General features: G+C 37.3%; 2 protein-coding genes and 1 long non-coding RNA gene across 3 annotated transcripts in view; all 3 read left to right on the forward strand.

The window, feature by feature from the left end:
* Nucleotides 1-4,898: 4,898 nt before the first annotated feature.
* Nucleotides 4,899-5,865, forward strand: LOC127842448 (uncharacterized). Its single transcript, XM_052371955.1, has one exon. The coding sequence runs from the start codon at nt 5,017-5,019 to the stop codon at nt 5,797-5,799; it is 783 nt and encodes a 260-aa protein (XP_052227915.1). The 5' UTR covers nt 4,899-5,016; the 3' UTR covers nt 5,800-5,865.
* Nucleotides 5,866-28,659: 22,794 nt separating this feature from the next.
* LOC127842007 (carnosine synthase 1-like) lies at nt 28,660-49,765 on the forward strand. Its single transcript, XM_052371306.1, has 13 exons — nt 28,660-28,958; nt 31,140-31,342; nt 31,514-31,700; nt 32,016-32,254; nt 32,875-33,135; nt 33,449-33,724; nt 34,394-34,625; nt 35,167-35,567; nt 37,672-37,891; nt 45,894-46,056; nt 46,205-46,488; nt 47,261-47,347; nt 48,225-49,765. Exons 2-13 carry the CDS (start codon nt 31,199-31,201, stop codon nt 48,707-48,709), a joined length of 2,979 nt encoding a protein of 992 aa, XP_052227266.1. The 5' UTR covers nt 28,660-28,958; nt 31,140-31,198; the 3' UTR covers nt 48,710-49,765.
* Nucleotides 49,766-68,882: 19,117 nt separating this feature from the next.
* The window catches only part of LOC127841428 (uncharacterized), a 36,697-nt gene continuing 33,490 nt past the window's right edge, over nt 68,883-72,089 (forward strand). The window contains exons 1-2 of the long non-coding RNA XR_008030975.1: nt 68,883-69,322; nt 69,829-69,992. This is a non-coding gene — a long non-coding RNA (uncharacterized LOC127841428). The remainder of the gene's footprint in view (nt 69,323-69,828; nt 69,993-72,089) is intronic.

Here is a 72,089-nt window from a genome sequence, read left to right on the forward strand (position 1 = left end):
TATAATGCAACTTGTGCTAGATATGTCACTTAATTGAAGTTAATGTATCGATATTGTACCTTAATCTAGTCTTTTTAAGGTATTTATTGATATAATAACCTATTTTAGAAAATCGTTCATTTTTTGTAGGAATGCCGTTAAACGTAAACAAATTGAATCTAAGTTGGAAGTTTCAATATCATTTTACAATAAGTATGATTTCAATTATTCGATGAAAACAACATAACAGAACAAACATTAAGCAACATATAATTTCAAAATCATTGAAATATCAGCCTAATTTCATTTCATTCACCTACAATTTTAACGTTATTTTGCATAACAATATTTATTAAATAATTTATGAATGTAAATCCACATTTATTTTAATTGAAAAATTTTAGATTGGTAGTAACGTCGCATTTGCAAAAAAGTGTTATACATTTTGTATTGTGTTGAAGCAATAGAAGATGCTTGAAAACATTTAAAAGCATACATGTATTTCTAGCTATACGTGTACAGCAAAGCTTTTTTTTAATAATGTGTTACATCTCTAACATAACAAATATTGAGCGTATTTTGATATAATTTTTAATATTGAATGGTTTGTATATATCCTATAATTATAACTTTGATATTTCAGAACGAATTGTATAAGATAATTTGAATGTCTTCGTTGAAGTACATTATATTAAGAGGATATCATTTATTACATAAGTCAAGTGGATGGGATAGTTTATTTGTCAAACAGATATGTATTTTAGAGAACAAACGTCACGCCTTTCCGATGCTGTGACTCCAATAGTATTCATTTGCACATGCAGTGTAACTTATATTTATATTGATGTTTTGGAGATCTATTTGCACAAAGGTTCCACATGAGTGATGTGATGATGTTGTCCTAGGTCTTCAATATAGCGTGAACTGTCTGTTCAAAGAAAAGTATTATTGTGTTTCTGTTCAATTGTGTTTTATTATTCGAAAAGTAGGAAGTGTTCGTTTTTAAGAACGATTAATTAGTTTGGGGGTGTTAAGCGTGTGGTTAAGAATTGCATACACGTACCTCAATGCGTGTATACTCATTGTTTCTTGATAATACATGGCAGGACAAGATTTTGGTGGATATGATTTAATTTTTAAATTATATATTATATCGTTAATGCACATTTTCAACCGTTTTTGTCATGCAGTATTGTCACTTTATAGTGGAATACGTTGTTTATGACAAGTACATAACCTCTAAAACTAACAATTTGATTTACGGCATAGAATATGCTACTTCTATAAAATATGTACATATTTATATATTCTGAATGGCATTTAGAAAAACACCAATAAATATAATTCTAACACGGCACGTGCCAAATTTTATATAAACACAGAAGAAAATCGTCCATGGGTTATTCTGCAACAAATTATGGGCGGAGCTTATACACTGAAAGCACGCGCTGTAGCTAAACAAAACATGCCGATACATTTTCCACCAGCGTAATAAATTAATAATCCGGTATTTTATGAATGAATGACAAAATACTACGCTATAAACAGAAATGCGTAAAATTGACCCACTTCCCACGGTGTTCGTCTGCTGCTTCGATACTAAAATGGCTGAAGTTCGAATCGGGGCAGTGTGCTCTTATCGCGGATCGAATGATAACTGGAGAGTTATCGATACAAGACATGATGGACTTGTCAAAAAGTTCTTGATTCGATCCGTGACAAGTGGATAAGTTAAATGCGTTTTTAGTTTTGAAATCTTTGAGAAATACACAAGTAGCCTCTAAACCTATAAGTTCGTGCACCTTAAACTTCAATGGCATATCTTTCATGAAAGATCATTAGACAATAAATAAACGTGATATATACTTTATGATGTATCTTTTGTTTAACAAATAACGAGTGAAGTATGTTGGTTGACAGATAATAATAATGGAATTACGTACCTTTAAACATTCGTGTTTATGGTAGTCTGCGTCACACAGAATTACCCTATAAGATCGTGCATCGATTTTGATGACGTCACAGCGAGGCCCTGGGATGTGTTTATAATAGCCGATATATGTTTTTGTGAATATGTGTTTATTTGTATTAAATATTTGTTGTTTTAGATGAATTTCGTGAATAAACTGTAATGAAAATAATGGTTTAAACAAAACTGGTCTTCATAAAAACGAAAGATGAACGGTGATAACTGTTTTCAGAGGTCTAGATAAACTGTATTTACTAATGGAAAAAAGCTAAATAAAATTCTATTCACAATGGGGGCATAAAAGGCTGTCACCCCTTCTAATGACAGTTGTTTTGTGACAAAATCCCAAATTGACGCAGTGAGAACCTTTATCGCAATAGGCCGGACACGATCTTAACGTATGGTATTGTGTCAACATTTGGGGGAAAAATTTTCCGCATATACAGCATACTTTAATCGTATTGTAATGCCAAGTACAGAGTCCAAAATACAAATTCTAGACGGGCCTCCAAGGGAAACTACTCTAACAACATTTTACGATCAAAACATTGACAAACATAGCCGTCTGGTGAAGGAAATGTGCAAATTTGAACATTGTTTAGGCTATTTCTTTGGAACGATGTCAGAAAAACAGACAATTTATATCTTTTTTTTTCTCATGATTGTTGTCTTATCGGCTGTGGAAATTCTCGCGTTACAAAAGTGAACAGTTTTCGGGTACGTGCGTTCGAATGTTGCTTAGAAGTTTATGTCATAAAAAAGTACACGATCTTATAGGGCTGCACGAAGTTATAGGAATAGAGGATACATACAAGGAACTGGACGATTTTTTTCGTGAAACAACAGGATTTGGACTTGACGATGACACAAGTTTTTTGGACGAGGAATTTGATGATATTGGCGAAGTGCCACAGCCAAAACGTTTCAAGGAAGTTTCAAGCATTGACATAACAAAAATTAAGCAACAAAACACGGAGAAAACAACTAATAAACAGACCAAATGGGCAGTGAACATGCTGAAAGGTAATGAAATAAATACACAACATGTAGTCTGTGTTCTTATTTTTATGATTATGGTCAAAAAAACATTGTTAAGTAAATTATAACATCTTAACAACATTATTAAACAAGAGCATAGCATAGCGGGTGCCAACGCTCGGCTGTGGGTGCAGTTTTGTTTTTTTGACCTTTGACCTTGAAAGATGACCTTGACCTTTCATCACTCAAAACGTGCAGCTCCATGGGATTCACATGCATGCCAAATATCAAGTTGCTCTCTTCAATATTGCAAAAGTAATGGCAAATGTTTCAGTTTTCGGACGGCGCATGACGAGCTAGGCAGTGGCTATGACAATACCTCGAGTTTTCTTCGAAAACAGCCGAGCTAATAATAACATTACAATACTTTGTAAACATTACATAAAACAGTTAAACTTCCAAGGCTAACATAGCAACAATTAATGAGCCTTGTCAAGCAATAATGATGTTCATTAGGAGAAAAATTATTTTTCTCTTAACATAAATGCTAGAACCAGTATTCTTTTCATCAAACAATCAATCACACCATAATAATCCAATTTGTAAAAATAAAAATAAAAGTACATGTATTTTATGTTGCATTCATACAGTAAACAAAATGGCATAATTTTTCTGCACTTGTTAGACGTTTTATGATAGTGGATTGAAGCTAAATTTATTTAACAAATTTGCAACAATAATGTTGTGAAAACAAGGCCATTCAGGCAATTGCATGCATATTTTGTCCCAATAAAATCTAAAATTGGTTATAAAACAATTGAAAATATGTACTAGATGATTGATATATGAACTGTGAAATGGCTGTGAACTATTTTATACCTGTAATAACCATTCAAAATGTGTTTTTCTTGTTAAAAAATGATTATTTATTTGGCTTAAACAAACATTATTTTCATCATTTATTCATCGAACAATTTTCATCTTATCCCATTCTAAGCGGATTGAGGTTTAAAGTGAGTATGCATGATTTTTATATGTGTTAAATTGTAATATATTCATAAAAATATGTTACAATAAGACAAAATAGGCAAGAAAAATTATACATTAAAGACGAATTTCATAAAATGCAGCAAAGACAAATTATCGCCCCGAGCCGATTGTGATGAAGCTATTTTGTACATGTTTTCCTACAATAACCAAAGCATTCGTCTTTTTATTAGGATCAGAGTTAGTGTAAGTGTGTCGTATGAATAGGTATCGTTCCAGGAAATTAAAATGATCCGTAAAACTAAATTTAGATTCACATCGTACACGCATAATATACATGCTGGCGAATTCGACTGTTTAGACATTTTCGATTTCAGAATTAAATAACTGGCTTATTTTGCATTTTTCGACACATGTTTTTCTGATTTTTTATTTTAATTTATTTTGAAATATATGTATTTTTACATATTTTATATATATTAATTCATTAATATTTGACAATATTCGTGCATACTCACTTTGAATGAACAACTTAATGTTTATGGATTACAATTAGATCTAACTAAAATAAGTCTTTATTCAAACAGGTGATCAAATCAAATATTAGTATTTTGTTTCATGGTTTAAAATCCATCCTGGCATAAAATGGTTCAGATGCTTTTTACATATAACCTAACAAACAGAGAACAATGAATGAATTTCAATACATTATTCTTTTTTTAGAATGGATGCTAGAGAACCAAAGAAAAACAGTTGAATTTGAGACTTTGACTGACAGTGAGCTAAATAAAATTCTTGAACAGTTCTATGCATCTCTTCAAAGTAAGAGGGGCGCTGAAAACTCGAAGTCTGCTTTGGTATCCATACGGGCAGGAATAAACAGGTACCTGACCAGTGAGCCCTTTTCTCGTCCAATCTCATTGATGAAAGACAGGGTTTTTATGTAATCTAACCAGGTCTTGACTGGCATCATAAAGGGTCTGAAACGAGAAGGAAAGGATGTTAGTAAACACAAAGATCCCATTAATGTTGCAGATCACAACAAATTATACCAGTGTGGAGTATTTTCCTTAAACACACCACAATCTCTACAAGATAAAGTCATGTACGAGATTATTTCGCAGTTTGGACGTCGTGGATATGAAGGGCTGCACACTCTGACCAAATCGGCTTTTACAATTAAAACCGACATAAATGGGAAAAGGTATTTTGCCATGACATACAATGAAGCGGACAAAACACACCATGGTCTTGACAACAAAGAAAAAATGAAAGACGCAAGAATGTACGAAACATCAAATGAATTTTGTCCTCTAAAATCATTTGAGAAATATCTTTCAAAATTAAACCCAGAGTGTGACAGGCTCTTTCAGCGGCCAGCTAGAGTGTTCTTAGGAGACACACAGGAGTTTTGGTTTGAAAAAGCGCCACTCGGTATAAACACAATAAACAGTTTCATGCCAAATCTCTCTGTTAAAGCCAACCTGAGCAAAAGGTACACTAACCATTGCATCCGAGCGTTTGTCTCGACACATCTTCATGGCCAGGGTTTCTCAAATGCAGCCATCATGTCAGTGACAGGACACAGAAATGTCCAAAGCCTCACATCATATGTCAAACCCCAGGATGAGGAGAAACGAACCATCAGCAACGCCCTCGCTTATAAGGGAGCATCGTGTGAGCCAGCTCTATCTTCACCACTGGAAATTTCCACTTGCAGTGCATCTTCTGACAGTTACAACCATGCCTGGACTGAATCTGACCAATTAACATCATCAACTGCATCTAATCTCAACCTGCTGAACACTTTTTCTCAATCCAAGCAGTGGTCCATCTTCTCAGGTGCCATTAATTCCAGCACAATAAATATAAACATCCATAAATAAATCCAAAGATGAAAAACACTTCCTGCTTACAAACACTGAAACAGCAAAACACGAATAACGGATGAAGATGAGACGTTGAATTAACACTATTTGTAATTTGTTCTGTACAGTATCGTCAGTTTATTCCAATTTATTGTCACATATACAGTGTTGTTTTTTTGTAGATGTAACACTCTTGCGTTAATTTAAAGTGTACACTGAAAACATGTTAGTTTACGCAAGTTGTTGTTGTTCTTATTTAACCAAACGTGAGAAATGAAATGGGTTTTTTCCATCCAGTTTGGCTGTTATTGCGGGCGGAGATCTGATCGACAGAACAGCCGAAAGCTATTTTTTATGGGCGGAGCTTTACATAAAATAGTATGCAAGAAAAATAAGAAACATTCTATAAATCTTTAGTAAAAATCGTGTTAGAATCGAAATAATTCGTGTACGTTATAGTTTGTTGTCGAATAACCCACGGCCGGAAGTTTAGATGCGTGGTATCAAATTACTCGTGCTTCGCACTCGTGATTTAATCCCTACGCATCTAAACTTCCGGCCGTGGGTTATTCGACAGCGTGGTATCAAATCACTCGTGCTTCGCACTCGTGATTTAATCCCTACGCATCTAAACTTCCGGCCGTGGGTTATTCGACAACAAACTATAACGTACACGAATTATTTCTTAAACAAAGTGCAGGTTCATACTCAATAAACCAATTTTATTTTCAGCAAACCGGTCACACTGATTTCGAAATTCAATTTAGTAAAAAAGAAAGTATCAGTATGTACATATATTAAAATGAATATCGAATGCATATAATCTACAGATTCAATTGTGTATTTACAAACTTTGATCATATGCAACGGACATATATGAATGTATGTAACAACGTGCATATTTGTTTTGGTTAGATAAACTAGTTGTATGCCCCCGGTAAGATGGCATATAGCAGTTGAATTGTCCGTCAGTCCGTCCGTTTGCATGTCAGTCAGTCTGTCCGTCTGTCCGTCTGTCCGAAAACTTTAGCATTGCCCATAACTTGTGCAAAATTGAAGATAGCAACTTCATATTTGGCATGCATGTGTATATCACGAAGCAGCATATTTCTAGTGTTGAAAGGTCACGGTCAAGGTCAGCCTTCAAGTTAAAAGGTAAAATATATGGCTTCAAGCGGCGCATTAAGGGGCATTATGTTTCTGACGAACAAATCTCTTGTATGTACTAATTCTGATAAAAGGTGTCATTGTATTATATTTTGATTTTAAATACATCAAACGATATGAGTATATGATATGATCATACGAGCCTCGTACTTGAAGAAAAGGCTTAATGCGTGCGTGTAAAGTGTCATACTAGATTAGCCTGTGCATTATGCACAAGCTAACCAGGGACGACCCTTTAGTTTATATGGTGGTTAAGGTTAAGTTTCGTCTTTATTTGGCCTAGCCGGACGACATAGGTTCATATGGGATGACAATTTACACACATTACGTCATGTATAAAGCAAGTTGTGCCATAATGAGGCTGATGAGATCATTACAAACATAAGGGGTGTGTAAGTTTTTGTTTATTAATACCAATAAGTTCTCGAATACGTTCGTGAACGTTTTATAAAACTATTTGAAAGAAGTTATGGAATCCATTACGGCGTGTATATATTGGCTTGTTTGATGTAGATTATTAATGATCGACCTATATATTCTCAAACACGGTCGGACTTATCGTGACGTAGTATTTACAGACTTTATTAATTCAAATACCTTTACCTCGTTCCTAAAACCCTTAACAAACTGGTTTAAGATTTAAACTTTAATGAGAAACATATAATAATTATTCTACCACATGGCTGAATTATTACTGCATTATAAAGCAGTATAACGTTGATCGATACTCAGACTTCCTCTAGTTTGTATTTGTTGTCATGAGAAAATACGAATTTGAAGTTGTGCAGTGACATCTGTACCTACTGTACATTGTTTCGTTCTTAAAATAAACTGCGTTTGATAGGAATAACGATAAGTAAATACGATTGTCACGAAGATAAGACGCAATGGTTTTTATTTAATGTTCAATAACAAGTCGTAAATTACACTCATATATCAAGGATATGGAATAAAGAGCGATTTTTAGCTAACTAAAATCAATGCGTCCATCTTAAGGATTTCGTTCGACTATAATGCGTTTGTATTACGTGGATGTTTATATTAGTATCAGTGACACGCTGACCGTTACTGTGAAACATGACAGATGTAATCGCAACATTCAGTGAATCATACAATTGGATGCATTTGTCGAATCATCCATTTGTGTTTTTTATAATTTAGTACACCTAAATTGCCTACGCAATACTAGACAATACATGCATCGGTACTCTTAAACATTTAAATGATTTAATCTATGGCCAAAGTTTTCGAACGGTAGATGCATCATTGGTGGTTGTATACGGGTTCAAGGGCTGGCCGCACTTCACACTTATCAGAGCAAGAATCACATATAGAGAAATAAAATATAATTAACAGCATAGACATTACATAACATTAACGATAACTCGAAAACAAACACTTCACAAAAAAGCGATTAATTGTCAACAAGAGGCATGAACAAGCAGAATTGTATACGGGAAGCTCTAACCAATGTTAAGGCCGCCAAACCCTCAAATGATGCTCAGAATTAAGCAAAAACATATATCATTTTCCCTTGCAGACAAAATAATGAAAATACGTTTAAACGGGCAATAATTATCAAATACTAAACGTACTATTTTAGTTTGCGTATATCATAGGTTACCAAAACTCGTTTGATCTAAAACAATTAACATGTCTTGCTAAGCTTAAAGTAAAAGTACGGCAAACATATTGAAAATTCATTTTCTACCTGATAGTATAAATAGAATACTATCCATGAAATATTTTATAACCAGCTACTGAAGACTATTCCAACACTAAAGTGAAGAAATGAACAATTATAAGTACTGCATAGTCTTCACATCACATAAACTGCTACAGCGATAACTATATGACACATGAACAACTGTCGTCTGCTTAAATCAAAACCTTCGCGGGACAATCTCCTTCCAATAGACCCTTTTCACAATAGGCCAAAATTGATAAGAGCGTAAAGTCACGTGACTCTCAGACCTCGAGAACGAGGCTGAACGTGTATAAATTTCCAATACTCCCGCGCAACGCCGCATGTGATTTCACCCTGTCACTCTTTTGAACATTCTGCGAGGTAACGACTTAGAAAACACAATATGACACTGTCAGAATAAGTTATAAATATGTAATTCACATTATAAGTGTCAATAAAATAAACAAAAATTAATAGATTAATTTTATAAAGTACTTGTTTTTCTCCATTTTTCCACACATTTGACACGCTTTGGTATAGCTTTTTTATCGCGCTGTTTAAAAACGGATCTATCTTGTTTATTGATACATCTGTGGCCCCTGTGTTCCTGGTAAACCAATTATCTCGTTATGATCTGATACTGTGCCGACAAATACTAAATAACAGCATGGTGTCATAAACCACACGTGGTAGATGCTTGGTCATTGAACACCATGTATGGTACCCCAATGTCTAAGACTAATGTAACGCCAAATATTCAAACTAAATACTTTATAGATATTAGCCAGTTTTAATCATAATAATACAGTGAATGCTGCATATTCGTCCTAGCCTATTTTTTCACACAGGCAGATGTTCGTCCCTATGTTTTTGACAACCTGAACATTCGTGCCTTCGTTATTTTGACAATGCACAATGCACATAATGGTTCCTACATAATTTAGACTGCCTTGACATTCGTTCCTTCGTTATTTGGACAGCCCGGAGATTCGTTCCTGAATAATTGCTATCCCGGTCATTATTATTACATTTTATCAAAATAATATGGCACTTTTATCCGGTATTTTAATATGTCGTTATTGAAATATTTAAAAATAATGTTCTCATATGTTGTGTATATTTTATAATGTGTATATTTTATATTGTTGTAAGATTTTATCGTGATCATGATAACGTTAAAATTAATCGAATATATCGACTTACACTGAGATCTGTAATTTGCCAAAATGCAGAATTCTGGGCTTTAAAACTTTTTAGGAGTATATACATCCGGTCTGTCAAATTTATGTTGGAACGATTGTCCGGGATGTCTAGATAGCGTGGGAATGAATGTCCGGGAGTTAAAAAAACGTATGAACTAATGTCCGCCTTGTCAAAATTAGCGTAGGAACAATTTTCCCTGTGAAAGAATATTCGGATACATAATTAAGTGCTTAATACCTATATATACATTAGAAATATTTATAAGCTTTTATGCTTAACACGAAACCTATTTAGCGGGTACCGCTAAAATAAAACTCCGTCCTTACATAGTCTTATAAAGAGTGTTAATTAGTGTATGGAAGAACACAATTGAAACAAGAATTTTCAATGACCACAACGGGGATAATGAATGTTTCCGAAAAATCAAGACACACACACACACACACAAGAGAGATTTAAGACATGATGTGGCATATATTTATCACTCATAATCACGTTTAAAGAGAAATCAAGGTGCATGCATAGACAGATCAGTTCGCTCCACGTTTGTTATTTTACCTGCATAAAAGAATTCTTCAATATTGTATTTCACTGTAAAAGAACATTAATTCAAGTTAAAAGAAAAATGACACAACATTTATCATGTGTTTTGCATTTTCTATTGCCTTTTCTTATGATTGAGTCAACACACATTTTACACGTTCGATCGTTCGTGAAAACCTTTGAGAATTTAAGTTTTATAATAACCTTTTGTATAATACGACATTTGTATACATTGTTTCTTTATTTTGTGCAATTATCAATGTTTATTCTTCAGATCACATTTGCTCTGATGACAATGGGTATCTTGAATTTTAATCAAGATTAAATAAAATGTATTTACACGTATACACTAGTGGTACTATATACTATGGCTTTGAAATATGGTTTGGGTGTGAGCATGTTTATTTGATAAAACCCCTCATCAATTTATTGACTAAACAACACATCCATGTATGCATATGTTTGCCGTAATTGTAACCAGTGTCAGTGCTCATGAAAATCCCGAATGAAATTAATAAAATTCAACTGGTTTATAATCATCGATATGCTCCGCCTAAGATCTATACACGTTCAGCCTCGTTCTGAAATTCGACGCGTCACGTGATATCTAAAAATAGCAACAGCGGAAGTATTGTGAAACTGGTCTATATTACGACACGTGGGTATGTAACTGATGCGAGTCGCTTTTGATTTTCGTCCAGGCATTGAATTGTTACCGAGGTAAGTGCATGCATGTCTAGAAGTACTTGTAAATCCTTGAAAAAAAAATGCAATTCTCGATGCCATTAACCTTAAGTTTATTAATGTTCGTTTAGCTCATTTTCGTTCAATCATATTTTGCAATCTGCCATTATTAAATCGATAGTTTTAATACAAAATCTGATTTTGCCTGGGAAAGAACCCGATCCCTGTGGTGACTTATGCTGATCTAGAGCTCGTGCGCGCCAGCTGTGCCACGCTAGTTAAAGTATTTAACATCGAGCTATAAACGCTATGTTGGTTATACAGGTATATTCAAAATTATCGAGGAAAAGTGATCGAGCAATATCGAATGACGATCGTCAATTATACATGATAGTTATGATATTTCTACGTTTCTTCTTTCTTAGTCAGGAGGGTTATTTTGATTATGTAGCCATAATGTATACATTCGCTTTTGACTCTATGAAAATGGTCATTTTTTCCAAAGTATAAACAAGTTATTGTAAGCAATTATAATCGATGTAGCGTACCTATAAGTAAATAGAAAGCGAATTAAAGTTTGTGTTTGCGTGTATTAAACCACAAGAATCATGCCATAGTGAATCTATTCGTATTCACCATATTTCAGTCATTACGAGCCAACAACTATTACGAATATGTGGCGCACTACACTTTAAGACGTTAACTTCGTTGACAGTCTAAGGCCACAACACATTGATTACGTGTTCGATGGATTTCCCGCACCGAAAAATCTTAAAACGAAATAAAAATTATTTTTATTTTTATTTTGCGCCCGCGGCAACAATTTGTGCTCCGCACATATTCATTCAATGATTTAGTTTAATTTAGCCTACGTATTTTACGATATAGACTGTTATAACGCTTTCCGATATTGATTGGTTTATGGTAAAATAATGGCGGCGTCCGTCTGCTTCGTTGTGTCAGCGTAAGATGTTAATGGAAATGTAATTTTTCCACCAGATGCAATCAATCATCGCATTACTGATGATTTCCGTGCTTTGTTCCTCGCAGCAGCATCTGCATCGGGATGCGAAATATCACCAGAATGCGTAAATGCGGTAAAAATTTGTGGTAAACTAGGTGGTAGTGATCAAATAAAAATGTCGAACAACAACATGCAACTTAGTGTCGCAATGGAATTAGACAAAAAAGTTGTCGAGTTAACTATAAACTCTGAGCGCCTTCCTAATCCTAGTATGAACAGTGAGCCCGATGCTTTCAAATATATGGTATATTGTATTTTGCCTTTCTGTCTGTCTGTCATTGTATATGTGTGTTTGTCCCAAAACTTTAACCTTGGTCATAACTTTTGCAATATTGAAGATAGCAACTTGATATTTGGCATGTATCTCATGGAGCTGCACATTTTGAGTGGTGAAAGGTCAACGTCAAGGTCATCCTTCAAGGTCAGAAGTCAAATATACGGCTTCAAAGCTGCACAGTAGGCGACATTGTGTTTCACAAACACATCTCTTGTTCATCCTTGAAATATATGGCATGGCATTTCTCTCTGTACTTTCATCTTCCTGATAGTAAGTTTCTAATGGCACTTGATTAAAGCTTCTCAAAGCTTTGTGTGGACAAAAATAGTGGAAATAAAAGTAGAGCATGTTTCTGTTTAATGAATTTGACAAGCACATCAGGTCGGTAAAAATGGGAATTTGTGTAAGCTTTATAAAAGACACTAGATGTTTGCTGTTGACATAGTGAGAATTTTGATGCCAGATTTCTCTTTCTTGCAGGAGGAATAATTGCAGAACACCAAGACATGCCAGTCGTATAGTCGTATATCTGTAGAGATCAGTTAGAAGATGCACCTGGCCTGTATGTTCGGACATGCATGACCTGCAACTCAGAGGTGGAAACAGCTTATTACTCAGCCAAGTGTCGGCATTACCTACCGCCAGTGTGCATCCACTGTGGAACTCCTGACAGTTTGTTATATGACAACGATGCATATGTTGCAAATTTCTATTCAAAATACTCCATAGTCAGACCAATTTTGTGTGTCTTGTCGACATTCTGGAAAAGAGGCAAAAAGCTGGGTCGCCAAAAAGTTTGTGAAAAAGCAAAAAGTCAAGTGAACTCATTCAGGTCTTCAACCATTCCTACTTTGTTTTGATTTGAAAATGACACCAAAGTAAAATTATGTTCATATGTTGTATTAGTGTTGACATGTGATTGAATATGAAAAATCATGGATTGGATTAAACAGCAAATGATTAAACTTTAAAAATATAAGTGTTTAGTCTTTACCAGATTACTTCTATTTCTACAGATTGTATTTGTTTTGCGTTAATATTTAAGTTGATTCTAGTCATTCCTGATTGCATGTTTGTTGGAAAAGTATGTTGTTTTTATCCCCTGCCATAGGCGGAGGGATATTGTTTTGTCGTTGTCCGTCCGTCCGTCTTTCCGTCCTTCCGTCCCGCACTTTTGTGTCCGGAGCCATATCTTGGAAGTGCTTTCGCGGATTTCATTGAAACTTGGTATGAGTATATATATATAAATAAGAGGATGATGCACGCTAAATGGCATTGTACACCATTGGATAATGCCGGAGTTATGGCCCTTGGTATCTTGAAAAAAATGCTCTTTTTGTGTGTCCGGAGCCATTTCTTGGAAGTGCTTTGACAGATTTCGTTGAAACTTGGTATGCGTATATATATAGATAAGAGAATGATGTACGTTGGCGTTGTCCATCCGTCCAGAAAATTTTTGTGTCCAGAAGTATATTGGCGGGGAATATCAATTCAACAAATGTGCATGTTTAAATTGATTTGATTAAAATATTGTTCCCTCTTATTGTTGTACTACAATTGTAAAATAGAAATAGTCATTATACTAAAATGTATACTTGACTTTTTTGCACTCAAATTAGACCAATATATGTGCTATGTTAAAATATAGTATCAATTTATATAAACAACATTTGTTTTTTGTTTTGTTTTTTGTTTTCGATTTTCGCTCGCCTGCGATTTAAAAAAAAAAAGGAATAAAAATAAATGTATTTTTATTTCGCTCGCTTGCTCAATTTGTTTTGGCTAAAATCCGTAGAACACATCATCAATTTGTTGTGGCCTAATGTATCATTTTAATTTGTGATCCCTGGCTGAAAGCTGCTTCCTCTTGTTTGGCTACAATGGTATTTACTATGGTTACTGAAGTGGGAGCACTTAAATCTGGATCTTAACACATCTTAAAACATACGCCAGATAGGTTGATAAACTGTCGATTTGGAAGACATATGCAAATAAAGCACATCATGAAATTAACAACAAATGCATACGCTAGGTTGATGGTTTTGAATATGCATATCAAAAGTAACTAGGCGGACAACGCTCTTGTTTACAGACACTTACTTCTACGGTAGCCCTTTTTTCAGGAAATGCATAGTACATGTGAATTCAAGCTAACTTTAAATACACTTTTGGGTTGTTCGTTATAATTAGATAAGAACAGTGCCTGATGCACGTACATCGCATGTCAAATTGTAATATTCCAGTCCCTATGGGACGTCAATTACTCAACACTTTTAAAAGGGCCTTTTCACGTTTTGGTTACTAGTAATTGACAAAATTAAAATACTATGTTTCAGATTCGAAAACTTTCGTTCAAGTTATGATATTTGTGGGGAAACAGTAATACTGAACATTTACCATGCTCTAAAATATCCATAATATGCATCTTTTGACGATTTGAAAACCTGAAAATCATAAAGCGTTGCAACGCGAAACGATTGAATAATTTGAAAAGTTCTGCTGTTGTCGTTATATTTTGTAATAATAACGACCATTGCTTATATAAAATAAAAACATACATCCAATTATAGCATTAGCACGGATTGCCGAGTGGTCTTAGCGGAAATTTTTTACTCCATAGCTCATAGGGTCAGTGGTTCGAGCCCAGTTGAGGGTTATTTTTTTGTAAATTGTATTCTTGTTTATTTCACTGCAGATTTTTAAGTCCAATGTTTAAATTTGTCAATAGAAAGCATTTAATGACAAACTTCAATACATGCCAAAATCTGTCAAAAGGCCCTTTCAATAGAATGTAACTCTTCAGCATATACTTAATACAATTGGCAACCTGTTAAAAAGACCTTTTCCAGAATAAATACATAATCAAATATGTATTAATTGTAATAAGCAAATAGTATTTGCATTTGCGGATGGGAAAAAGGCATAGATGAACAAAATAGGTACATGTAATTGTGATTTCGACACATAGGTCAAACATACCATTTCTTTTAAGAATACCACTTGGTTCTTTGAGTTTAAGCATAGTACTTGTACACAGTTGTTAAAACAGACATTAAATGTAAATACTAATTTTGTAAACAATTCCCATTCACTGTCAAAGGATTCTGAATTATTCTTCCAAATTGATATTTTTCTTAAATGATCATATTCATAATTAATGTAATTTTGGCTCCTGTAATCTTTGGAATTAATTTACTCATTTAACACATGAATGTAAATAGTTAAATAAACACAAAAGCATTATTTATGGCTCTTGTTGACATTTTTATTAAATACACAAGGAGAATTGTTTTCTTATTTATGAAATGATACAATTGTTCCGGTAATATTTCATTAATTAATGCTTTAGATGTCTGACATTCCCAGAATTTATGGTTTAAATTTTCCTCACTTTGTTTGCAAAAAGAACATAATGGATTATCAGTAATTTTCATTTTGTTCAAATTTAGGATCGGTTCCTTGTAATAAAATAACGAAGTGCAAGCATAAAAGATAATCGAGACAGCAAGGCAGTCCAATTCACGTAGGCAAACACAGACGGTAAAAAAGAAGTAGAATACATAAACATGTCAATATTGCGAAGCTGAAAGTACATGTCAATTACACACAAAAACAACAGCATAAGGCGAATAAACGATTAATTAATTCTAAAGCAAATAAAGAAACAATAATATAATTGTAATGTAACAAAATTCAAAAGCACAGTGTAATATGTCAACATGGAGCTTCCAATAAGCAACATAAAAGTGTGGTTACGCAATGGTCATTAAGCAACATGCATGTGCTTGCAGATAAACCCGAATACAAAATATTGACCAGAATTTGTTTTAAAACGAATAAAATCTTTTATTTTTAACGTTATTTACAAAGTGACATGCCAGATCGTGTTCTGGAAATGTTCATAAGATCTCACGATTTCGTCCAGAAATAAATGGATGTTTTGATTTTTACTGAGAATAAAAATGTAATGTTATTGAACTGTGTACATTTTTGAAGAGATAGCTTATGGCGGGAGTTAAAAATTGTTTTTTAAGTTAATAGTATTTAATAGTATTTGTTTGTACAAATGGATGCTGTATAAATGGTAAAACATTACGAATTCTGTTCAAAACAGTTTAGTTTGTTCGGGTCTTCGTATGAGCAATCAAGTAGTACATTACAGGTCCTCTTATTTTAAAGTTTCCTTTTTAATCGGGTACTTGGTAGTTAACAAAAGTTTTGCTTAAGATGATAATCCTTTTTGTAATGGGATTGTTTATTTCTTGTATTGGGAGGCAACCCATATTAATTATCATTACGAAGGTTAGAATTTATACAGCTGTATCTAAATGTTTATGCGTTTAATCTTGTTTGAGACCAATTTTCGTATATTGACTGTACATGTATTGCAGGGCAGTTTCTGGAAGACGACTTTAAGTCGCAGGTTGACGGCATGCTGCCCCATGGCCCTACGTACCAGGGATACCGCATGTTCGACGTTTCACGGATTTCACAGTCTTGTCAAATAGTAAAAAACAGTTAGCACTCTGTGTGATTGTAATAACAATACATGTATATGTGCTTGTTTAATGGTGATTGATGTAAGTGAAGTTATTGAGTATAAACTTTGTGTTATTTTTTGTTGTGACATTATTTGCTGGTATTATTGCCATAGTACTTAAGCCATACAGCCTTTTCATCCTCTACCTCTGACTACGTGTGGTAGTTGTAAGGTACTGACATAAGTTTGTGACCGTCGTTATATCAAACCTGCAGACCAATCAAAATTGTGCTTAGGTTAACGTCACAGTCTTTAAATACTTCTGAATCTGGCAAACTTTAAAAAAACACCCTTCTTGCGTCCTTTCTTCAAATCGGACATTGGAAAACAGTTAACAATGTTCCCTGTGGTAGTTTACATGTACCCTAAAGCAATTTTATTGTTTTGCGTAATTCGAATTATTAATAAATCGTGATGCTTTTTCATATGACAACGTTGGTTTTCTACTTTTCATGATATTGCAATATTCTTTAAGTGGAGTCCAGAAGCAGTAAAGAGGCTTGTTAAACAACAACAACCAGTAGAGAAGCAGTAAGGAGCCGTGTACTGACTGACATTATGCATTCGATCGCATGCCCTCACCCACTGGATCGATGGGCAAACACGGCAATCCCATGGGCCCCACATAGCCGTATGGGGTAACTGTCTGCTGTAAGACTTGCCTAGTACCCTAGTGCTAACATATATCGGCTCGTGTGCCAACATTATTCACAATTATCTCAATTATACATATCTACAGTAAGAGGAAATATAAATTACACAGTTTATAATTCCCGTTGGTGACGGTTTCTGGCTATAAAACCGGTGGCAGAAACATAGTTGTCAGAGGTCAGCAAACACTGCAGAGTGAAGAATACTACCCATGGGTGACGGTTTCTGACTATAAAACCGGTGGCAGAAACATAGTTGTCAGAGGTCAGAAACATAGTTGTCAGAGGTCAGAAACATAGTTGTCAGAGGTCAGAAACATAGTTGTCAGAGGTCAGCATACATTGAAGAATACCTTGATGTATTTGAAAAATAAGTCTTACTCATGTTTACATATGAATAAAATGTAGATCGGTATCCATGTTCTGCATTTAATATTTAACAGGTGTATTTCCTTGTTGTTGTTTTTAAATTATTTTTAATATACACACACATATATATATATATATATATATATATATATATATATATATATATATATATATATATATATATATATATATATATATATATAAATATATATATATATATATTCACAAAATCGTATTTCTTTTATGGCCTAGAAAAAAAGCAGTTATGAAAAACGTTATTTATATCTTACAATCTAGAACAGTAAAAACTATAGTACTTAAATGAAAGTTTAAAACCATCAAATTACTTCTGTCTGTAAGTCGACTTATATAATTATTTATCTCTGGACCTGTTGCAATTTAGAAGCGATTAAAAAAGTTAGTTTTTGATTAAGTTTAAAAAACGGAGCCATTTAACCAAATTGTGTACATGATTTAATTTTATATAATTGCGCTTGCGAACTGAAAACTGTATTGTTACCTTTCAAGTGATTATACACAATTTCCTCGTGCAAACGATGTATTCTTTACTGATAACGCGGTGGCCGACTCGCGTTAACGACTAATTTAGCTGGTTAAATGACATTACCGACAGTGGTAACGACTAACATAATCATTTTGAATTGTAACTAGATGTAGAATATATATAATACTGCATGAGAAAACGATAACTAACGCTAATCAACGACATAGTAAATCAAAATAACATAATGTTATTTACACATTCGTGGAAACGACACAAATTCAAAACTATTATTAAAGTTTAATTCAGTTTAAGCCTGTTTCAATCAGTTGTATGTTGTAAAAATATTCTCCCGAGCTCGAATCACAGAGGTTTCCTCCCGTTTTCAGAAAAAGCAAACTTATACATGTCAATCAAATGTATTGCATTAGTTACCTCCCATATCAGTACTAGCAGACTAACAATGCACGGTAAACGTGCACTAGTTACCTCCCCTCTTTGTACTCTTTGCAGACATATTATGCATAACAAACATTATCTATTTATCAATGGTTCGTACATGTATAGAATATTATAGGTTATAATACGCATAAAACATAAGTAAATAGCGTTAATGTCATAATGCCAAAATGGAAATTAATTTTGTTTCAATATGTTGATGATTGAAGATATTTCACCTGGTTCACGTATATTCAAATAACTATTCAAATAAATACAACAATCATGTTCTATTTTTAAACCTTCTCACGTCAGTCCTCGTCTGCGTTGTAATCGGTAATTAAGCTAATGGTGTACTTTTAGGCCATTCCTTGAAAACAAGTAGGATGTACCGTGCTCGTTGTACCTTAAACCCTTTTCATATTTTGGTAAATTGACGAAATAGCAAAACATTTCACATTCGCAATTTTTCGTTTTTATTATTATATTTGTAATGATACAGTAATACTGAACATTTACCATGCTCTAAAATATCCATCATGTGCATCTTTTGCTGATTTATAAACATGAAAATATAAAGCGTTGCAACGCGAAACGATTCAATAATTTGGAGAGTTCTGTTGTTCTTGTTATATTTTTAATACTACGAGGATTGCTTATATAAAGTATAAAAAACATCACTCATTGTATGAGCACGGATGGCCGAGTGTTCTAAGTGATAAACTTTTACTTCAGGGGTAAGTGGTTCGAGTCCATTTGAGACTTATTTTTCTTTCTTTCTTTAATGTTATTCTTAATTTTTTACTGGAGCTTTTTGATTCAATGTTTACATTTATTAATATAAAGCATTTAATGACAAACTTCAATACATGCCAAAACCTGTGAAACAGCCCCATTAAGACGTATTTACATTCACACAAAGCAATACTTTAAATTTTATCTGTCATATATTTAAACATCTAAACGCTACACTTAATACTTTATCGTAATGATATAACTGTTTGGTTCACGTACATTAGCGACAGGTTTTTAACTCTTTCAGTGCGGGAACCGAATTTTGAAAGCCTTTGCAAACAGTTTGGATCCAGATGAGACGCCACAAAACGTGGCGTCTCATCTGGATCCAAACTGTTTGCTATTCTAATAGTATTCTTTGAAAAAAAATCGAAGAAAATGCTAATTTTAGAAATTCAACAGACGACATTTTAGCAGACGACAAATTTCCCAGCATGCAAAGGGTTAACAAGGACCAACATATGCTACAACGTAGCAATAAAACACAAACTTATTGCTTTACATAACTTCACAAGATTAATGATTCAGGCTATTTTAAGATTTATGCGAGACAAGTTAATATCTTTAAACGCTGAATTTGTTTCAGTCATATCGATTTACTGAGTTTGTACTTTAAAAACAAATGAACTTTCAAAGTGTATGTATGTTCTTTGTATTACTGATAAACCGGTGTGTCTGCTTTACTGCCTGCCTTGTGGATGCGTTTAAAAATAGCGAATGCTTAAAAAAACAAAAAACATAGAGTTTTATTTATTAAAAGCTAGCATTAACGTGCTAGGTATAACCGTATTACCATAACATATTTCAAACGTTAATGATTGAAAATCAAGAATGACATTTTTCAGAAGAAATATGATCTGAACATCGAAGAAATAATAGTTTATTCTATTGCATATTATTTGTTTACAGCCTAAAAGTCATACATTTTAAATTTGCATACACGATGTTACGCAATTCTCCACTTTTTTGTGCAAATTTGTACGACAAATTGCCACGATTTTCGGTTCGGAAAAAAATACGATAAACGTTTCGTTATTTTATGTCACGATGGTGTCTTGAAACATGGAGCGACCAAGTTTCTATATTTGCTATATGAAATAATTAAATTACCCGTAAAAAGACTCTTTGAAACGAAAACATTTGGATTGTTAATTGAATTGTATTTATGTTCAAATCACGGACAAGGATGAATAAAAGCAACTTTTTTGTTAACATATCGTCGCTGTCGTTCTCAAACCTCGTAGCTACAAAATGCCAACTTTTCAGGAGAGAGAAAAAACCGACAATTCGTCCTGATAGGAAACCTCGTAGTTGCAAATATTTTTTTTTTATAAAAACGTTTTTGTCAAATTTGTCCAAACGAAACGACGTACCTATAGGTGAAATGGCGTCGCTACGACTTTTCGCCGGGAAAAAAGCCAACAATCATTCTACAACATTTCGTCACGTGGCTTTTTCAAGGGCTCTGATTTGCGTAGCGTAGAGCTACGAGATATAGCACAAAACACGCGCCAGACTTAATATATTCGGAAAAGACGAAAAAAATATTTTGAAAATTTTGGAGCTACGAGGTTTGAGAACGACAGCGACGATATTGGTTTTCATTGTCTAAGTTGTTTAAAAACAAATTACATCAGGATATCAAGTAAATACGGTAATGTATCATGGAGACACGATTAAGCATGTGTGTAATGTGAAACTAATAGTAACAACCACGACGTTTATGTGTGATATTTAAATTAACAGTACATACCACCTAAATTAGGAAAAGTATCAGTTGCTTGAACTTGTTTGAGGTAATACATTTTATGTTCTTATTAAAGAAGCCCGGGTATTCATAAAGTTTTTAAAGTGCATGTCATGTAAATATTTAATATAAAATGCTAGTCTGTACTCTATTTGTCGCAATCACAACGCAATCAACTAGGTAGGACGCTGTGCCTTTCTATTTCATTAATTATTTCATTAAGCCCGAAATACAACGCAAATTACATTTTAAATATATAGGGTCGAATTAAATCATATAAATAGAATGGCATTGGGTTTCATTTAAATTTAAGAATTGTATTGCTATAGGTTTAAGCCATTTATACATAATGAATAGCATAGCATGTTTACTTCATCGAAAATAAGAAGTTATTAGGTTATCAACCGATCAGATAATAGCTAATGAATAAACCGTAGGCATGTGCTAGTATGTGTTTTACTCTTGTGTATGCACAATTGGGAAAACTTAATATAATAGTGCATCACATCAAATAAGAATACACATGCAAATACCAGCACAGGCCTGGTTATGACACGAATAATCAGCTTCAATATTCAATGATTGTTAATATGTTATTATGTTGGTTAAATGAAGAACACGAATAACAAGAGGTTGAGAAAGAAAGTGACAGAAAAGCATTCATTAAGGCATTCATTATATACATGTGTGTGGGTACTGGTTGCACAAATAATTTACTTAGTATACTATGCAAATAGCAGTACATTTCAGCTAAATCGTAATCACGTGATTATAAATAGAAACGTCTTTAACACAATTGTTAAAACAGTATTTAACCTGAAAATGGTATGGAATAAGTTTTTTTTATATTGATCAAAGTTCTGCGAGATCGGACTTCCAAAAGTGATGTTTTTCAAGATTGCCGCCAAGATTGCCGCCTACATTTATTTATGATCATAACTATGTAACTAGCCACTTAAATTTGATGACCGTGGTGTTAATGCTACCTCATCATAAACATCATCAGACATCGTGTAAGGTTATAATGCTACACAGAAATCCAATATGACGTCAAAAATGTTCAAAGACACAATACGAAGGACCACAATTGCATTTCGTTTGACTGAAACTTGATGATTATTACGTCAAACGTCATAGTTTGGGAGAAAACGAACATGTTGATAGACTAGTTGGTATCACTAAGCAATTGAATAGTCATAACATATAATGCATGTCATTCAGCTGGCAACTATCATCGATACACACTTACTATATGTCAATAACAGTTGTCTTAGAGCGTTAAAATTTGGTTCTCATCTTCCTCCTCAGTACTGAACTCTCGAATATTGTTTAGACTATCACAGTTTTTACTTTGGCAAGGTCCACAAACTGAAGTAAAGTGCAGCTGCGTAGAGAACCGTAACAATTGATTTTTTAAAGTTCTTAAGGTGCAGCATAAATTTGGGTCTTGGTTGAAATTAATACGTCGTTGTCCTGTTTCCACCCGATTCAGTCCGATTCATATCAGCTACGATCCCCATTTCTGAAAATGTTATAGCAAATTGATCCTAAGGAATCTTTTGAATGTTGAACCAAACATTTGTAACATCAAGCATTGACGAAGATCTGGCCTTGAGATCCCTGACTATCTATAATTATTTAAGACTGAAGCCAGTTGCAAGTGTACATCGACCGTCAACAAACTGATATTTCTCCGGCAACACTGACGTTAATATAGGGCATGCATTATTGTGGACAAGATATAAACATCAATTATGTGTTAGGAAGATCTCCGGACTTTGACAACCAGTAAACGCTGGAACAGAAGGGCATGAACAAAAGTACGGTCAGAAGCAAACTTCTTAGAAGAGCAATTCTTAACAGCTTTGCTCTGTCTTTACTCTTTTATTTATAAGTAATGGTATTATGATATCTCTTTTGATCTGGTTCTCAACCGCCACATGTATATTCACTTTTTTCAGGTTTCAGGTGCACATATTGTTCATCAGTTTTGTATTTTCGATCATCCAATTGCCGCGAGTAAGACCACCTTAAAGGGACTGTCAACCACGACGACATAGGAAAGAAAAGTTGTAAAATACCGTATTTTTTACAATTATAAGTTTATATTGATTAAAATATCACGACTGGTATATTACATGACTTGAAAAAAGTTGTTAAGTTTTCATATTTTCAGTATATTTGGTAATAAGTTTTACTGGGTAGGTCTACCAGGTAACTACCAGTTACATTTAAATAACGCCAGTAGATTGATCATCATCGTCACGTGGTAAACCCAGGAATGCAAATTGTGCATGTGAAGTGAATTGTATATATCTAATATAGAAAATGATCAATCTGCTAGCGTTATTTATAGTGTGTATATCGTTATGTCACCTATTTTCGCGATGTACTTTCGATTTTACATCGCGAAATTTATTACCAAATATACTGAAAATATGAACTTTTTGAAGTAATGTAATATACCAGTCGTGATATTTTAATCAATATAAACTAATAATTGTAAAAAAATACGGTATTTTAGAACTTTTCTTTTTCTACGTCGTCGTGGTTGACAGTCCCTTTAAGAGACCTTATTCATGTTTACTCAATTACAATTATTTTTGTGTTGAAACTACATAATGTAAACAGGATATAGCTTTCACAATTGTGGAGTACAATGTGCATGCATGCGAGTTCAAATCCGGTAAAGCTTGTTTGGACTACTCCTTCATAAATGATCATGCAATTTCACATTACACGGTGTGCAAAGGGCAAAAATACATAACACCGCAGCAATGGTCATAAAGATTTAATAACAATTGTTTGATGATAAGCACTTCACCGTGGGCATAGAGGAAAAAGCCAGAAAACGCAGATCAATGTTAGCCATACTCTGCGTCACAGACGTTCTTTTCACCAATACCTTGTCGCAAGCAGTCACCGACGTTCTTTTCACCAATACCTTGTCGCAAGCAGTCACCGACGTTCTTTTCACCAATACCTTGTCGCAAGCAGTCACCGACGTTCTTTTCACCAATACCTTGTCGCAAGCATGCAGACGTTGTACCAACATGTGTTTGGACTGAAGAGGGCTATGCGGGTTATACGTGAGAAATTCGCACATCGTCTCGTCATTGACGCATTGATACGCATATTGTGCATCTTGCGAATAAGTCAAACACGTCAATTATGCGTGCAATACGTAGATGCCATTATTCGGCATTATATGCGGTCCCAAGGCTATGCAGCACGTAATAAAATATAATCTGCTTGTGATCCAGGCTCGAAAAAGCATTTCTGGAAAAAGTGGTAAAGTAGGAAAGTTTCGGCACAGTTATTTTGCGTCTTGAAACGATATAAAATGTAAACATACGTGTGTACTTTGTTCATTAAACTTTCCGATATATATTCTCCAAAATGATTGTGTGCGTGGAAAAAATATAGTGTGTAATAATAAAACTGTGTTACTTAAGTTATATTACGGTGTGTATTTTTATCATATTGAAATAAAATACTTTCATTTCGATCAGTTAAAGAACGTTTTTGAAGCGTAATATACCCTACATATATGCAATATCGAATGTCACGTGTTCGACAATCATGGTGTATAAGTGTATGAAATATTTAGTGTAACATACTAAAGAACATTGTAGCTTATTAAATGAACCTAAAAGTAAGCTCAGTTGAAAAGCAACCTTACTCCACAATTGGTTTACTTTTCTTACTTGATCTGGTCGCAGAGCATAATTTCTTCAACACATGTTCGCAATGCACCACAATATTGTCATTAAGTTAATAATTACAAAAACTTACACGATGTAATTATGTATTTATGTTCTGTATTTTCTTGCTTTATTGCCTTTATGTTCTCTTTTTAACATAATGTTGATGGTCCTTTTTCGATCTCCAATTCGCTTGATAATCAAAAGACAATGTGTATATGAAGCAAAGGTGGTTGTGAAAAGTATTTTTTTTATCACAGCGGTTTCGCTAGTAAGTGGACCTTTAACTCGCCTTAGTAGCTGTTCTCACTAATATACCAACGTTCACTGACTGTAAAAATTCACTAAAACAGAACATCTACTTGGGAAACAACAAGTTGGCACCGCCTCATTTAGCATGTGAAAGGATATATACAATCTCTGTGGTGGCATAGAGTTTCTTTTAGGAAACTATTAACGTGTGATATGTATTGTTAACTGTCTTACGTTTAAGAACATATTCGAGTCGAGTATGTTTTATTACATATACATATAGAGTTTTAAATTATATTTAAAGTGGTGATCATATTTTTCTTCGCAAACCGTTTACACTGGGCTCTTGAAAGACGTTTAAAAACGTAAGAAAACTTGCAACGTTCCCTTACCACGTGCTCTATGTTTTACAGTGTTGAACAATTACAACTTACTTAAAGAAACTAAGACCATTATGTTTGCAAAGTCAGCAAATATAAACAGCGACCTTTCAAGACACGGTTATCATAGCTAAAAATATCCCATTACTTCAGGTAACGTTTCTCCTAATTCTCATTTATTGCTGCACTATTTTTGGAGTTAATGCGATGGCCAATAATCGAAATATACCAACATGTGAATTAAAATCACGACACTATTTATTTTAAATTTGAAATTTGTTTAAAGTAAGAGCTTGGTGTGGAATATATGTCCCGCCTTCGCGTGCATTGAAATTATTGTTGTTCTATTGTTCTATCTTTAGAAGTGTTCCGCGGTCGGAGACATATGCCCCCCCCCCACCACCGCCACCTTGACCTTTGACCTAGTGACCTGGAAATCAATAGGAGTCATGGGCCCGCCATGATCAATGTACCTATGAAGTTTCATGATCCTAGGCCTAAACGTTTTCGAGTTATCAATCGGAAAGCATTTGGTGGACGGACCGACCGAAAGACCGACAGACCGACAGACCGACGTTGTGCAAAACAATATACCCCCTCTTCTTCGAAGGGGCGCATAATAATTTGCTTTTTGAATGCGCGTGCATGTGTCATGTATACCAACCCGCTTTTGCGAGTCATGTAAACTTACTGTAGTTTGTCAATATTCTCTATTCATAGAATTATTGTAAAAGAGAAACCTACCGAAATGTAATACCACAGACATGTTGATATAAATGTGTTTGTTATAATTCCTAACTAATGGTCAGTTAATTCTCAGAAGAATGTAAACGTTCAACAAACACTTCTTAGATTAACCTGAACTAACTTGTCCAGCTTATACATGTTAGAAGTACGATTGTTCATGAAACAGGATTAACCTTGATACAATCGCCACATTTACTAAAATAACGGCACGGTTTATAAACGGTTTTATGTTCATATTTATTTCGTACAATACTGAAGGAAATAGTTGATATTTGGAAGCTTCAACATAATAATGTTTTGTCTTCTTTTATGATATACAACATACTCTTACCGCAAAATTTAAAGTGCACGAGACGTGTAAACGTTCAATTTAATTGATCATTCTAAATGTGGCCATTTTCACCTTAATTGAGACTTGAAAGTGTTAAATTTAGTAGTTAAACGATGTTCGCCAGGGAAAAAAATATCAAAGCAGAACAAATCAATCAGCAATTCGAAAACAACATACAATCGGAAAGTATGAACACAGCCTGAGGAAATTCGCCTTTTAGGCTCAGACAACCAAAATAATATTGATAAACCCATTCATGCCTAGCGTCCTGAAAAAAGGACATCGCAAACAGCGTAGACCCAGATGAGACGCCGCATGATGCGGCGTCTCATCTGGGTCTGCGCTGTTTTCTTAAAGGAATTTCAGTAAGTAAAATTCTAAATATAGAAATTAATATACTAGGCATCCCTAATTTTGGAAATAAATTGATCCAATTTAGAAGGATGGGAGAGTCCACTGGGCATAAATTGGTTAATATTTACGTAATTTGCGGAAAGCAGTCTTCAAAATCTCTGTTTTAATCTTACCCGTAGTGAACACATGTTAAGGTGTTGTGTAACTCAATAAGTATTCTAGTGCGTATTTACATGCTTCGAAGCTCGTTCAACATTCTCAGTTATTATTGGTTACGGTTTGTGCGTGTTGATACGAACATGTAGATAATGTGTTTGCATATAGCCACACAGCTGGTTTGTAAGTGATTTAATCGATACAGCAATTTACATAAGTAGGTCGTGTCTGTAAACCAGACCATTAAAGGCGGATGGATACAAACGACCATATCCAGTTGTTTAAAACTGCGATATCTTGCCTGGGCACATGTTGAGCGGATACCACTTAAATATATTAAAATAAACATATATACGATGTATAACGCGTTCATAAAACTTACAACACTACAACAATAGAAACCTACATTCATCATTGACGTTTAACAGTTGTGATAACGTAGCTTTTTTTGAGTAAAATGCTTATAATTTAAGTTCTTAACATTGTCTATTTATTAGTGTTGAACAATTAAAAAATAGTTTCATTGAGTGATTCGATGAGTAAATGTTATTTGGCCTTTAAAAAAATACTTTTCATTCGCATTTTGTTTTGCATGAAACAAGTGTCAGGTAATGATGGATACTTTTTGACCTTCTCTTCCAAAGATTAGAGACGCCCCCGCTGATGCAGCATTAACATGCCAAGTACAGCTCTTGTCCAGACGGACCCATTAATTAAGCTTAAACCTATTTTTCAGCTCGATTGCATCAAAAGCCTGAGACTTATGTAACCGCTCTCGAGTCCGTTTCCTGGGCCTTAACCAGTACTTGGTGTCTTTTGGAGAGATCTAAAGAACGTTCCCGTTGTGGGGAACGAACCCGTGACCTCCCGGTCGCTAGGCGGACACCATATCCATTATACCACGGCGACCCGTTTGTCCTTCTGTTGCCTTTGTAGACGCTCGGGGAGTGGCCATGCTACACCTGCAAACAAATTGTGCACTTGTGAGAACTGAGGTGGTCAATCGCATTAGCACTGACACTGAGTTCGAAGCGAGAATACACGAGCGGCTACGAGTCACGGTTAATATTGATGTCACGTGAAAACTAGCACTGAGTTCAAAGCGAGAATACACGAGTGGCCACGAAGTAAGGTTAATATTGATGTAACGTGAAAAACATATGTTAGTCACTCAGCACTTACTGTGAATATGTGAATTGTAACCGCATCCAAAGAAGAGACGCCTTATTTAACACATTATAGTTTGTTGCTGGTAATTGAACCAGACTGAAATTGTACCCATGACACAAATATTATACCTTGCCTCAGCCGCTGACGAGTTGGTTATCTACAACATTAATTATATATACGTGGATACGAACGACTGCATCCAATAAATCTGAAGCGACCATCATGTTAACAGTTTCGCAACGATTCTCTGCTTCACGAGTTGAGTTTTAGTAAGATTTACGATCGGATACCGTGCGCGAGTCCCTTAATGGGTTTGTAAACTGAAACAAGAAAAATAAATCTTTAAAAATAGTTCCGTAACCTGAACAACAACGGATAATATCTTAACCATAAGTGCGTTACCGGCTTATACACAAAACGGCACCGTGCGATATCAGGATATAATTATTCGTTTAAGGTAAGTACATTGTTTTAGTTTTAAAATCCTGTACTTTTTCTTTACATTTTTCTCGTAAAGCTCGTTTGCGAAAATAAATCGGGTGCTAGACAACCATATATTATTATTATTATAATGCACATTAAACGACGCGTGTCATGCGAAAATGGGTCTTATGCCGTATGCGCAGTCTGGCGAGGAGCTACCCTCTCCGCTAATGAGATCAGGAAACCTTGATTGACATTTAAGGCATAAGCGGACTGCCTGAACAGACTGCGCGATTTCCGTTGATGCCATAAGATCCATTTTCGCATGACGCAGATCGTACTATCTTCGAATCGGGAAGCTGCATGGCGATGGACGTTAATGTTCGCGTATCTCGGCCCCTAAAACGTTATAGGCTCGTAGATTTGCATAGGAAACTCCTATGTCTTTATACAAATGTTACTAAAAGAAGTAGTGTGTGTGTGTGTGTGTGTGTGTGTGTGTGTGTGTGTGTGTGTGTGTGTGTGTGTGTGTGTGTGTGTGTGTGTGTGTGTGTGTGTGTGTGTGTGTGTGTGTGTGTGTGTGTGTGTGTGTGTGTGTGTGTGTGTGTGTTTGTGTTGCGTGTGTATATTTAATGAATTTTGAAACAAAATAAGTGCACAGAACAGTAATTTTGTTAAAGAAAAGAGCCATAATTATTTTACAGGCAGTAAGGAAAAATTATTACATTTCATTCATAAAATATATAAGTTTGACAAAACATGCAAAAAAGACATAAAGACATTCAATAATTCATATTATATGAATGACTGGAAAGTGATTCATAAACTACTTTGAAGGGAAGTACAGAAAACTATAAAGTTAAATAATTGGTATTTGTAATAGTATTTCGTATGGTAATAGCTTTCATTTTATATTTACATAACTTACATTTTGCAACTTAACATGTTGATGTTAATAAACTAAAAAAAATAAGAACATATAGATTCTTGCAATAAAAACGTGTAATGTATTATTGCCGTAGTTACCGGAAAAATAAGAAAACACGAATGATATGGAATTCGTCCTCTTTATCCCGTTGGTTACAACAACGGAAATAAAGTTCTTCATGAGGGATATTTTTGCGTGCGTATCTTTCGGTCTAAATTCTCAAGAGATGGACGGAAGCCCTCAATTGTAAAAATATAAACGTTGACTATTTGGCAATAAATCTAAGTAGTATGCATTTTCAAGAAGAATTTTAAATATTCAATACATATCTAGATTAGAACTTCTATTAATATTACCAAACCATTCCTGTTAAAAGGGGTCAATAATTCTGCACTTAAATTCGCATACAAAAGCGTGACTTTTAGTTATATTCGCTGTTTAAAAAAAATCAGCAATCGTTTAAATACATAGTTTCAATTATGTTCAACAATTAACCCTGTTCAACCCATGTTTCACATTAATGTACTATATCAAAGGACATAAAAACTTATTTAAATTTTGCTTTATTTGCGTGCTAACTAACACAAGCAATATTTCAGCTAACAAAACTAACACTTAACTGTATTTTATTACTATTTACAATATGTGTATGTCCTCGGCCACATTCCTAGGCTATGACACATTCGTGAGGAAACATTTACGTCTTCGCCCTATTGTAGTGTCTTCGAATGGGAGGTTTCTGCTCGGTGTTGCTTCTCCTCCTCAATGTCATCATTAACGTGGTCGGTATCCAACCCACACTTTAGGTTTATTTTGTTGCTAGGTTCTTTATTCGGAAAACCATGTTGAAATGCATCACCAGATCACCTTTTACCGACAGATACAATTGATTGTGTAGTGTCGCTGTATTTATAAACTGTGTCATTGATTATTATCGTATCGTCACGAATAACTACGTTGTTCCCCTGCGACCGTTCGGACATCATCCGTTCACCGGATTCTATTGCTATAATCGAGTTAAACAGCGAATCACGATTTTTATGTAATAGTGTAATAGCACGATTTAAGTTTTGTTCACAGCCCTTGTATTGCATGACTTTGACTAGTTTTTTACATTTATATTGGTCACGCGACTTTATTCGATGCGCTTTTTCAATTTCACAAACGTCTTCTTGTTCTTCACAATTCAGCGTTTGCTAAAAGGATTATCGCATTTTAGTTGCTGGAACGCGGCTCTAATAATGTTAACGCGATAAATAACTCTAGCTCGATCTGTCTTTTTTTCAGAGCAAACAATTTTTACTGCAACTGTATACACGATTCGTTACCGACAATCAAATATAGCAATGGACTTCGTAGCGAGTGTGAACACCGGAAATGACACCGACGTCGACCACTTGAAAGACGTTAAAATTGCTACAAAGACGAGCACGAATGTCGGATGGAAGCAGGACGCAAATTTGGGACCAGTGTCCACGTGGACTAATGGGGTATGTAGCACCCAGTTTTGTTTAATTTGTTTGGTGCTATGCTGTTGTTGTTTGGTGTGTGTGTGTTTTGTTGTTGTGATTGTTTTAGAGGGGTGAGGGCGAACAGAAAGTATTACCGTATGTATCGAAATAGGTTTCTCACTAGTAACATACAATCAACCTATTCGAAAGATTCCCGCTGAGGACGCGGACATCGCGAGCCAGTACCACGAGTTGCAATACCATCTGTTCGAGCTTGGGTATCCCGAGACCGTGGATCGCACCCGCGCCCCTCGGGCCGCCAAGGACGCGCCCGGAGAGAAGGCGGTGGTGGCCGTGCTACACCGGGCCGGGAATACCACGTCGATATGCCTGGAAGGTAACGCGCTTTGTCTAACCTCTATGGATCCATACTGAATAGTGAGGTATGCGAAGATTTTATTTGACATACGTGGCTAAGGGTAATAATTCATTTTGATATGTATGTATATGTACATGATTGAGGGTATATGCTCGGTTATTTAATTCATGCGCGATAGATTTGAATCGCCAATTGGCACTTTGTTATTGCCGTGTACACGTGAATGTTCACGTAAGTCTATATTTCATTAACTTAAATTCAAATAAGTAATTATTTTTGTTGAAATTAGAATGAGTTACAATAACCCATACTTATTTTGTAACCCCACCCAAGGCGGGCGTCAGGCGCCGGGCACATTTTACATGATCCTGTCGTCGTCGTGGCTCTCCAAGGTCCCCTCTAGTATCCACCGGGGCTTCTACACCCTAAACGTGCACAAGGCCGTCACGTTTTACGCAGGCGGCGCAACTTACCTTGACGAATTCGAGCCGCCGAGGCAAGTGACGTATCTCGTGAATTATTTCACTAATGCGGCCACTGGCGGACAGAGAAATGACGGAGAGACTATTGAGGTAATGTAGTTGCTAGCAATTTTTGTTTTTTTAAGGTAACGTTTTCTGCAATCGATGCAGGATAATCCAAATATATGAGTCACGTTCTGAAAAATGGACTTAATAGATGTGCGTAAAGCGTCGTTCCAGATGTGTATGTGTAGTCTGCACAGGCTTATTAGTGACGATACTTTCTACTTAGAGTGTCATTTAGAAGAAAGTTTCTTTACACAAACATTTCCATAAAAGCGGACAGTGTCTGCCCTGATAAGTCTGTATTGACTTCACTGGCTTATCTTAGATAACACTTTACGCACATGCATTAAGCCCAGTTCTCCCACAACATCTTGCCAGAAACCATGTCTTACAGCGCTTATATGCTTTTCAGGCATGGTAATTGGTATTCGATCTTTTTTATTATGTATGCTAATTTGCAACTTGAATGGGGTTTAACGCCACATATTGTATCAGTGTTCAATGGTATTTCTTTACAGAAGTATGAATTTATTGTACACTAAAATTATTATAAATCAGTGCAAAGATTCTTGCTTTATGTTTGAAGCAAAATTACAGTTAACAAAGAACATACAAAGAACAGTATGCAAAGTTATTTTCGGTTATCGAAAATAACATATTTTCAGGCACATTTGGATTGTCCAATAAGCAGTTCGTATGACCTACGTGACGTCATTAATGACCGACTCTGGTCAAGAAGTGTCCTGTATTCCGTTGGCATAGCAACGCCCGAAACGCTCGCGTTCTGTTACAGACCGAAACACAGTCTGGTTGCTGTGCCTGCCAATGCCGTCATCCACGAGTACGAAAGGAACACAAGTCCGGATTTTGTGGCGAAAGAAGTCTCAAAATTCCTGCAAGAGTTGTCAATTAAAAACCGCAAAAAGGTAAATATTGTTTATTGTCGTATGAGTTTGCAGCGAATCTATTGATATGTTTAGAATGTACATAAAGTATGCAAATATGTATCTATTGTATATAACAAATATTTCGTCATTAGCTACGATAATGGAGTAAACGAAGCATTGTTGAACTGTTACTATTAAATGATATGCGCATTTGTTTACGCAAAGCAGTGTTTGCTGCCATGGCAAATAAGTTGAGAAAAGGTATTTAAATGGAAATGCATTTTCACTGCAAAAATATCATTTTGACACTTTATCAATAAATACGACTCCGCTCAAATCTAAATTTCTACAGATTCTCATAAGACCGTCCAAACGAACACAGCTGGGAAGCTCGGACGCATTGGTTTTCAGCATTGAAAACCGGTCCTGTATTGTGGACACGGTGCATAAAATGCTGAACGAGCTTCAAGACTCAAACTCCATTCTTGTGGAGGCTTACATCGACCATCTGATCGCTGGAAGGACCGAGGACGCGAAGTACCTGTGGGTCGCGCCCAGCGCGGATTTTGGCGTAAGATGTCGAGCGATCGTCTGCAGAGATTTTGACAACACACCCGTCTGCACACCGGTCTGTCGTCTGCTTTTGTGAATTTCATAATAATTTATTCCTATGTAGAAATAATGAAGACATACGTACACAAAGACGATTTGTAAAAGAAAGAAATGGTAAACCTAAGTCGTTTAGGACCGGGGAAACAACACATGTGATTTCTTCCATTACATCGGTTGTTGCAAAATTAACAAACCCATTACTGTTTGGGAACCTGTTGGTTCTACTTACCCTTACTCTATTTTACTGTAATTGTGCACTCAATGGGGACAAATAACCCTCTTTGTGGGAAAACGGGGCTTAATGCAAGTGTGTGAATTGTCATCACGGATTTTCCTATGCCGTCCGCATGGGCTCGTCACGGACGATACTTCCCGCCAAGACTGGATTTTCGTTTTAAAGAGATCTCCTTTTAATGAAGACAATGTATGCGGAAGGTGTCGTACCTGATTAGCCTGTGCTGACTGAACAAGCTAATCAGGGATGACACTGAACGCACATGCATTAAGCCCGGTTTTCATAGAATGCGGCTAAAATGACGGCAGGCCTACAAGGTTATGTTAGTGATGTTGAATGCGTACAAGTTTACACGTTTTGTACGAGATCTGACAGAATGATGGGACTGAGAAGGACATTTCCAATGTATGCTAGTTTGATCGAGAATAATGGCCAATCGTTCTGTTTCAGCCAATCTGCAGCATGCTCAACACATACATCGATATCAGAGGCGCTCACACGGTACCAATGTCGCTCGAAACCGCGCTTAAAACGTTGAACATTGTCGACGAAACGTTTATCTGGGATTTCCAGACTAATCTGCGCGCGCACGCAGAGGCGGCGCTTCAGTCAATCATGGACCGCGTGAGTAAGCGGTCAGACGAGGAGAGGGTGGAGCATGGCGCGCAAACGGACCTCATTGGTGAGTTAGGTTCCGGTAGAAGTGAAATCAAGTCGAATATTATTCGCATTATCGGACTTATTAAAAAAGAATCGAGAACAGACTTGAAAACATATTGTTTAGGTTTAAGCTACGTAAAACAATAGTAAATTTTCCCGTTTTCCGTAATGTTACGAGAATCACTCTGGGTATACGGGGATTAATTTATAGCGTAAACTGTCGTGTCAAATAAGCCTGTGCAGTCGTTTAAAAAATTCAATAAAAGTGGAAAGTGTCGTCCCTTTTTTATTTTGTACGGACTGCACAGCCTAATGTAGGAAGACACTTTACCCATATAGATTAATTACCTTTTTCCCAGAGCCATGCTCATATATTATGCATTTTTAACAAAATCAGAAAATTATCCTCATGTGTTGCACTGTGGAGGCGATCGGCCTGCCCGGTTATACTTGTGAAACTTCCCATTTATGTTTGTGTTACCGGTATGTTTTAAAATCGTAGTAGATTTGGGTATAACTGGCATTACAATGGTACAGTATTACACGTTTCTGTTCCCATCCAGGCATCGACTACGTTCTTACAGAGTGTAACGGCAAAGTGACGGCAGTAGCGTTGAATATGGACACGCACAAGTACATAAGTGACGCTGCAGTGCGCGATAATTTCGCATCATTCGGGGACGGAATGGTTGTAGAACAAAACAGAACTGTGCAACAATTGAGCAAATTTCTAGAGACAGACGTAAACGATAAGAGCGATAAAGATATGGCGGTCTTGAAAGTTTCTCATCAAAACAAATTCACAGATGGTGGTTTGGACGGTATGTCCGTTCGCCCGTTCGTGCGAACGGCTCTGACCAGATCTCAGTATTTCCTTATGTCGGGGAAGACAATACTGGCGTTAGATGCTGGAGGATTTCAGAGGAGGAGAGTATGGAGGTTCGCAAAGGAATGTGGTATAATGGTACGTTTACTTAAATTAAAAAATGGCGGTTTTATTTGCGAAAAAGATAATTTGCTTGAAAAAGTCTTTAGAATATAAAAACGTCTTTCTATGGCTTAAGATTTTTGTTCAAGACTTTATAATTTTCAGGTTTTGGTGTATCTTTAAGACACGTGGGGCAGTTACCTTATATGATGTTTATGTGTCTTGTAAACACACTTGATGATCATGTATTTGCCAATCTTAATGAAACCTGATCGAAATATTTATCAATTGATATCTCGAAAAAATTAAAACGGGTTACTTGAGGTCACAAACTAGAGCACAAGGTCAAATAAAAGTGGTGTTAACATTCAAGAAGTCTCATTTTTAGTCCGATCGTCATTCAACTTGATATCCAAACCGATTTTCCAAATGGTTCCGATGCATTGAAAAATTTGGCTACAAGAGGAAAGGACAGTTTAACTTATATGGCTATAAAAGTGAAACCTTGATAACAATCAAGAAGTCACATTGTTTATCCAAGCATCACGAAACTTGGTCAGACCATTTATTCTAATAATATATTGGCCTAGTTTGTCAATGCTCTCTTTTTGTTAAAAAGAATGACCGAAAGAAAAACTATTATTTCGATATAAATAAACTTTGCATTGAAGAAAATACCATGTTAATGAAATAATGAATTCATGGCTTTTTAGGAATCAACTATTATCTCTTCAGCTGACCAATGTTGGCCACTTGCTTAGCAGTAACAATACATGCACATCTTTGAGTCAAAATTGTTGTGCAATTATAGATACATGTTATTACTGTTAGCTTGCTGAATTACTTAATGTTTTATTCTGTCGATTCTAGCGGCTACGATAAGACACGGGCACAATGAAGCTACACTTTCTCTCATCTGAAGTTGCACAATTGCAGAATTTGCAGAATTAACATTTTAAGATTATCAAGAAAATGTGATGGATTTCAATGAATTCGTTTCAAGTTATGTTGGGGTGTTCAGATTTTACATAAACTTCTCTATCAAATCGTATAATTCGTGGTTTTAACATTAGATTTTTTTAACTTAAGCATGGTTGGTTATTAATTAAGTTCATTATCCTTAACACATGACCAGTATTTGCATAGATGGAATGTGCATATAAGGATTAAATTGATTATGATTATTTTATATGTTTTTGCATATGTTTGTTTTGATTGTTTATTACTATTTTCTGTCCAATTTTGAGAAGTATGCCGTTGTGATTTGTCAGTATTTGGTTGAATGGTCTTTGTAAGCACATTCGTTGAAAATGTGAGGACTTGGGGCTGGCAAGATTTTCTTTTATGGCTATATCGAAACGAGCTTTTCCCCAGGATCTGTACGAGCAGTGGCACCCCCGTCAAAACATATATACCTTTAGTTCTTTAAGTTACATAATGGGTTCTTACGTGCCTGATGTTTTAATTCAGAAATAACCCTTATGTACAATTATTTTGTGTGTTTGTCCATGTTTTAGCGCTTTAGGTATGTAACAATTAAATTAAAGATCAATTCAAATTAATAACAGAAAGAATGCATTCTCACCTGTGGGTCTATGCTCATGTTCTTTCACAAAGTGCCGGGAAAAGGACTAAATAACCATGCGAATAATAAATGTCACATTGTTTTGTCTAATCCTCATTAAACGTGTTCAGAATATGTTTTCAAATGATATCTTGGTTATGTTCGAAAATGATGTTTGTCCATTGAAACGCATGGTTACCAGGGGTTTGGACAGCTTTCCTTAAATGTCTTCCGACAAGCCTTGTTAATACTATTAACTCAACACTTTTGCCCAGTAAGCATGAAACTAGATACAAACTTCTGTTCGAATGGCAGTTAAAAAATTCATAAGAATACAAATAAATGTCAGAAGCAGCAATTGTTACACACACATCACATTATCTAATAAAAACTATTTATTTCCATCAATTTTAAGTAAGCGATTTTTGCAATATTCTATTATTCTGAATTTAACGCATCTGTTAATGATTATTCCGTAAAATACACTGTGACCGGTACAAGTTATTGTCATTATTCCGTATATAACGCTGGAGTGGGGTTTTCCCATTATTATCAATCCCTAATTCCCGCACACAGCTGGTTATGGTGGATTCGATCCCAAACAACAGCAACAAGGACCTGGCGCACGCCTTAATCCACTACGATGACAAAGGCGACCACGCAAACGACAGGCACCACGCGACCGAGATCATCAGCCTCCTGAAGCAGGGTGACCTCCAAGTGGATGGCTGCCTTACTTTCTGTGAGAATGCGGTGCCCTTGGCCGCCATGGTGCGGGAGATCCTTGGGACGAGAGGTAGGGGTCAGCGATTTTTTATATATTATGGGGTTTGAAATGTAGCCGTAACCCTCCACCGTCCGGTGAAAACGTATTTATTTTCAAATATTGTAGCAATAACAAATATGCATTCGAATCTTAAAGTGTTGTTAAAGAAAAGACAAGTCAATTTCTCTTACTTGTAAGATTGGTGTGTTCTCATTCTTTTGGCACTTTAATTCCAGTGACTACTATTCTATTGATACTAATAATCATTCCACATACACATGGTACTGCAGGTACCAAGTGGCAGATTGGGACTACACCGTGCTATCAAACATAGATACCTTGCCCCTATCAAACATGGACCCCTTGCCCCTATCACACATGAAACCCTTGCCCCTATCATACATGGACCATTGTATCTATCATACATGGAACCCTTACCCCTATCATACATGGAACCCTTGAACATATCATACATCGACCCCTTGCCCCTATCATACATGAAACCCTTGCCCCTATCATACATGGAACGCTTGCCCCTTTCATTCATGAAACCTTTGCTCCTATCATAAATGGACTCCTTGCCCCTATCATACATGAAACCATTGCCCCTATCATACATGGACTCCTTGCCCCTATCATACATGAAACCCTTGCCCCTATCATACATGGAACGCTTGCCCCTATCATACATGGAACCTTTGCCCCTATCATACATGGAACACTTGTCCGTATCATACATGGAACCCTTGTCTCTATCATTCATGGAACCCTTGCCCCGTTCATACATGGAACCCTTGACCGTATCATATATGGAACCCTTTACCTTATTATACATTGAACCCATGCCCATAACACATCACACATAAACTCATTGCCCCTGTTATATATGGAACCCTTGCCCATATCAAACATAGACGATTGCACCTATCATACATGGACCCCTTGCCCCTATCATACATGGAACTTTTGACCCTGTCATATGTGGACCGTTGCAACTATCATAAATGGACCATTGCACCTATCATACATGGGCCCCTTGTCCCTATCATCCATGAAACCCTCGCCCTCATTATACATGGACCAATTGCCCCTATCATACATGGACCCCTTGCCTCTATCATACATGGAACCCTTGCCCCTATCATACATGAAACTCTTGCCCATATCATACATGGAACCAATGCGGCTATCAAACATGGACCATTGCACCTACCATACATGCACACCTTGCCCCTATCATAAATTGAACCCTTGCCCCTATCATACATAGACCCCTTCCCCCTATCATACATGGACCATTGCACATATCATACATGAAACCCTTGTCCCTATCATTCATGGAACCCTTGGCCCTATCGTCCATGGAACCCTTGCCCCTATCATATATGGGACGGTTCCCTCTATAATGCATGGAACACTTGTCTCAATCATACATGGAACCCTTGCCCCTACCATCCATGAAACCCATGCCCTTATCATCAATGGAGCCCATGCCCCTATCATACATGGACCGTTTGCCCCTATCATACATTGACCCATTGTCCCTAGCATACATTGACACCTTGTCCCCATCATACATGGAACCCTTGCCCCTATAATAGATGAGAACCTTGCCCCTATCAAACATGGACCCCTTGCCCCTATCATACATGGACCCCTTCTCCCTATCACACATTTAACACTTGCCCCTTTCATACATGGACCATTGCACATGTCAAACATGGGCACCTTGCCCCTATAATACATGGAACCCTTGCCCCTATCATGCATTAAACCCTGGCCCCTATCATTTATGAAACCCTTGCCCCGATCATAAATGGAACCTTTGTCCCTATCATACATGAAACCCTTGCCCCTAACATACATAGACCATTGCACCTATCATACATGGAACTCTTGCCCATATCATACATGAAACCTTTGCCCCTATCATACATGGAACCCTTGTCCCTCTCATTTATGAAACCCTCGCCCATATCATACTTTGAACCATTACCACTATCATACATGGCACTTTGCACCTATCATACATGAAACCCTTTCCCTTATCATACATTGAACCCTTACCACTATCAAGCGGGGACCTTTGTACCTATCATACATGGTCAATTGCACCAAGCATACATGGACCATTACACATATCATACATGGAACCATTGCCCTTATCATACACGCAACCCTTTCCCCTATCATACATGGACCCCATGCTCCTATCATACATGGACTCCTTGCCCCTATTAAACATGAAACCCTTGACCCTATCATACATGGTACACTTGCACCTATCATACATGAAACCCTTTCCCCTATCATACATTGAATCCTTACCACTATCATGCATTGACCTTTGTACCTATCATACATGGTCCATTGCACATAGCATACATGGACCATTGCACATATCATACATGGAACCATTGCCCTTATCAAACACGCAACCCTTTCCCCTATCATACATGGTCCCCATGCTCCTATCATACATGGAATCCTTGACTCTATTAAACATGTAACCCTTGACCCTATCATACATGGTACACTTGCTCATATCATACATGGAAACCTTTCCCCTATCATACATGGAACCCGTACCCCTATCACACATGTAACCCTTGCCCCTATCATACATGGACCCCCTTGTCCCTATTATACATGAAACCCTCGCCCCTATCATACATCGACCCCTTGCCTCTATCATACATGAAACTCTTGCCCCTATCATACATGGAACCTTTGACCCTATCAAACATGGACCGTTGTACCTAAAATACATACCCCTATCATGCATACACCCCATGCCCTATCATACATTGAACCCTTTCCCCTATCCTACATAGAACCCTTGTCCATATCATGCATAGAACATTTGGTCCATATCATACATAGAACATTTGATCCTACTAAACATGGAAACCATGCCCCTATCATACATGAAACCCTGCCCCTACCATACATAGAACGCTTGCCTCTATCATACATGGAACCCTTGTCTCTATCATACACGGAACCCTTGACACTATCATACATCGACCTTTGTACATATCATACATGGAACCCTTGTCCCTATCATACATCAAGCCCATGCCTGTATTATACATGGCTCCCTTGCCCAGATCATACATGGAACCCTTGCCACTGTCATACATGGACCATTCAACCTATCATGAATGGAACTCCTGTCCCTATCATACATGGAACCTTTGCGTGTATCAAACATGGAACCCTTTCCCCTATCATCCATATAACCCTTGCTCTAATGATACATGGACCCGTTGCCCCTGTCAAACATAAACCATAGCATCTATCATACATGGAAACCTTGCCTCTATAATAAATGGAACCCTTGTCCCTATCATACATAGAAACATTGCCCCTATCAAACACGGAACCCTTGCCCCTAATATACATTAAACACTTGTCCATATCATACATAAAACCTTTGCCCCTATCAGACATGGAACCCTTGCCCCTAACACACATGGAATCCTTGCCCCTAACATACATAGACCATTGCACCTATCATTAAAAGGACACTAAGACTCTACCAAAAATAGACACCTTGCCCTTATAATACATGAAACCCTTGTCCCTATCATATGTGGAACCTTTGCCCCTAACATACATGGAATCCGTGCCTCTATCATACATGGACAATTGCATCTATCATACGTGGACCCCTTGACCCTATCAAACATCGAACTCTTGCCCCTATAATACATGAAACTCTTGCCCCTACCATACATGGAACCCTTGCCCCTATCATACATGGAACCCTTGTCCCTATCATACATGGAACCCTTGGCCCTATCATACATCGACAATTGCGCATATTATACCTGAAACCCTTATTTCCATCATACATGAAACCCTTGCCTGTATCATTCATGGAGCCCTTCCCCTATTCTACGTAGAATCCTTGCCCCTATCATACATGGAACCCTTGCCCCTGTGATACATGGACCATCGAACATATCATACATGGAACCCCTCCCCCTATCATACATGGAATCCTTGCCTTTATCATACATGGAACGCTTGCCCCTATCATAAGTGGAACCCTTGCCCCTATCATACATGGAACCCTTGCTCCTTTCATACATGGACCATTGCACCTATCATTCATAGGACCTTTGCTCCTATCATACATTGACCCCTTGCCCCTATCATACATGGGCCATTACACCTATCATACATGGACCCCTAGCCCCTATCATGCATGGAACCCTTGCCCATATCATATATGTACCATTGCACCGATCATACATGGAAACCTTGCCTCTATCATGCATGGAACCCTTGCCCCTATCATACATGGACCCCTTGCCCCTATCATACATGGAACCCTTGCCCCTGTTATCCATGGACACCTTGCCCCTTTCATACATGAAACCCCTGCCCCTATTATACATGAAACCCTTGCCCCTATCATACATGGAACCCTTGCCTCTATCATACATTGAACACTTGACCCTATCATACATGGACCCCTTGCCCCTATCATGCATGCAACCCTTGCCCCTATCATACATTTGACCCTTGTCCCTAGCAGAAATTGAACCCTTGCCCCTATCAAACATGGAAACCTGGCCCCTATCAAACATGTACCCCTTGCAGTTATCGTGCATAGTTCCCTTTCCCTATCATACATAGAACCCTTGTCCCTATCATACATGGACCCCTGTCCCTATCATATATGGCCCCTTGTCCTGTCATACATGCGCCCTTGCCCCTATCATACATGGAACAATTGTCCCTATAATAAATGGTGCCCTCGCCCCAATCAGACATGGAACCCTTGTCCATATCATACATGGCCCCATTGCCCCTATCATTCATGGTCCCTTGCCACTATCAAACATTGACCCCTTGCCCCTATCATACATGGAACCCGTGTCCCTATAATAAATGGAACTCCTTCCTCTATCAGACATGGAACCCTTGTCACTATCATTAATGGAACCCTTGCCCCTATTATAGATGGAACCCTTGCCCCTATCATACATGGAACCCTTGCCCCTATCATCTATGGAACCCTTGCCCGTATCACCCATGGAACCCTTCCCCTATCATATATGGGACCATTGCCTCTATAGAAAAAGGGACCACTGTCCCTATCAAATATAGAACCATTTCTCCTATGATACATGGCACCATTTTCACTATAATACGTGGAGCCATTGCTCCTATCGTACATGTCCCATAATGCCAACCTTAGATTTTACTTCGACTGCTAAGAGATAAACGCCTCTTTATTTTGGAATGTTGACGTAGCGAGTTTCTTTCCACCGAATGTTTATTTACCACTCAACAAAAATCCAGTTTAGGCGTTAAGTGACTTCTCTGATAAGCCTGTACCGTACAGGCTACATTCCCAACTTTAAGATACTGATGAGCAACATGCAGCCTCAAATCTGAACAGCATGCGAGTTTCTTGCAGGCTGTTCTGGTTTTATGCTGTTTGCACATATCCATTTTCACGTTGCTTTTTAGAGGAAGGGTAATGTTTAAACATGTTTAACTTTGGTAAATTTAAAATTAGTTTTGCCTTAATTACCATAATGTCTTTATCAAGATTAAGAACACCTATGTCGTCACTTGGATAATTCACTCGATGTGTATAAATGCGGCCGACGTAAGTTTAAATTGTGTTGGCGTGTTGACGTCATGGACACGCATATGTTAATGCTTTACGAGGGAGAAGTTTTAGTAAATGATGATCCTAACATCATACAATCTCGATAAATGCATGCTTTGTAGAACCCAACTAATTTACAGCTTTTTATGGGTTATTAGGTTATTGATAAAGGTTTTTAGTTGTCTTGTTACAAACCACTCGGACTATCGCATTGATGGTGTAATGAAACCGTTGCCCCTAATTCGATGGAATCATACATAACATACACAATTCCTCAAAGTTTTTATATCAATCTAACTAATTAATCCGAACTAGCAAATAACTCTTAGACAATTGGCATTCTGGGGAGGGGGTAGATAGTAGAGAACACGAACAGCCATACGGACTAATAATACGTTTTTAGCTCAGTCAGTGTTAAGTGCTTACGGCATAACAAAATTACCGTAAAAATAGTTCAAACAATTCCCCACATAAAGTATGTGGCAAGTTTAGGAATCTTACCGCGAGATACGCGGATTTGAAGTACAGAGATATTCCATCGCAACCAGCCGAAACATATAGTGATTGGGTCAAAGATATTTTTCTATGAATGGTTCATCTACTTAACTAAACACTGTAATTGCAGTACTCCGAACCGAGACCAAAATGTATAGTTTTACAAATACTTAAGGAGTTATGACGAACATTACCGTGTTATGTTTTACATTGTCAATTAAAGACCTGAACGAAATGCGTACACGCAAGATACCTCGATAGACGTCATGCACAAATACGCTTAAAGGACTCCTAACGAGTTAAGATTCACCTAAGCAGATAAGTTAAGCAAGAAACAAGGCAACGACACATACCGAGGTTTTCAGCTTATTGTTTTTTGATTAAAATGCTGTGTGATCCTTACTTTGGTCTGCATGTAAGCTGCTAACGAAAACTATTTCAGACAAATGCCTACCATCAAAACTCCCTTTTTTCATAGGCACAAGATGTTTTAATGCCTCTGAAGGGGAGCATATAGTGATTGCACTGTCCGTCCGTCCGTCAGTCTGTCTGTCCGTCAGTCTGTCCGTCACACTTTGCGTTTTGGTTTCGAAAAATGCTCATAACTTTTATGTCGCTTTAGATGTAAGCTTCATATTTGGTATGCATGTGTATACGGACAAGGCCTTTCCATACGCACACACATTTTTACCCCTTTGACCTTGACCTTGAACTACAGGTCCGCGTTTAGGTTTCGAAATCTGCGTTTAGGTTTCGAAAAATGCTCATAACTTCTATCAAAATGTTTTTCGGGGGCATATGTCATCCTATGGAGACAGCCTTTGTTTTATTTTACTTCATAGTCTAAGATTTACTTTGATGTTGACCATGCTAGTACTAAATGGAAGCACAGGCTAGATGCACATGATACGCGCACACACAAATAAGCACACTAACTTAATCCGTATTCACGTTTAATTGTTTAGAAATTTGTTGTTCTAGTAACAGCGACCTTGGCCTTTTACAAACTGAACCAAAATTTAATACTATGCTGGTCTGCATAAAAGCAACCTTCAAACTAAATTTCAATGCAATACTCCATCCAAATTCTAGCTATTCATCGATAACCAAGTTTCTATTTTTTACAGCAATGACCTTTACCCAACAAGCATCCTTTAAAATCTCCAGCTAGGTCACCAGGCATTCTTACTGTGTCATAAGTTGTATTAATATTAGCAGATGCAAACTAACTTTATTGACAGGAAACAGCATGTTTGATGTTGTTGTTTTTTTCAGTTATAGTGACCTTGACCTCGACCCAATAGGAACTAATTGCAATCCCAAGTAAGGTCTTCCTACAAATTACCTTTGTACAAGATTTAAGTGCATTATCTTTGTTAATACTCAAGCTATTTATCAGAAATTGTAATTCCTTTTTAATTAAAAATGGCATTGACATTGAATCGACATGTCTCACATACTTTCACAAGCAAGGTCTCCATACAAGCTTGCTATGTCACGATTCAATTAAGATTGGTCGATGCACATAACGTGATCGACATGAAACCTTTTAATTGACGCAGCCCATCCGCGATGCCTACCTCATATAATCAGGGTTTCAAACTAAATTGTAAACCCTTTAATTAAAAAAATATCTCCAAAAAAATATCACGATACTCTTAAGTTACAGGGTTTTACTGTAGAGAGAAAACAGTCCCGTCAACACATAATTATTGCAAACTGTTGTTTAATGGTCGAACAATGAACATAATTTTAAAAACATATTCTGACCGAATATTTGAAAAAAATGTTTCAAACATATTCAGTGCAAACGTTCAGGTTGTCAAATTGTTGTTTTTGACCTATAAACAAAAATAATAAATAATAATAAAACACATATCAAATTATTGTATATGCTATCTTAAGGCGCCGGCGTGGAGGGAGCCCTTAACGCTAAAAAGAAAAGTCGAACGCAGTCGACAGTGTATAAGAAGGATACACCAGTCCCCCACTGGGTGAAGACCTGCCAGTTTTCCTCGCCCAGCTTCCTCATCCGGGAACCCGCCGACATCGAAGTCATCTGCAACCAGTAAGTTCCGGTTAGGTAGAACACGCGGTAACTTTGGTATAGTAGTACCGGTCCCGAAATTTGTTGAAAGGGGATGAAACGATATCTGATATTTATAATATACATTATCATAAAACGGTGTGTTTATTTTTCTATTGCGTTCTTGCAGGGTGAGCTACCCACTCATGCTCAAGCTAGAGCATGGAAACAGCGCCATTGGCGCGACGCTCGTGGCGAGCGCCGAAGAACTAAGGAAGCAACATCGCGCCACCATCGTCCGCTTCCGCGAGGAGGCCGATCACCCTGGGTTAGGACTGGGGTTCGGGGCGGAAACGCTCGTCATGGAGTACTACGTGGGCACAGAGCATGACGTAGACGTGGTCATCTTCGGGAATAAACTCGTGGGAGCGTTCATCTCCGACAATGGACCGACTAACTTCCCCTCTTTCAGGGGTTGGTTCATTTTGATGTAGTTTTGTATCGTAGCTATTTGTGTTTCACTTTGAATTGATTTCGTTATCAAAATGACATTTCAAATCTCGTTTTGCCACAGCGTAATGAGTTGTTTGGTATTGTTTTATTCTGTACATACAGTCATAAATATTTAGTTAGATGAACAGAATGATTTATCAAAATTACCTTGTGACAACATTTGATTGATAATGTGATCAGTCAGAAACTAGGATTGCGTGGGTTAACAAGGTGAGAAGGACGTCTTGGTTTGATGGGGATGTTTATTTAAACAGTGTTTACTCATCATAATTTGAAATTTAATTTTGGAGAAGCGTAGATATAAATCCCATTATAAAACCGGGAGACTTTGCGCCATTTTCCTCGACAAGCTGAATGTCGAGGTTGATTTTTTTCCAATAAGTTTCGTTTATTTTCGTAAATAAAACTAGTTCAACTGCGTCAATGAAGTTTATATAAATAAGACATTTGGTATCCAGAATGAAAATTTGTAGGCGTTTTATTGATACGTGATTGTTACAAGTGCAACTGTGAGCTTCACTGTATAAGTATGGCCGATATTGCATTGTTTGAGTACCAGATAAAGCTTTGCACATGACTAGTATTATTCATATGAGCATTTTCTGAGAAAACAGGGTTAAATTAATGTGCGTAAAGTATAGTCCCTAATAAGCCAATGCAATCCGCATAGACTTATCTATCTGGAACAACGCTTTCCACGTTTGCATTCAACCAAGTTCCTTGTTTGTTTTAGAAACTGCTGCCACTATGCCGTCCGTGCTGCCGCCGGACCGCCAGGCACAGCTGATTGTGGCCGCCTTCAAGTGCTGCGTAGACATCGGTAAATTACGGCAATAACAGGATTACTCGTAAGGACTGAGCCACGTTTTGGCCAATCAGGCTAATCAGGGTCGACACTTCCTACGTACTCTGGCTTTCGTTGAGAAGACACTTAATTTAAAGCTACAATACCTTAAAAGCGGAAAGTCTTGTCCCTGAATGCGGACTGCATAGGCTAATATTGGATGACACGCACATGTCTTAAGTCCAGTTTTCCTAATACAGGACTCAATAAATGAATTGTTTATGAAAGCTGTAAACTGGATTTGCCGCATTCCGACATAAGAAAAAAACATCTTATCAATATTGGTCAGAGATATCAATAAGCATGAGCACCTCCCGCGCCATTTTCCCTTAAGATACGTGCTGGGATCGCAATGTGTCTGTGAAAAACTCCACAAGTCATGTTTAAAAAAATGCAACAAAAACAAGTCGAGAAAACTGGTTAAAAAACAAATCTTCCTCATTTATTTAGTAATGGAAGTTTAAAACAGATTATTTTTAAAAGTTTGAAAAGGGTCAATTGGGTTTGGACATACAGATACACAGATAAGTGGAAATTCAAAAAATCTAGCAAAAATGTCCTAATAAGTATTGTGCATGGGGTTCCTTATGTACACGTTTTAATGTATGACCTTGTAGAACATTACATTCCCTTACACATTTTCGTCGCTGTTTGCCCGATATATAGCGGACCAGTCACATTTCGCGTCCATCCGTCCGAACTTGTCCAGCCATTGTAAACTAACTTGCCACAAAAAATCACATGTAAGGGAATCATGTAGCGCACTGTTACTAGTTTTTTTGTATCCATTATTTACGTCAATTTTTACAATACGTATGCGAACATTTTTTACGCAGTATTATTTGTATCGCAGGCCTCTCCGACGGCGTCTTCAACGTTGAAATGAAGATGACGGCCCGTGGGCCAAAACTCATCGAGATCAACGGCCGGATGGGTGGTTTCTACCTTCGCGAGTGGATCAGGCACCTGCACGGCGTCGACCTCGCGATGTGCGCGTTCATGATCTCGTGCGACATTAAACCGTTCGTGCCAAAGTTCCAGCCGTATGAGCGCCTCATGGGAGTAATGTTACTTCCGTCTCTCCACAGCCATCTTGTAAACGACAGCCACTTCCGGGAACGTATAGAAAGCCTTCAAGATAACGGCGAGGTGTTGTTCCACATGTTTCAGGAAGACCAATTGAATGTGGAGGAAGATGAGTATATGTACGGAAACTTAGGTGTCTATGGCGCCGACCCCGACGTCTGCCGCGAAAAGTTGTTAGCTCTTTGCAACGAGTTGGGGATCGAGTGCGACACCTACAAGGTCTCTAACTTCGTCCGCTATTTCCGGTACTAACCAATATTTAGTTAGATCGCACGCGCACGAAATGTATGTGGAGATTTAATAGGTGTATTATAAGGCTAATGTCTTTGAGTTGTAGACTTTTCATCGATGACAGCTGGAATGTTAAGTAAAATGGTAGTCGATGCATGCAACGTTGAAATTTATCATGAAGCACAACAAGGTACATAACTTTTTTGTATGTACACTGGCGAGTATATGCTATTAGATGTATCATGTACGATATCATCTCATATTCGCACGAGGTTATGAATCAACTATCAACTTAAAGAAGACTAAATATACCTGTGCATGATATAAATACATATTTTGTTATATACAAGCATTGTTACAGTATCTGAATCTCAGTAGTGCCTTAAATAATAAAAAGTGGTGAATTACATAATCGTGTATTCTGGTATGAGCCTCTTTCGGGGAAAACGTTGCTTAATGCATGTGCTTACAATGCCATCCAAAATTAACCAGTGTAGTTTGCTAATCGGGTACCACACTTTTTTCGTTACAAACAGACTTCCTTTTAACGGAAAATTCCATACAAGCGGAAAGTGTCGTCCCTGATAAACTGTGCGGACTGCACATGTTAGTGTGTAATGACACTTTACGCGCATGCACTAAGCCCAGCTTTCCCAGGCTCATATTCTCACTTACTTATGACACTTGTAATATGTAAATATTTTTATTTCATGTACTGTCTAAGTTTTACTAGGTCAAGAACATTGTGCAGTTTTAAGTAATCCATATAAAACATTCATTTAGGTAATGATGCCATATATCTTAATATAATACATTACGTAATGCATGGTATAATATATGTATTTTATGTACTGCAAGTAAATGTTAGTGTCCCTCATAACTCTAATACAATCTATATACATACTAGTTGAGCTGCTTTGTTGAAAGACATGTATATGCGCGTTACCACTATCTGGCCTGGCGCTATAATAACAATCGTGGACTGAACTTGGAGATCTTATCACACGTTATCGGATTCTATCGGATCTTAAAGTGCATCTTGTTAATCATGTTGATCCTAAAAATTGATTGAACGTTCTTGTCACGTGTTCGTGTCCAATTGTAAAAAGTGGGTACATATTATTAAGAAAAGTGACAAATTGGCGAAGCTCTAAGCAGCCCCCTAATTATGTGTAGTACATCAAACATGCACACTCCTTCAAAATTTTTCTAAACATTTAAACGCGTAACAACTGAAATAACATAGAAATGTGCATCAATTAATCCCTTGCCCCTATCATACATGGACCCTTTGCCCATATCTTACATGGAACCCTTACCCTATCATACATGGACCCCTTACCACTATCATATATGCAACCATTGCTCCTATCATAGATAGACCCCTTACTCATATCATACATGAACCCCTTGCTCCTATCATACATGGAACCCTTGCCCCTATCATACATGGAGCCCTTTCCCCTATCATACATGGAACCCTTGTCCCTGTCATACATGGGCAATAGCACCTATCATACTTGGACACATTGCCCCTATAATACATGGAACTCTTGCCCATATAAAGCATTGAACCATTGCCCCTATCATACATGAAACTCTTGCTCCTTTCACACATGGAACCCTTGTCCCTATCATACATGAAACCCTTGCCCCTACCATACATGGACCTTTGCAACTATCATACATGTACCATTGCACCTGTCATACATGGACCATTGCACATATCATACATGGAACCCTTGCCCTTATCACACTGGGAACCATTGCCCCTATCATACATGGACCCCTTGCTCCTTTAATAAATGGACTCCTTGCCCCTATCATACATGAAACCCTTGACCCTATAATACATGGAACCCTTGCCCCTATCATACATTAAACCCTTAACCTTATCATACATGGAACCCTTGCCCCTATCATGCATGGAACCCTTGTCCCTTTCATACATGAAACCCTTGCCCCTATCATATATCGGACGATTGCCTCTATAATGCATTGAACCCTTGCCCCTATCAAACATGGAACCCTTGCCCCTATCATACATGGAACACTTGCCTCTATCATCCATGAAATCCTTGTCCCTATCATATATGGGATCATTGCCTCTATCATGCATTGAACCCTTGCCCCTATCACACATGGACCCCTTCCCCCTATCATACATGGAACCCTTTCCCCTATCATACATGCAACCCTTGACCCTATCATACATAAACCTTTTGCCCCTATTATACATGAAACTCTTGCCCCTATCATAGATGGACCCCTTGCCCCTATCCTACATGGACCCTTTGCCCCTTTCATACATGGAATCCCTGATCCTATCACACATCGAACCCTTGCCCCTATCATACATGGAACCGTTGCCCCTGTCATACATGGTCGATTGCACCTATCATACATGGACACTTTGACCTTATTATACATAGAACCATTGCCCCTATCATACATAGAACCCTTGCCCCTACCATAAAAGGAACCCTTGTCCCTATTATACATATAACCTTTCGCAAATAAAATACATCGACCCCTTGCTCCTATCAAACATGGACCATTGCACCTATCATACATGGACCCCTTGCACCTATCATGCATGGAAACCTTGTCCCTATCATACTTAGAACACTTGCCCCTTTCATACATGGAACCCTTGCTACTATCATACATTGATAACTTGTCCCTATCATACATGGAACCTTTGCCCCTATCATACATGGAACACTTGCCCCTAACATACATGAAACCCTTTCCCATATCATACATGGACCATTGCACCTATCATACATGGACCCCTTGACCCTATCATACATGGACATATTGCCCCTATAATACATGGAACCTTTGCCCCGTTCATACTCGAACCCTTGTCTCTATCATACATGGAACCCTTGTCCCTATCATACATGGAACCCTTGACCCTATCAGACATGGACCATTACACATATCATACATGGAATCAATGTCCCTATCAAACATGAACCCTTGCCTGTATCATACATGATACCCTTGCATTTATCATACGTGGAATATTTGCCCCTATCATATATGGAACCCTTGCCCCTGCCATACATTGACCATTGCACCTATTATAAATGGAACCCTTGTCCCTACCAAAAATGGAACCTTTGCCTGTGTCAAACAGGGAACCCTTGCCTCTGTCATAAGTTGAACCCTTGCCCCTATTATACATGAAACTCTTGCACCTGTCATACATGGACCATTGCACCTTTCATTCATAAAACCTTTGCCCCTATCATACAAGGAACCCTTGTCCCTATCATACAATGGACCTTCATTACCATACATGGAACCCTTGCCCCTATCATACATGGAAGCCTTGCCCCTGTCATACATGGACCCCTTGCCCCTATCATACATGGGCCATTGCACCTATCATACATTGGCCCCTTGCCACATCATACATGGACCATTGCACATATCATACATGGAACACCTGCCTCTATCATGCATGGGACCCTTGCACCTTTCAAACATGGACCCCTTGCCCCTATCATATATGGAACCCTTGCCCTTATCAAACATGGACCCCAAGTCCCTATCATACATGGAACCCTTGAACCTATCATACAAAGAACCTTTGCCCCTTTCATACATGAAACCCTTACCCCTTTCATATATGGACCATTTCCCCTATCCAACATGGACCATTTCCCCTATCATGCATGGAGCCCTAGCCCCTATCATACATGGAACCTTTGCCCCTATCATACATGAAACCCTTGCTCCTATCATACATGAAACCCTTGCCCCTATCATACATTAACCCTTGTCCCTATCGTACATGGAACCATTGCCTCTATCATACATGGAACCATTGACCCTATCATACATGAACCCCATGCCCCTATTACACATATCACCCTTGTCCCTATCATACATGGGACCCTTGCCCCTAGCATAAATGGAACCCTTGCTCCTATCATCCATTAAACCCCTGCCCCTATCATATATTGGACCATTGTCCCTATCACATATGGAACTCTTGCCCCTATCAAACATATACCCCTTTCCCTCATCATACATGTAACCCTTTTCCATATCATACATAGAACCCTTGACACTATCATACATCGACCCCATTCCCTTATCATACATGAACCCCTTGCCCCTATCATACATGTTCCCCCTTGTCTCTATCATAAATGGAACCCTTGCCCCTATCATACATAGAACACTTGTCACTATCATCCATGGACCCCTTGCCCCTTTCATGCATGGAACCCTTGCCCCTATTATACATGGAACCCTTGTCACTATCATCCATGGAACCCTTGCCCCTAACATCTATGGAACCCTTGCCCCTATCATATATTGGACAATTGCCCCTATAATGCATGGAACCCTTGCCCCTATCATCTGTGGAACCCTTGCCCCTATTTCCATGGAACCCTTGCCCCTATCATCCATGGAACTCTTCCCCTATCATATATGGGACCATAGCCTCTATAGAAAAAGGGACCATTGTCCCTATCAAATATAGAACCATTTCCCCTATGATACAAGGCACCATTTCCCCTATAATACATAGAACCATTACCCCTATCATACATGTCCCATAGTTTCAATCATAGATTTTACTTACGACTGCTACAAGATAAACGCCTCCTTATTTTGGAATTTTGGAAAGTGACGTCCCTTACTAGCCTGAACCTTACAGGCTTCATTCCCAACCCTAAGATACTGATGAGCAACAAACAGCCTAAAACCTGAACAGCCTGCGAGTTTCTTGCAGGCTGTTCTGGTTGTAGGCTGTTTGTACATAGCTATTTTCACTTTGCTTTTAAGAGGAAGGGTAGAGTGTAAACAAGTTTAACTTTGGTAAATTTAAAATTCTTTTTGCCTTAATTAGCATAATGTCGTTATCAAGATTAACAACACCTATGACGTCACTTGGGTAATTCACTCGATGATTATAAATGCGGTCGACGTAATATTGAAATGTGTTGGCGTGTTGATGTCATGGACACGAATATGTTTTTGTTTTACGAGGGAACAGGGATGCGTTGTAGAACACAACTATTTACATATTTGTGTGGGAAATTAGGTTATTAAAAACGGGTTTTAGTTGTTTTGTTATATTCTATTGCATGAATGGTGTACTTCATATGTTGCATAATTCGGACGAATCATTACGTGCATAACTCGACAAAGTTTTCTTATCAATCTAACTAACAAGATAAAAATTGATGCAAAGCATCAAAGGGCGTCGGGAATTTCAGTGTAAAAGGCACTCAATGAAGTTACATGGAACGATTTTTTTTCTACTGTAAATATTAATATATTGGCCGATTATTTTAAACAAAATAGAAAAAGATACTGGTAAAACCATTATCTATAATTTTGTGTTATAACCCCGAAATAACCATTATTTATGATGCTGTGTTATAACCCCCAAATTACCATTATCTATGTTTTCGTGTTGTAACTCCCAAATATTTCATAGTTCATTTTATTTGCATTGGTTTCCTTTTTTTACTAGCATCCGTGTGCAGTGTTTATAAGTGGAACAGAACTGTGTAGGTTTTAACAAATCTGCTTCATCTTGTAAGCGTAATTTCATTTTTTTCTCAACTTCAAGGGGAGATGATTCTGAACCTATACTTACGTTGCTCATTTACGATATTGATTGAGTACTCATTGATATGAAAACACTGTTAAAGTTTGGAAAAAATTGAATGAAAACTGTAAATTGCATAAAGAAGCTGCATTTCACAATACTTTGAAATTCAGTAAAAGATCATAATAAATTTATTGCTCCGATATTCCTCATTTTCAATAGGGTTCGAGTAATACTGACATAAAAACACTTAACAAGTTTGGAAAGATTCAGACACAGTTGTTAAATCTTTTAAACAAGTGGAAATTGTTTATTTTGTTTTATTTATTAGAAAACAAATCTGGACTTATTGTCCCGATGTTTCTCATTTTAATGAGGTAAAAATGCTCATTTATATGAAGACACTGTAAGTTTGGAAAGAATCTGATAAAAAAATGTTGACATAATCACCTAACCAAGCAGTTTTTCACTTTAATTTATAAATTCAAAAGAGGCATAATTCGGGACGTATGGTCCGATATTGCTCATATAGAGTTTGGATTGGGTCTTCATTGATAAAAAACCTGTGCAAGTTTGGGAACAATCGGATGAAAATTTTGGACTTCGAACAACGATTTCAAAATTTCTCAACTTCCAAGAAAGTTAACTATGGACGTAATGGTCGGACAATGCTAAAGGACCCATACCACCTGGATAGTAATACGTATCGCGCTTCGCGCTCTATATGTGGTTCATAGTAAAAAAACTCCGAGGAGTGCTTGACTCTAGGGAAACGGGTTGCTGGGACACACTTCCTCCTTGATAAGCGGCTGCTTCCTTTATCGCAACTCATTGTTACAATCAATAATACGTGTCGCGCTTCGCGCTCTATATGTGGTAGGAATAGTACTTAGGGCCTATGATAGACAACCATAACAAACATGGATAATTGATGTGTTGTTTGCATTTATTTGTTTATATAAAAACATGTGTATTTTTTTTATAAGATATTTAATTGATGTAAGACATTTTAACTAACGTTGTAACCACGCGACATCCATTTATTTTAATAAAAATGTCCAATTGTAGTAAAATGGATTTTAAAATGTCTACATAAAATAAAGCTTTATTATATTTATTAACCTGACTGAAAAAAAATTGTTAGCCTCTGAACTGTTCCGTTCGTGCCGGAACCCGGGATTGAACAGGGGCCTTAAGATGATTGTTGCGTAAACAACTTCAGTCTAACGCTCTCCCAACTGAGCTTTTCCGGCTCATTTATGTACTGATATTTGGTGAAGTTGTGTCAAGCGATCGTTATTATATGTCTATTAATAAACTAATACATTGTACGTTTTCGTACCACTACGCCTTTCAATAAACTTGCTTGCGCGATAGGTCGACATTGATTCTCCACTTAATAAGTAATTTAGAAAACCACAAAATAAATATATTTTGAATATGTTTTGTTTTTATACAAAACCAGAAAGTTTTGCGTATTTGCCAAGTCCCTGTAATTTATCCCCTGTGATCAAATGTGGATCAGTTATTAATTAAAAATATTAGCTTTGCGATATTGGCAATAAATGTTGTAATAAATGTAATAGGCACAAATGCAGTACTTATTTACACTAATTAACAAAAATTCACCACTATCCAAGATATTCTCAAAACAAAAATATATACATTGATCCATAAAATAACTTCTCCTCCCATAAGCGAAAAAAAATGCATTACCTACTATTCGCCGCTCTCCAGAGCGATGCCAATAAATCCGAACTACTAAATAACTCTGAGACAAGTTGTATTCTGGGGATGGGGGAAGGAGTAGAGAACACATAGAGCCGTACGGCCTACTCCTACTTTTTATGGTCAACCCGAGTTGAGTGCTTATGCTTAAGGTGATAATTAAGAACTGCCCTTTTTCAATCAGATGTAGGGGCAAAATTTCCATAAAAATAGTTTAAACAATTCCCCACATAACGTATGTGGCCAGATTAGGAATCTAACCGCGAAATACACGTATTTGAAGTCCAGTGATCTTCCATCTGAACCAGCCGACACGAGTATTGATAGCGTCCACGATGTTTTTCTATGAATGGTGTCTCTGCTTAACTGAACACTTGAATGCCAGTACTCCGAACTGGGACTAAAAATTATAGTTTTAAAAATACTAACGGAGTCATGAGGAATGTTACCGTGTAATTTTTTTATTGTTAATTAAAGATCTGGAGGAAATGCGTACAAGCAAGATACTGCGAAAGAACTCATGCACAGGACTCATAATGTGCATTTTTTATATTTGCAGATTATTTAAGCTAGAAACAATTCAATACCACACACCGAGGTTTTCAACTTATTAGTTATTGATTAAAATGATTATGCGATCATCACCTTGGTCTGCATGAACATGTAAGCTGCTAACGAAAACAATTTCAGAAAAATACCTACCATCAAGACTCGCGCTTTTGAGCGGCACAAGTTTTTATATTTTTAGACACAGTCTATTTTTAGACTAGAAAATTTACCTTGATCTTGACCATGCTGGTACTAAATGGAATCACAGGCTAGATGTACATGTTACGTACATAAAAATAAAAGGCACAATAACTTAATCTCTATTAAAATTGTATTGTTCAGAAATATGTTTTCTATAATAGTAACAGCGACCTTGGCCTTAAACAAACGATCCTAAATCCTATGCTGGACTGCATAAAAACAACCTACACACTAAATTTCAATGCAATATTCCATCCAAATTCTAGTTATTCGGCGATAACCAAATTTTTATTTTTATAACAATGACCTTGAGATTTATAAAATCTCCAGACAGGTCCCCTAGCACACTTGCTATGTCATAAGTTTGATTACTATTAGCCCATGCAAACTTAAACATCATGTTTGCTGTTGTTGTTTTGTTAAATTATAGTCACCTTGACCTCTACCCAATAGGCACTCATTGAAATCCCAAGAGAAGTCTTCCTTCAAATAACCTTTGTACAAGATTTAAGTACGTCATCTATGTAAAGACTAAAGTGAAAATGGCATTAACATTGAATCGACATATTCCAAATGCATTCAAAATTATGTTTTCCATACACGCTTGCTATATCCAAAGTTTTATTAAGATAGTCCGATGCAAACTAACTTTATCGACATGAAACCTTCTGATTAACGCAACCCACCTGCGAAACCCCACTGTTATAACCAGGGTTGAAGTAAATTGAAAAACATAATTAAAAAAAAAACTCGAAAAATTATCACGATACTCTTATCATAGCCACTTTGAACTTGTGTCCATTTTAAGTATGTGATGCGGCGCTATATTATATGCCCGGAAAATGTTCAGAGGGTTGAACAAATGGGTAGGGATTTTAAAAAGACCCTTCCCCAGCTAATTTTTCCGGGCGTTTTATTTTTCTGACAATGAGGCATTCGATCGGTACATGGGTGGATATAAAAATTTACATTACATTTTTTTTGTATAAAAAGCAGATGAACCTGAGTCTCAGAACGTTCGTTCGCAAACATGTCGTTGTATCAGAGACTTCAAACAATTGAAAACAGACCCTCCCGTTACGGCGTGTCAAAGGAAGACCTGGCTAGCCAGGGAATCATCTACGACCATTGTGTAATCTCCGACACTATTGAGTGCGTTCGATGCGTGTTTTGCCATGCTAACATTTCCATTTGGAAGATGGACAAAGAAGATGTGAGACTTAGGCATCGACAGCTGTGTCCCGTTTGCCCTTTTGTGTTCGATTGGATCATGAACATAGAAGAGGAAGTGAGACTCAGTCATCGACGGTTTTGCCGTGCTTGTCCTTTTGACAATGAGTTATTCGATAGGTACTTGCAAAACGAGTTTGATAAGCAATATCAAAGAGCGAACTATGGAATTGTGGAAACAGAAAGCGATGTTTATTCTAGCGATCATAACCAAACATGTTCGGTTTATAGCCTTTAAACCAAAGATGACCAAAATGATGACAAATACGATGATTATAGTGATTTGGATGAACTGCTTACGGCGAAAATTGAAAAGACTTGTACTCGTACCCGCCCCAATTCTTATCGAAAACAAACCGAAAAGCAGCGGAAAAAGGCTGAACAAAGGCGTTCGCAAAGGCAACTTTCAAAACGAAGAACAAAAATACGCAATACAAAACGAGATCAAAAACAAATATATTGCCAGGACAGAAACGACGATGATAATTTCATAACTCAAAAAGGTTCCAATGATCAAGATGTGAAAATACATGATCAAAAATGAGTTTGGTTTGCAGAATTAGTGATATCGATAATATGATAGAAGATAAGTTTTTCGAATCTTACGAACGGTTTTTGGAGGAAAAATATAAAGAAGAAACCAACATTTGTTTTGCGGACGAAATCAGTGGCGTTGATGATGAAGAACAAAATCAGATGAACGTCTACCCTATTTTCAGTCGTCATATAAACATTTGATGGACGAAACTCGGGACGAAGAGGCCGACCATATATATTTTTCTGACTATGAGGCATTCGAGCGATACATGGATGAATATGAAAAGCAACAGCTGCTTATCAGCGACCCAAACATATATGTGTTAGAAACCTTTCTAGCCTTGGCTCGCCATACATTTGGCATATGGGCAAATAAGATGTGAGACTCTAGCATTAACATCTATTGCACGTTTCTTCTGTTGTGTTCGAGTTTATGTGATAATAAAAAACTTAAAACATGTTTGCGCGTTGTTTGTTATTTGAGTAGTATCCAAATACAAAAACACATGCTATGATACAATACATCGTATTCAACAATCGCGATGTAACACACTATTTGTCATGGTAATTCGCTAAGTGTCATCGCATTTGCGCTGTACACTTAAAAAAAGTTTCAATTTCGTTGCAAGTACGTTCAAAGTTTCTTTTGTCACATCTTTGATCAAAAACGACCACACTGAAAATGTGTTTCTCGTGTTACAGCGGTCCATCAGGGCTTGTTGAATCTTGATTTTTCCGATTTGAGTTTTTCTTACAGTTTCCTCGACAATTTCATCAAATACTCCCAGGATCGTTTTCGTTGGTTCTAGCGAAGCCTTGCGAGTAGCATACATTTCGATCTGATTCAAAACATCCTCGTCGTGTTGGGTTAACACGAAACTACTTGCCATGGCGATGATTAGCAAAAGAATGAATGATAAAAACTATATATGACGTTTTTTTGGCTACTTGTGACAAAGTATTTAATGTTCATAATGCGTGCGTGTGAGTACTTTTTACTCGTTTTTGTGGTGGAGACAAGTGCTATAGGCGGTCTTTATACGAACTTTTATGATTCGCAATGTTTCACGCCGTAACAAACAAAGTCAATCGATGTTACCGATGGTTCGTTCTACATTTTGATTTACGTTACCTACGATTTTATCTCACTGTACGACGATATCAAACACAATTTGCACTTTTTCAACAAATAGATAAGTAACCCAGAACTAGGTTTCAAGCCTTACGAGTTGGAAGCGAGATGCGGATCAATTGGCTTACCTAGGTGTCCAAAGAAGAGAGAAACATATTCGAAACCAACATATCACGTGATTCACGGTTATAGCAGGAACGGAAATTTCTATCTGTACGAATTACCTAGCCTTGCTGTAAAAATATCTATTGAATCACAAACGTACTCAATAAGCGAATTTGTAGAATCGGTGTATACGGATATTTATACACACGCGTGGATTCCGTTGTTAACGTATAACTTTTCACTGGCCTTTGATGGAAGTAAGGTTTGCGCGAATGGCGTATTGGGTCAGGCTAACATCCGATTTAGCAAAAAATTGTGTTCATCATTAAATGCTTGGTGCGGTAAAGATATCGGGGGACAGCAGATGCGGAGCATGAATGAAGCGTTTACGATCATAAAAGAAGCATACCTTACGCAACGAGTGAACGATTTGGCGCTCTATAATTACGTGAAAACAGTCGACCTAAAAAAAAAACTTACGCGTACTCGAGTTTAAGAGAAAACATTGAACAAGTTAATCGCCGACATAAGAAAAACGTTACAAAATTTGGAAAACGACAAGGAGTATTTCGACGAGGACTTTTATGACGAAGACTCGGCAAAAAGGAAGGCAGATGTTCCCGTTTTAGAACACCCGCGGATTACCAAAATTAAAACCAATGATGAGGAAAAGAAGGCGATAAATGAAACTGATTTCAAGCAGCCATCGGGAGATCTCACGGCCCGTAAACGGAAAACAAATGTGACCAACATACCGAGTCGGAACAATATTGACCTACAAGTGAACACTATCCACAATACAACCGATAAGCATAACACAAACGATAACGTTGAAACATCGACTTATGGTCTGCAAAACTGCTATTGCAACACATGCAATCAATCTACTACTGTCGGTAACATGCACTATGTTATGTGCTACTTCATCAATTTAGATCCAACGTTCAAAGTTACAACAGCTGAACATTCTTTACCGTTTAAAGAATACGAACCGTTACTTATTGAAGAACAGTCAGATGTACATGCCAAAATACTATAACAAGTTAGTAACGAAGTTATTCTGTCCAAAATGGTCTCAACGTATCAACTTATCGTTTACCGCATTAGGGATGGCAGTTACGTGGAAGCCAATGGCCAATCGTTGTACAGAAGAAAGTATCAGGTAAGCAAATGCGACAGAAAGGCACACGCTGTGCTGATAGGAAAAAAAAAGAGTATTTCAAACAAGTTCAGGCGCTACAATGGCCAGAGTTAACATACTGTCATGTTGGTACTGTCAAAGCGAGCAGCGGCAAATGTTTTCAAATAGATACCAAATGTTCGATTGCAAATGTTGCAAGCCTGATCGATTTAGACGGCAACGTGGTTTCGTATTTGGTGAGCATTACTCAAAACACTGCGCAAAATATGACTTTGGCCAAATTTCAGATCAAAAACATAAATGATGGTCTTGCAACGAGCGATCACTTTGTTGTATATGCAATCAATGACGCGACTGATCGCGGACAGGAATGCACTTACGTTGATATGAGAACTAAGACTATTGTAATTGAAAGGTGCAACGACCATCCTATGATTTGCGAGGTTATATTCGCCAAAAGGACAAGTGATATCAAAACGGGACTGAAAAAGCTAACATTTTGGGAAACCGTAGCTGTACGCGTTGGTGGCTTTATTTTGCCTGTTGTGCAGTTGCATTCATACTCGTTTTGCATAGCATTACCCGAAAGAAGGAAAGTGTAATAAATGTTTAAAAGAATATGCCTCGATGTTTGTTTCTATTTCGCCTCATCTCACAATGACTTCTTATTACGATATGTACACTTTGGAAGAGAAAGGCAGCAACGCCGACACGATGGAATTTGCGGTACAAATACTCAAAGATGTTAGCATGTTGAGCAATGAGCACGATACACTCGAGTGTATTTTTGAAACCATTTTTGACGATGTGGAAGACAGGAACGTATTTGCGTTTGATTTTACGGTGGAATTTTGTTTCGCGAATGGGACACACACGCTTCATCTCAAACAACTAAATCTGTCAACGTGTACGTATTTTGACATTTTGTTTGCAATGGAAGACCAGGGAATCGTTTTCAGTTCTCCAGCCGACCTTCGCGTCTGTTTGTCAAAATCGGTATTAACGCTGTTTTAAATAAACTGTTATCACCCTTATGATGCGCTTGCGTTTTTATGAGTTACAAGGTTCAACCATGCAATAGCAAGCGCTTCACTATATGTTCTCAGCAAAAAAACGGCAATAGTTTTCAGTTTAATTGTGGTTTTGTATACACGGTGGAAGACGCAGAAACCCTATCTTAGTCAAAAGACGTAATATATGTTTTGAAGTGCAACACTTGTGGTGGCGAGTACATCGGGGAAACCGTAAACCTAAGGCGACGCATACACACGCACACTTCTCACATTCGCACGGAACAACACTTTTGTAGAGCGACTGATCATTTGATTGAGTGTGGGAAGCACTTGTGCGACGTGAAAGAGCGCTTCGCCGTGTTTCTGTTGGAGACTGAGGGAGACACATATGTACGTAAAGCAAAAGATGCGTACTACATTAGGTTGTTCAAACCTATGATGAACAAGTGAATTTCTTATGTTTGTTTGCTATTTATTCCGCAGTTTTTGTCATTTCAAGTACGCTCACACACTCACTTTCACTTCAATGGCACACCAACAGCTTAACTCAAGATACGGTAGGAAAATGCAAAACCGAGAACGTATTCGAGAATTCACTTACACAATACTTCAGCACGGCGAAAGAAGCAATATGGTTTCTGAGGTTGAGCCTGGCGTATTCGTGTCACCAGACGATACAATGAAGTTAAACGACCTATCTGCCAAACTGAAACAGATTGATGCTAAACTCACTCATTACAAAAACCTGAAAGTGAGAACACGGCACCTCATCAAGGGTATCAAGAAAACAAAAAAAAAATGCGTCATGATGAAGTGAAAACTGTAAGCGCTAACGTTTTCAACATGCTTACAATCGATGTGCTCAACGAAATACTCGAAAGCAGTTCGGGGGAAAACAAGAACATTTTTGCTTTGATCGAGCGAATAAAATCTACCAAGGTTCAGGAGAAGCGTAGCGTTGCCGACATCGATGTCTCGGATACAGACATGTCGGATACGCTGGACGATGATGAACAGCAAATTATGAACGCTCTGGCTGCCAAACGAACACGTACAACTGGGGTGAAGAAACAGAAAAAAGAAACACCTATGCTGAGTGATTTGGAAATGAGTGTCGAGGACCAATGACTACGTATTTGCAATATTGTATGAAACGTGCTTGTTTTATACTGTGTTTTTTGGTATATGTGGTACAAATAAACTTTATACATAAATCACACTCTATTTGTTGCGTTTTCAATGGATATCGAAGAGATTTCAATTGACAAAGACGAACAATTAGCTCAAAACACATACTTATTTTCACCCATGTATTCTCGCCAACACAAAGAATGTTCACAATGCATTTATCAGTCCATATCAGAATACGAAGAGCAAATACGCACTTTTGAAAACAAACTTGCAAACGTCAACTCTAACTGCGGTTGTGGTATTCAAGCTTGCGTTACAATGGTCCTTAATGAGTTCACAAACGACGAACGCATGTCGCTATTTAGGCAATTGTCACCTATCGAGATTACTGGTCATTTTGATTCTGTGTTCGGGAATCCATTGTGTGGTTACAACAGACTGAAGGCTTACAAGTTCTTTTCTCTGTTTGACGAAAGTACGGTTAGCAATTCTGCATACATCAGCATCATATACGATACGTATAAGCATTCGAGGAACACCTCGCTTTTTCCTTATTCGCTTTTAGGCGTATACGTTTTCCTAGTTGTGATTAACACTATCGGTGGCGATGCACAGTTGAAAAAGAAACACGACTTTTTGTGTATGTTCAATTGTCTCTGTAATCATAAGATACGATTTGGCAAATTGCGTTGATGAGACACAGAAAGTTATATTTAAGGCTATTTTTGGGGGAAAAGCGTCACGCCAATCTCATAAAGCATGTCTATTTTAAACGTAAATGATGTTCATCGTGTCACTGACACCGAAGCTACAAATCGTTTGTTCACAAAACTCAAATATGACGTTGGCATTCAAATCACTTCAAAGCTTATTAACTCGCTAAAACAAAGCAAAGACTGGGTTGTGTTTTATGTGGGTAAATATCAACGGTCTTATCCAGCAGCACTAGTTAAAATGTTCACAAACGTTAAAACACCATGTTATGATTACCAACTACAGCGTTCAAGAACTGATGAACGTTTTCGAAATTCTCATGAACCTAGCTGATTATGAATGTAACGGCCTCACTCAGGACTATACGGACTGGTAGTCAATCGCAAGTCTAGTTAATCCGATCGAACTAGCCGAGTACCTTGGCGTGACAGAAGTGGCTATGTTTCTAAAACGTATACCACAACTGCTTACATTTCACAACAAAAACGCGTATGAAAACGAACTGTTTATAATAGAAAACGAGTCTAAAGAGAATCTACAACCTCAGTCCATCAACGAACCTAGCGAAAACGATGGTAAACGTGCAAGATCTAGGAAGCGAAGCTTTACAAAGGTGTCCAGTAGAAGTCTGAGCCGTAAACGCAGAGAAGACATTGTTCTGTCATGAGTGTTGTATGTTATTAATTCTTGAATGAACTTGATCAAACTATAAAATACTGCGTTTGTTTTCTACAAGGTAACAATACAAAAAAACAAAACCATCAATACATTTTCATGTATGTTTTATTCAAACCAAAATCATGAATGTACAGACAGATTATTGTAGCTGGCCATCCTCCTGTAACCGATAGCAGCAACCATCCTCTCGAAAACGTACTATGATTTCTTCCACGGCTTTCGTGCACTCGTTCCGTATCTGTCTCATCCAGTGAAGTTCTTGCAGATAGAATAGCGAGATGAATCAGTATTTTGTAGACGGTCCAATTTTGCTAGTAATATGACGAGAAATACATGGAGCTCTATGCAAAGTTGAAAATTGTGTTACTTAACCTTAATAGTCAGTTTTCTGTTCTATCACACCCAAGTAGAAAGTTCATAAAGTCGTCTTGTTTGTTTTGTCGTTTTATTTAGCATTGCAAAGAGTTATCAACAAGGTGTGAATTCCAATCACCGGGTTGTTTCGCGACCCATTCAGTAAACTTAAAAATTTGAAACACGTATTGGACCTTCACCAAATGATAGTAGCCTTCTGCGTTGTATTTCTGCGTTGTATTTCTGCGAGGAAACACGTGTTTGGCGACAATATAGATGCAGCTGCGTTTTTATGAAATGCACATTCCTTGTACGAAGGCGTTTCAAATGGTGGTTGCATAGCATAGCGTAAACATAATTCTACTAAGAATGCATGGACTAACTTGACAATGATATAGATCCAATATTGTTTTTTACAACGAAGTTAACTCAGTGTTCAGCGTGAAACTCGTTTGATGTAATCTTCAATGCAATAGCAGGATAAAACTATTACACACTCAATTCATACAACAGTATATATAATAATCATAAACGCAAGATTATTTGTGTGTTTAAAAAAACACATCATGAAATATAAAAATTTTGATTGGTGTAATAAATAGCATTAATGAAATTCCAGAAACATATCAGGAGACGAAACATTCAACACGACATACAAAACGATAAAACGACTGATTTAAGAAGAATAATTCCATCAACTTTACCTACATGTATATTAAGCATTATTGCGATGAGACACTATACTGACATTAATCAGTTAAATACGACAAACCACTAAAACAGCTTTGCTTGAATAATGCGCGTACTTGACAGACAACGCGCGACAGTTGTTAGAAACTATATAAAATGTAACTGAATTGGATTTTAAAGAAATATTTCCAGTCCACTCCACCCATAATCGAATGGTGTATCGGTAAACGCGTCTAAAACAGCAAAGAGTTCACGGCATAAAGTGAGGTAAACCGGACAAAAAAAATGCATATGCACTCGTGAGTACAACCAAACTTTTATAAAGTCTGAATGCATCCCTGCGCAACTGCTTATTGGCAAACGCACTCGATCTTCACTACCTGTCGCTCACATAAATCTATTTCCTAAGCCGGTTAACACATAATGTAACGACCAATATTTAGATGGGTCTACAACTCTATTGCCAAAACTGAAAGTTGATAAATATAGTCGAATGCAACATGGTACGTTTTAAACGCACACTAGGAGCGGTGGAATTAAGTCGTATAAACGATCTACAAATAAAGATGTTTGTAGATATTTCTTTGGTCGTACTCGTAGGCTGCCACGCAACGCCAATACGAGTTTTCGTGAAATCACACGTAAGCCTTTAGCCTTTAACTTGATAAGCCTTTGTTAGACACGATCAGATAGAGTTGAGAACAAACTACGGTAATTTCTATAGCGATGGTCGGTAGATATGTTAACTAATGTAAATGAACACCGAAACTTATTGTTGTGCTGAAAACGGACACGATCAACCTTTTTTTAATCCCATTTATGCCTAATGGACTCTCTCATCCTTCTAAATTGGCTCAATTAATTTCCAAAATTATGGATTTCAAGTATATATATCTCTATATTTAGAATATTTCTTTCACATTCCTTTAAGCAAACAGCGCAGACCCTGATGAGACGCTGCATCATGCGGCATCTCATCTGGGTCTTCGCTGTTTGCCAAGTTCTTTTTTCTAGACGCTATGCATAAATGGGTTAAACATCTTATTACTATATAAATATTAACACGCAGATGTTAATTTGAAAAAAAAAAGTTATATTAATATATCTGATTAACTTGATTGCGATATTGGATATGCATGCACACATTGTTTCGACTGTTTATTTTACACTGCAGTATATTCTTTCTGCAAGAAAGGTGGAAGCCATGTATTTACCACGTGCATGTTAACATCGACATTCGTGAAAACTACCCAGCGCAATACACAAGTCGTACCAGATGTCTTAGAATTAACTTCGTAGAAAGAACACGCTTGTGTTAATTTAACGTGATTGCCTTTAATAAAGAAACAAAATCATTTGTGCAGAAAAGAATCACACAATATAACAGTGCGATCTTCGTTGTCAATAACTTTTCATTCCTGTTAGCATAGCTTTACAGTTTAAATGAATCAATGTACTAACCAGTGTGGTGAAATGACCAAACTGTCATGGGACCGTTTCGGACAATCGGTACACTTGCCGCAAAGAACGCTGGGAACCAGAGTGCCTACCTAGATATATGAAGAACAAGTGTTGAATTATTGTTACTGTTACTTATTAATAAGCATGGGTCAGGCAGACTCCCATTTATCTACCTGAAAAATCCCTGGCACGCATTACATTGATTAACCAGACCACTCATTACAGCATAGACCCAACTTAAATCATTTTAATAGATTTAGGCTCATATTTAACCCGTCCACATTTCCCCATACAGCACAGACCACAAGGAGGGATCCTGTCACCTGCTCCATGGTTTGACCTTACTCCTTAATAATATTAATGACCGAAAAGACCCATAGGATCCCTATGCGTGCCACACCTAGATCCGTAACGGCCCTACTACTGACCGCATCTAGCTTAACCTTGAACAAGATCGGCCATAAAATTGACCGCACAACCTCAGTGATACGGAGCGTATAGTGACACCTCATCTAGAGTCCGTGATCCAGTTAAAAATCTAAAATCCATTCATAATCCGCAATCTTTCATACAAGCTACGATAAGTTTTTTTCTCGCTTATACTTGAAACGGTAGAGCTTTTACGAACTTGCATAAATTACATTGGCTAGATCGTCGGCGATATTTCCAACGATCTACGTCATTAGTTACTGAATTGGTGTCTATGTAAGCTTTACGTATCTTTTGTGACTGGAGGTTCTCACAAAATCCGGGAACGTGCGGAGTTTAGAACATGGTCGTTCGAGTCGGTCTTGGAGATCAGGTTTTAAAGTTTAGAATCGATCGATAGATGACAGCTGCAGCTCATCGTTAGTATTATGCGATTGTTAGTAGTGTGTAACCTGACAGTTCGGTCGTAGATTTTCCCAGTTTTTCAGGTTACATTACACTAAATCATTGTGTATCCCTCCGTGGTCCATTCGAAAGTAGTGCCTATTTCTAAAGAGTTCCTTTTCTCTTCTTGAATATAAGCCATTTAACAATGTGAGACATGTCTTTTGTGGTTATTTGTAATACCCTGTATGTGTCTGGAGTACTTTGATGCCTTGGATTGGAAGCTAACTTAAAAGATGAACTTTTGAGGGTGTGTTTTCTATTGTGTGGGGCTTTTGTCGAAATTAGGATTCCGAAACGCGTTTTTCTACGGTGGGTTCATTCGACAGCGATTTACTTTCTTAGAAGTTGCGAGACGGTATGTTTTTGATTGCAATTATTGGAAGATGACAGATCCATCTTTAAAATTATACCAGGTTCGGAAAAATTGATACGTCGGAAAGGCAATAAAAATGCTGTGAAAGTTGTCAGTTTTATAATGGGACCCTATGGGAATCGGAATTAGTGTAATATAACCTTTAAAAAGCACATTAACTGCAATGTCAAGGTCACATGGATTCGTCTGCAAGCGAGACAAGTAGAAAATGAATTTTAATGAATGTTTTGATGATTTGGGTGCTAAAATAGATGAGAGATGTCAATATTTTGGTCCAAATGGATGTTTTAGGTGGTTTTGGACTGTTCCGGATGGGTGGGGGATCTGGTATGGACAAGTAAGGGTAACATTTCCAACAAATCTTAAATGTAAATATTATTATGTCCCTAGATTGAAGTTTCAGGTGGAGAGCAAGAAAAATATGCCAAATTACATGCATGCAGCCCATTTATGCCATTTTTCTCTTTGTTTGTAGGCCTGACCGTTTGTCCTTGAGCCGTAGATGGTCAACAATCCGCTAGCTGTCTTGCTCTGACTGGTGCACTGGACATGATTTCAATGTGAGTCATCATACTGATTGTTTAATTAACACATGAATTTCAGTTTGTTCGTTAAAGTACTAACTTAGCTGTGTCTTTACAGTGGACGTAATGGTGCGCAGCAGGTGGTAGACTAGGTATTTCCATAAATACACTATGTTTACAGAATTGCGGCCAGTGGAGCAACATAGCTGATGAGTTAATAGCACTAGTTCTTCAGACAAATAACTTTATTTTCAACCTATAAAGCATATTTAGCTGTAGGTGGGGCCATTTAGCTGTAAGATCTGGCTTTTGTTCTGTTAAGCCCTTAGAGTAATGAATTTCAGAGTGAAGACCATAGCGCCTTTTCCTAGTCAAGTATCGGGCAGCTGTATGTCTTTTCAGAAATGCACATGTCTTCTTAAGCATGTCATTGTGTTTGCTTTTAATAAGATAGGCAATAAACTCATAACCTTTAGACAAATGAGCATCTGTAAATTCAGATTTCACTATTTCAGAGTTAGCCAGACCATGATTGAGCTTAAGGATTGTGCTGCGGATGCAGCCTGTGCAGTTCCGGGAGAAAGTCACTGTCTTGGGCAATGCGGTCTGGTATCAGGTAAGCACTATTGAAAGCCTCACACTTTTGGGGGGTCTGAAGCCTTGTGCTGTCAATGCGATCTGGTTCAAGTACAATCAGAATGCATTTTCAAAGCAGTACTTCATCAGATATGGTTATCTCAAGCTTACAGTTCGCGGGCAGATATGACTTCGATTTGTTCTTGCTAGCAGAACCCCTACAGGCCAAACTATGCGTTAAGCACTATTTTCCACAGCAACCCTTGCAGACAGAAAAACAATACTTACAATAACTTCTGGCATTTAATTTTTAATTTCCTTTATATCTCTTTTGTCTGTTTGTTTGCCCTTTTTAACTCTGACATGCCATCTTGCTCACATTGATGGAGCATACCTGTTTTTGTTTAGAGCCAAGTCCCCAGCTGCTCGAGTTTGCCGTGTCGATAATGAGAAGCCATGGCATGATGTCTCCTCTATGTGTTTCCTTATCTCAGTGTTGAACATAATTGCCAGTTTCAGGGGCCTAAACATTTTATTTTATTAAAGGTCTGGATGATCCTTGCCTGACTGCGGGTTTGTGTACACCTCAATCCGACTCTGTGTCCTGAACAGAGGCCGCAGTGGTGCAGCGCTTGTGGACGATCCATCAACATCCTGAAAGGTCAACACTACACCAAGCTGGGAAAATTGATCTTGATAGTCATCCCCAGGTAGTGGAATGAATGTACACTGAACTACATAGGAATCACACCCAAATGACTTTCCTGCCACGACATTAGTGTGGCCACTCGCGTAGGAATTCCTTAGCAAACGTGCTCTTTTGCATGGTGACTGTGGGCATTTTTGCAAAACTTACGCTTTCAACACTGGATTTTAAAGAGAATACTTAATAAAATGTCGCTAACAGGACTTATTTATATGAGAGAGACTATCTGGATGCGCATTAAGTGTCACTTTGTGTCGTAAGCTGTTGAAGGAGCGCTTTGCGCCTTTTTAAGTGTTAATTTTGGGTAGCCGGCTTGTATCGGCTTGAAAGCTGCAAATTATGCCTCTCATCATAATAGCATTAATTTTTGTAATTGCAATGTGTATGTTTAGATTGTAAGTGAAGCTTTTAATAATAATTTTCTTAAAAAACATGATTTTATATGCTGTCAGTGAGTTTTTTATTGAAAAAAAATGCTTAAAATTAAAAAAAAGTCTCCTATTTCATCAAGAAAAGTACACTGATTCACAATCAATACATTTATTTGGGCCTTTTGCTGATATATTGGTGAATTTCGCATGCAATGATACCAGTTTTTTCCATAAAAGTTACGCGTAACAATAATTGGAGACACAAAATCAGCTGTCGTCACTTAGACTAAAAATCATGCATTCCGACTTGACTGCGGCCAATTTAGTCACCGCTTTAAATGGCCATTTTAAGGCCTTTACCCCCATCCGAATGCACTGAAATTGCATATTCATTGTGGAAATAGTTGAAATCTCATGTGGAGAAAGTTTGAAAAAGATGGGACAAAGTTGAGTTCCCTTAAAGGTTACATTACACTAAATCATTGTGTATCCCTCCGTGGTCCATTCGAAAGTAGTGCCTATTTCTAAAGAGTTCCTTTTCTCTTCTTAAATATAAGCCATTTAACAATGTGAGACATGTCTTTTGTGGTTATTTGTAATACCCTGTATGTGTCTGGAGTACTTTGATGCCTTGGATTGGAAGCTAACTTAAAAGATGAACTTTTGAGGGTGTGTTTTCTATTGTGTGGGGCTTTTGTCGAAATTAGGATTCCGAAACGCGTTTTTCTACGGTGGGTTCATTCGACAGCGATTTACTTTCTTAGAAGTTGCGAGACGGTATGTTTTTGATTGCAATTATTGGAAGATGACAGATCCATCTTTAAAATTATACCAGGTTCGGAAAAATTGATACGTCGTAAAGGCAATAAAAATGCTGTGAAAGTTGTCAGTTTTATAATGGGACCCTATGGGAATCGGAATTAGTGTAATATAACCTTTAAAAAGCACATTAACTGCAATGTCAAGGTCACATGGATTCGTCTGCAAGCGAGACAAGTAGAAAATGAATTTTAATGAATGTTTTGATGATTTGGGTGCTAAAATAGATGAGAGATGTCAATATTTTGGTCCAAATGGATGTTTTAGGTGGTTTTGGACTGTTCCGGATGGGTGGGGGATCTGGTATGGACAAGTAAGGGTAACATTTCCAACAAATCTTAAATGTAAATATTATTATGTCCCTAGATTGAAGTTTCAGGTGGAGAGCAAGAAAAATATGCCAAATTACATGCATGCAGCCCATTTATGCCATTTTTCTCTTTGTTTGTAGGCCTGACCGTTTGTCCTTGAGCCGTAGATGGTCAACAATCCGCTAGCTGTCTTGCTCTGACTGGTGCACTGGACATGATTTCAATGTGAGTCATCATACTGATTGTTTAATTAACACATGAATTTCAGTTTGTTCGTTAAAGTACTAACTTAGCTGTGTCTTTACAGTGGACGTAATGGTGCGCAGCAGGTGGTAGACTAGGTATTTCCATAAATACACTATGTTTACAGAATTGCGGCCAGTGGAGCAACATAGCTGATGAGTTAATAGCACTAGTTCTTCAGACAAATAACTTTATTTTCAACCTATAAAGCATATTTAGCTGTAGGTGGGGCCATTTAGCTGTAAGATCTGGCTTTTGTTCTGTTAAGCCCTTAGAGTAATGAATTTCAGAGTGAAGACCATAGCGCCTTTTCCTAGTCAAGTATCGGGCAGCTGTATGTCTTTTCAGAAATGCACA

This window comes from Dreissena polymorpha, chromosome 8 (genome assembly GCF_020536995.1).
Source record: "Dreissena polymorpha isolate Duluth1 chromosome 8, UMN_Dpol_1.0, whole genome shotgun sequence".
NCBI lineage: Eukaryota > Metazoa > Mollusca > Bivalvia > Myida > Dreissenidae > Dreissena > Dreissena polymorpha.

What these genes read in the sequence shown, in the direction of transcription:
- LOC127842448 (XM_052371955.1), top strand. Translation starts at nt 5,017, where the DNA reads ATGTACGAGATTATTTCGCAGTTTGGACGTCGTGGATATGAAGGGCTG.
- LOC127842007 (XM_052371306.1), top strand. Translation starts at nt 31,199, where the DNA reads ATGGACTTCGTAGCGAGTGTGAACACCGGAAATGACACCGACGTCGAC. An exon ending in GGAGATCCTTGGGACGAGAG is followed by an intron (nt 37,892 to 45,893) that starts GTAGGGGTCAGC and finishes TGCTATCTTAAG; the next exon opens with GCGCCGGCGTGGAGGGAGCC. An exon ending in CAAGTGCTGCGTAGACATCG is followed by an intron (nt 47,348 to 48,224) that starts GTAAATTACGGC and finishes TTTGTATCGCAG; the next exon opens with GCCTCTCCGACGGCGTCTTC.